The sequence below is a fragment of the Coffea eugenioides genome, chromosome 2, assembly GCF_003713205.1.
Source record: "Coffea eugenioides isolate CCC68of chromosome 2, Ceug_1.0, whole genome shotgun sequence".
NCBI classification, from domain to species: domain Eukaryota; kingdom Viridiplantae; phylum Streptophyta; class Magnoliopsida; order Gentianales; family Rubiaceae; genus Coffea; species Coffea eugenioides.
In genome coordinates this window covers 38,633,381-38,705,469 of record NC_040036.1, presented here as the reverse complement: position 1 = coordinate 38,705,469, position 72,089 = coordinate 38,633,381, and the positions used below count along the sequence as shown (strand labels likewise).

Below are 72,089 nucleotides of genomic sequence, written 5' to 3'. Positions count from 1 at the left end.
ATTGGTTGTCAACTTTGATAGGACAAATTGAGAATTATAAATTAAGTAAACACTTTACTCTTTCTAAATATGTTAGTATATTAATTCATTGGGTTGAATAAACTAGTTTAGATAAACATTAAAAAAGAAAAATATTTGTGATTCATGATTAAACAAGAAGATAGATATTTTTGAACTCGTGATTAAGTAAGATTTACAAGTATGATTTAAGGAGTTTAATATATTAGGGATATTTGGAGTAGGTAATGATATGTCACCAACATTTAGGTTTCGCTATTTTTTTATAGGTACAACCATATGATTTCGAAACAATGAAACCTAAGGAATTTAATCAAGAAATCTACTAACTAATAATTGGCAATATATGAATGAGTTAGTGGACATAATAAGTTTGGTTTTGAATAGTAGTTCATGCATTAAATTATTACATCTCCATCTTATAATTATATAAAGTATCATAATTAATTTAATTATAAATTGCATTTATACTTTTTTAGCCATTATCTTTTTACTTTATTTGACCAACAACTTCTTACTTGTTTTCTATATAAGATTTCTTATTTTTATTTTTTGCTTAAATATAATTATGTGTGAAAAAGATGGCATAAACTCTTCCATTCAAACTATGCATTCAAATAACAAAGTAGATCATTTTTAGGATGATAACACAATATAAATATAGATTGATTATTCAAATTATTCAAGTTAAAGTTTATTATAAGAACCAATTTATGAAAATATCATATTTCATATTAATTGATCATCCAAGATTGAAATAAAGGTCAGGTATTTGAGAAATTAATTATTTCACTTTGCCTTTGACTCCACAACTACTTTGTCTTTAACAAACTCTTGGCTTATAGTTTTCCTTTTAGTTACAGTATTGTCATACGTTCTACACAATTTCTTATTTACACTTGAAATTGTAGCTTTGTATTAGATATTTGGCTATTTGTTTCAAAACTAAAATAAGGAATTGGAGAAAAAAAATGAAGAACACATCTATGGAAAAGAAATAACTGAAAATATGTTTATGGTTTAACTTTCACTTACCAATGTAAAAACCAACTCTAACATAGTCATATATGGTTTGACTATGAATTTAACCCTTTTTTCGCTCAAATTCATTGTTATTAAAATGAAAACTAATAACCTTGCACTCTCGAAAGAAATTGGTTCATAGGGTTAAAGAAAAATGAAAAAATTCTTAGCTAGTATGGGTTAGTATCAACTTTTCACGTAATGCCTGGGAAAAGGGAACAAATTAAAAGGCACAAGAAATTTTTGGTCAATTGTCACATCAAAATGGAGCATACCCATAGATAAATGCCTCCAAGAAGAAAGCCAAACTCTGGTCCGCATTGAAGCAAGCGACAAGTAGCTATACGAAGGCAAAACGTGCTTGGGATCAACAACTAAATCGACTCTAGAAGTTCTAAAAGTGACTCTAGAGAAAGAGAGATGGTCTACTAGCAGGTGATATGGATTCGAACAAGCAAAGCATCCAATGCATTCATGCAACTTTGGATAACTATCAAGTCACCATAGCTGGACACCGGAACCAGTTGAGGTATCTCCTGCAAAGGTACATGACAGGTGCCGAACCTGTGCAATAATAATAAATAAATCCTAACTACCACCTGAAACAGTCAGTAATCAATTCGAGTACTGGAGCAGGGACTCTAGGTGTGCAATGGGTTACTTGATTCACCCTGTTCCCGAAGAGTTTGCTTAATCCGATATACCTGAATTAATTATTTAACTGAATTCCCTAACTAGTAGACAGTGGTAAGCAGGGTCGTCTCCTCAGGGACTAGCAAGATATTTTGTTTCTTTTCAAATCAAGATTAATGGGGGGTTTTGGTATCAAATGCCAACTGAACAAATTAAATGCAGAAAATAATTAATTAAAAGAAATAACTAAGAGAAACTCTAGCCAAGGGTATACTTCAGAAATGGTTCATGCACTGATCATTGATGCAGAGATAATTCCAACATTTATTAATAGATTGGTTATAGTTGTCTCGCACGCGCTAAACAACCAACCCTTCCTTAATTTATCGATAGCTAAGGTACGACCGTTAGCTATTTCTCTAACCCAAAAACAACCCTAGGTACGACCGTAGGATTTAATTTCTAGATTGCATTATTAATTAGAAAGGCCCAATCCTAGCTAACAAACACGCTACGAGGGTTTATTTAAGCTAGATCGCATATTCCCCTGACATAAACCCAATTACGCCAGTTGCTACAAAGACAGAGATAACGAACAATTACGGATTCAATTACCCCTATATAGCAAAATAGCCTATATGAATAATTAATTATTGCGCACTAACCAATCATACACAAGGCTATAGCGATTAAAAGCAAGGAACATGTAAATATCAATAAATGAAGAAAACAATTAACAACGGTTTAGATCTCACAGTATTAGTTGAACCAATTCATCAGTTACTCCCTTGACTAGAGTTAGAAGGTTTAGTTCCCCATAATTAGAGTACAGGCCATGCGGCAGAGCTGGGGGAAGCCGTCAATTCTTCAATCAAAGCAAACGGAAGATTTGACCCTTCGTTCACTTCGGTCAGCCGAAGAAAGAAAGAAACAACAATAGATTACGATTGCTTTCAATTGATTTCCAAGGCTTCAATTTCCTTCGGTCAAAGCCAGAATCAAAAGCATTTTCAAAGGTCCACAATTGCGGCTCCTTTTAGCTTTCTTTCTTTTCTCACACAAGAATCATACGAGAGATAGGAAGATTGTTTGATTCCTCAATTTGGTCCAAACAAAAGAAAAACTCACAGGCTTCCCAAAGTCAACAAAAGTGGCTATTGCCTTTCTCCCTACAAAGCTGCGGCTCTCTAGTCTCCTTCCAGAGCCAAGGAAAAACCAAAACAAAGAGAAAAAGAACTCCCCCTCTAACCTAAGCCGCGCGAGAGATAAATAGTATCCCCAATAGCCGGGAATTGTTACTTGTCCAAAATTGCAGCCAGACTCCCTAGAAAAATATTAAAATAAAATCTATTACAATTAGGTTTCTTCAGCTTCTCAAGCGGACCCCACAGCGACAAATCTTCTAAGTTTTGATTTTAAGTACTTTTCAGCGTCCATTCCTGCAATTAGCATCAAAACAAAATATCAGTAGAATCCACCCAATTAATGAAAGTATTTAGTCAATTAGTTGTGCAATAATGCCCAAAATACCCACTAAAATGCACCCTATCAGTACAACCAAAGCTTTTGTCACTCTAAAGACAATCCTAGATGTGGCGATTGCCTATTATATAGTAATGCTTGACTGCACTAAGACATTGTTTGCTAGAGTTCCTGGTGGTGTCCCAAATAGCACTATTGGAATCTTAAAACCTTAATTTCATCATTTTTTCAAATGCCGACAAAATCCTCAGGTTCTCTATCGAATCTATTCCTTGCAAAATTGGTGAATTGTAGTAGCTCTAGCTCTACAAGAGAAATATGAAACCCAAAATTTTGGAAATTAGGATAGTAGAGGTAGCAACAGTTACTAACAACCACTTGGAGCTGGCAACCAACCTCTAATTGCCTGGAGAAGGCAATCAACCTCCTCTAGATTCGGAGTTGGACACGAGTGACTTTGACAATGACAAAGATGCAATTAGGGGTCAAGAATCAATAGTCTCGCTCTGATATCAACATGGAAGGGGAAGAACAAGTTGTCGGCCAAGATAGGATTGATATGCTATTATATGCTATGAAACAAGAAGTAGATTTGTCAAATGATCAGAATTAGGCAAGTTTGAGACATATTTGTTAGGAAATGTAGTAGCTAACTGTAGTAGTGTCAACAGTATGCCACTATAAGAATTGGTTATTACTCTGAATTGGCTCAATGGGCTGCATTCTTCTATTCGTATTTTGTGTTGCTTCTTTGATGGATATTGGTAATTGCTACAAATTTAATGTATAGTAGAAGTGTTTTTTTTTTTTTTTGTAATGCTTTTTGGTTAGCAAGTCAATTCTTGTATAGAGTGGACTTGGGACCAAAAAAATTGAAGGGCACAATAAATATGTCTTTGGAGTCATCAAGGTTTTTCTTCCCTCTTTAACAATATAATTTTTAATTTTAGCTATCAAAATTTGAACTCCATTTAGTCATTATCAATATATGAGATATCTCTCAAATTGAATCACTTCAAGTTTGAATTTTGTGTATGCTATATTCCTTTCTCTAATCAATTGAAATAATTTTTAATAGGAGTTACTATAATAAGCATCCAAAGTACAATTCTCTAAGGTGAATCTAGAGAACTTAATTCTCTTCAAATCCAATTGTATTACCAAAAATTTTATAGATATGATAGAACGTCATTCATTCGGCTAAGGGGTACTTAAAGCGATAATACAATATGTAGAATGTCTTCTTTTTTTTGGTAAGAAAAAGTAAATATATTAATTAATTAGTTAATGAGTTAATGTCATTAACAACCATTCGAGGAAACCTAACTCTTCTAATATTATCAGTATATAATTTCCTAGCAAAAGATGGGGAATTCAATTACATAATAAACTCCTCTTGTTGCTGTCCTCCCTGTTTTGCTACCACGTCCACACAATGATTTGTTTCACGGAAAATATGTTTAAATTTGACTTCTGTGAGCTTCACAGAGAATATGGTCTATCTAATCTCTCTTGAACTATAGTCCTATCTCTATTTCTAGCTTTCCCCCACCAAGTATATTTAGGGCCAAAGGGACCCAAATCAATCAGATTATAGTTATCAATAAAGTTTCTAAAAGACCTAATACGCTGACTGTTCATAGGTTTTTCATCGCACTTCTTCCCATTATCTAAGACTTCATTGAAGTCTCCAACAAATAGCCATGGTAAGGAACACTCAGAAGCAACAAATTTAAGTGGCTCCTAAAGTAACAATCTAGTATTAAAATCAGGAGAGGCATACATAGCAGATGGCATCTAAGGGGGATTTTATGGGTTTACCCGAACCATGGTTTGAATGGATTGGTTTGTCTTCTGAATTTCCTTTAATTTGCCTACTTGAGACTTCCACAAAATCCAAATTACACCCCAAAATCCTTGCACATCTACCATGTCAGATTCTCCAAAGTTTAAGCTATTACACATAGATTTAGCATTAGCTCTAGCAATTTTTGTTTCATTAATAATGAGGATCCCTAATTTATGAATATTGATATATTCTAGGAGACATTGTCAAAAATTTGGGCTAGTGACCTCTCTAACATTCCAAGTTAGGATTTTCATTAAAGATGGGCTAGGTTTGGATATGAATGTCACTAACAGAATGTTGAAGAACCTCGGTGTCATCATCAAAGCACTAAGAGGTTCTCAGACTTTCCTCTCTCTTGGATAACAGATTAGACCATATTGGTTGTAGCTCTCGGTCTTGTCTAGCTCATACTTGATATGGATTTTAGCCATTATGATTTCTTCCTTTGGATGAATGATTATGAGCCTATTTAGTGATCCTGGAATCTTTTTTGTTAAGAGCGAGACTGACAGAAACCTTTCCAAGGTGTCTCTCCTTGGGAGGATTGTTATGTTTGGTCTTTGCTCTAGCTGAACGTTTCATGGTAGTTGTAGATTCCTTAGGATGATCAGGTCTAAAATCTAAGGGCAAACAAATCAGACTGCATTTGGTGGAATAGAGCCTTGCTGTGGAATTCCATTGCTCTATGAATGTGACCATGTTGTCCATTTCCCTGCTTTCCTCCATCTGATTGTTTTGGGAATTGATTGTCAATGAGGGAGGAATTTGGTGAAGGGGGATAGTGGTGATTAGAATCCATGGAGAAGTTTTCTCTATCATCTATTGGTTGCTTGCATTATGGTTCATACTTATACGTCTCTAAGATTATTGCAAGTTGTTCTGCTGGGTGGTTGTTCTCCTGGACTGAATGGGTGAAGTAATTGGTGGTTGGCTTACTAGAGGATAGATAAGAGGAATTTGTGCCATTTCTCAACTTCTTCTTAGTCGAATGAAGTAAAAATTCATTTTCTTTGCAACAAGAGGCTACAATATTCACTATTGGATTGATATATGTTTTACCCATGGTGCTCAGCTGCTCATGTGATCCTACTATTCTAGATAACTAGAGTTTTTTCTTGAGCTAAAAGATTAGCATCAATCATCATTTCAACTTAGTTTTTTGGATTCTCCATATGATTTGTTGTTGTGCATTCTTTTCCACCTTTTGGATTTGCATTTAGTTTATCTTTCTATTCACAAGAAGAAATTCCTCTTCTCTAGTTTGACAAGATAATAGAGAAACCACTTTTTGGTGTAAACCTCTGATAAGATTTCTTTGTCTCATCTCTTTGGACTCTGATCACCACTTGGAATTTGATCTCAGATGATGACACCCTTGCGCTTATTTGTTAAAATATTGACTTCGTTATTCGGTTTCTACTGCCATATTGCTAATTTTTTTTCAAAATTGTCAGTTAGTGAGTTATTAAGGGCATCAAGGTCAATATACGGAGTGGTATCCTTACTACTTTATCTACTGAAACCTGATTTTTCTATCTAGTTTTTCGGTATGTAGAGGCTACCATCCAAGGTCCAAAGTTCTCGATAATGTTATCTAGGGATGTAATCGAGTCAAGTCAAGTGCGAATATCACTACACTCGAGCTCGACTAGACAGTAGAGAGGTATTGCTTGAACTCGAGCGAGCAACAGAAACGGAGTTCGAATTTGAACTCGAAGAATGGTTCGAAAACTCGAGATCGACTCGATTATACTTGATTTCTTGCGAGTATGATCAAACTCGAGTACTTGACTCGACTAAAAGAGTAATTCTGGTAATTTATACAACTCCCAAACTTAAAAGAATAAAATTGTAATATCTAAATATATAATTTTTAAGTAATTAATTTGTGTTCAATAAGGCTCGATGAGCCACCAAATTTGAAAAAAAAATACTTGAACTCAGCTTGAATAATTATTGAACTACTCATACTTGTACTCTATTTCCCCATCTATAATCTGTAACTTTTGGGTAGGAATCTCCCTCCTAGTAACATCGAACTTAGAAGAAGTAGAGTCATCTTCAACCTCAACTTGTGTTGGTGGGACAATTCTGGTCCCTATGACCAACCAAGCCACAATTGAAGTAGAAAGTAACATCTTCATATTCCTTAATGTTTCAAGAAAACACAGAAAAAGAAATCATTGAAAATTGATTAAAGAATTGAGAGAAAACTGAGATCAAATAGGGCTGGTTCAGTAGCATTCACAACTCTTTTTCTGAAAAAAATTCTTTCCCCTTCTTTTTTCTTCACTTGTTCTCTCTCTTTCCACTTGCACCGCTGGTTCTACCGAAATCTTCTTGAAAAAACCTTAGAATCCCTTTAACTCATGTGTATTATGACCTTTAGGTCAAGAAAAGGAACCCTAAAAGCAAAGGCAGTGATTAAAGCTTTGAAAATGAGATGATGTTTTCATCTTTCATCTTTTGATGGAATTTAGTATTGGTTAAGGATAAAGGTGTTGAACTTTCCTTATACTATAAATGACAATTGGAGAAAAAAAAAAATATTTTTTGAATTCAAATGATCATTAGCAATCCAATACTATTGTATCAGTGAAGAATAAGAAAATTGGAGGAAAAGAAAAAAAATTTTGGAACCAAAACGATCATTAGTAATCGAGTACAACTATTGTACCAGTGAAGAAGAAGAAAACCGCATGCGTGCTGCGTGAGGATGACATTCTTTTTTTTTTTTTAATGTGGGCCGTCACATGGTCTTCTTTTCTTTCCTTTGAATTTTGCTTGAGCTTTTGCTTTTTCCTAGTTTGGGGCATTATCTTGGGTTTTGTTTTGGGTTCAATTTCCTTTTTTTTTTTGGTTTTTGAAGTTGGGTTTTTGAGGCTTGAAGAAAATAGTTTTTTTTTTCTTTCTTTCTCTAATTTTTTTACTTTTGCTTTTCCTTACATGAAAACCTACAAAATTAAGAAAACATGTATAAAAAGAAAAGTAATTACTTAGTGAACTTAAAATTAAGAAATAAAATAAAGTAAACTTGAAATGAGCAAAAATTTAGTGTCTACATCAAAGATCACATAAATAACATTAGCTCGAACATAGCACAATTGTTACACTTTTAGTTGTTAATAAGCTAACAAGAACAAAACAAAAGAAAAGTTTAGATTAAATCTAGATTTTGGACGAATTTCTAAGAATATTGCTAAAATAAAAAAACTATCATAAAATTGGGGGTATTTGAGAGTGTGTTCTGATTTTAGGGTTGCCGCATTTTAGGTATAAGGCTACCAATAAAATTAGAATTAATTTGCATTTATTTTTGGTTGCTTTAGTTTTGTATAATTTCTCCGGGTTTTTTTTCCCCAAGCTTTCGCCGCTCATTTGATAAGCGGCGAACAGCTTTGCCGACACCGACAAGGACTTAACAAGACGGTAGGAGCTACAACTAATATCGACAAATTTCTTCGGTCTTCACTTGGCGGCATTTAGTTTTTTTTTAAAATTTTTTTAGCTTGCGTCATTTGTGGTGTCAACTTTTTGACTTTTTCTCGACGCCGCTTTATTTTTTCCACCGTTGATCACGGACGCAGATTGTTGGCCAAAATATTTTCTTTTAAAGTGAAAAGGCAATTATTGATTGCGGCCAAAATTAAATTTTTAACTGAAAAAATAATTTTTTTAAAGTAAAATCGCAAATCCCGATTGTGGCGATAGTTTTGCCACCGTCCATCCCATCTAACCTAGGTAACCAACGGTTGTCATTGACCCTCTTATTATTTCTTTATAAAAAAAGGCTAATGGCCATGCACTAATTTTCTTTTAAACTAACGCCACAATTTGAATTTTCGACGTTAGCTTTTCCACCATCCATCATTCTAGATCTACAAATCAAAGTTCAGCATTTAGTCAAAAAATAATTTATAGTCAAAGTAGCAGTACTACAATTATTTGTTATATTGCCGACAATAACTATTCATGCCTCATCTTCTCGGACAATCTCAACTTTTCTCTCTTCTCTATATATTCACTTGAGAAAACCCAACTCCCTCACGACCTTTCTATTTCTGGTGTGGTCCTCATCTTCTTCGTCATCTTCTCTACATATTTCTCCTAGATTTTCGAGGGTAGCTGGTCGATTAAAACGACTTTAATCGAGGAAAGCAATATTACAATTTGAGCGGTGGATCGGAAAGAAATTATTTAAAGAAACAATATTATCGTTGATAAGGTTAGTTTATTTAGAAATTTTATTAATAATAATTTTATAATATTTGCAGTTATGTTAAGTTCTAGATATTATGTTGCTTTACATTTATTTAATTTTGGAATGAGATGTTTATTTATGGTTTGCAATAGTCTTTTATTTATGGTTTACAGTAGTCTTTTATTTATGATTTATTTATGGTTTGCAGTAGTCTTTTAGGCTAATTAATAATGACTACTAATAGTAAGATATACTATTAAATGATTATTTGTTGACATTAATGGTCAGATAAATAAAATGTGATAGTTTTTAAGATTTAATAGTCGTTGATAGGCGAATTAATATTTACATTTATTAAGATTATTTAATAGTCATTGATAGTTTTTGTATGCAGAATCTTTCATTACGTGTTTTAGGCATTTGGGCCGGTGATCGAGTCATTTCGACATCTTAAACCAGTTATTTGTATTGACGGCACATTTATGAAGGGCACATATAAAGCAAAATTATTGGTTGCTGTTGGTTTTGATGTCTCTAATCAGTAGTGGCCGATTGCATTCGCACTTGTAGACGAGGAGACAAATTAGAGTTGGACATGGTTCATGTCGCATTTGTGACGTCATGTGTGCCGTGAGGTGAAAAATATGTGTTATTTCGAATAGGCGCAAGGGCATAACACATGCTATGAATACTTTGTCGGAGTGGAAAGAGCCGATGGTTGTGCACCGATACTATTTAGTACACGTGCAGAGCATCTTTGCGCAAAAATTTCAAAATCAAAGGTATGCATATTTTTTAATAGTAGATTGAAAATACATAGTATGAATACCCACTAAATATAAGTTTAATCATCGGTCAATTATCTTTATTCAGATTAAAGGATCTTATGTGGGCGGCCGGAGCAGCAAATCAAGCCAAAAAATACGAGACATTTATAGAACAAATATGATTGTTAAACGAAGAGGCGTATAAATGGTTGAATACCGGTTCTGTCAAACCGGAATAGTGGCCATTATGCAAGGATGAGGGATATCGGTGGGGCCACACATCGACGAATGTAGCAAGTGTTTCAACAATGTATTGCACAATGCTCGATTATTACCAATAACAGCATGCATACAGTTCACTTTTAATCAAACTGTTGAACTCTTTAAGTCGAAGCAGAAATTGGCCTTCAACACAACGTATGCTTTTCCAAAATAAATATGGAAACCATTTTTGGAAAATGAACTAAAGGCAAGGACACACTCAGTCCAAGTATATGAACATAGAGGCGAAATATATTGCGTTACCACTGGTCAACACGATAATAAAAAGAGTGGTAATGAGCAGATTGTCAAGTTTGGGAATGACACATGTACGTGTGGCAAGTGGGTTAAACTTAGATTCCCATGCACGCATGTATTTATAGCTTGTTATAGGTCGGGTACAAATCCGTACCATCCGGTAGGTCATGTGCACACAATTTCAGCCTGGTAATCTTCGCTTGAAGGACAGTTTCAACCTCTGCCGGATTCGGCTTATTAGGTCCCTTCGGAGTTGCGACTTAACTATGATGTAGGAAGAATTAAACAAAAGAGACCCAACCCTAAGACTATAGGTAGAATACATAACCAAATGGATCGTCGATATCCCGATGTGCCTCGTCGTTGTAGTTACTGTTCACAGACATGCCACAACGCCTCCAATTGCCCTTATTCTAGTCATTTTCATGTGTAAAAGCATGAATGGGATGAAAAATTAGTTAAAAGTTGTGTAGTCGTTGATTATGTGTTATGTTAGTTGTTTGCTCGATTTTCTGATTGCATGTCTATTGCTGACGTACCATTTAATAAAATTGGGACTGTATATCGGCTATTAATAAATATTTGATTGTGCAAATTATCCTAAGCATGTCACATTAGTCTAGACAAACTCCTGATCCTATACAGGGTCCACACGAAGATGGCGTATTAAATTTGCAGGATACACATCGATCGAAGGCCGTGTTTTTAGAGCAAGAGAGTCAGTTTGATATAAAACGAGCCGACGATTTTTTTTAGGATTTGGTACAAAATCAGCTGAATCTTCGGATAGCAAACTACCTTCGTGTACTACGTTTTTGGGAGATCGTACAGGCAGGTTATTTTGAAATTGATCATGAGTTGATTACAGCGCTTATTGAGCGTTGGAGGTAGGAGACCCACACATTTCATCTTCCCGTGGGTGAGGTCACAGTCACTTTACAGGACGTGGATGTATTATGGGGTCTACGTGTCGACGGATTACCAGTGACATTTTTTGATCGTAATAGGAATATTGCACGTAAGAAGCAATTAATCGAGGAGTTTCTAGGTTTTAGACCTGAGACACGACACTTCAAAGATGGAAGGTTGAAACTTGTTTCAATATTTGACTTTGTGTACGAGTCTCTTCCAGATGATACACCAGAGAAATTAGTTCGACAGCATGTTCGATACTATATTTTGATCTTATTTGTTGGACAATTATTTGCTGACACCTGTGAAAATGTTGCAAGTTGCCACTGATTGGATTATTTACGAGACTTAAAGGCTTTGAGTAATTTCAGTTGGGGTAGCGCCACACTTGCTTGTTTATATTCCCGTTTGTGTAAAGCGTCTTACGCAACCATAAGCTGCACAGCTGGCCCGTACATGCTTTTGTAGGTACTGGATGCATAATTTTGGAATGATTGCAAGTCCATATTTCATTTAAATGCAATAATGATTGAACGTGAACAATTTGTATTTTTTACAGTTATGGGCCTGGGAGAGGATGCCCAAGATTCATCTGACTGTGTTGTTTCCTGCTGTACATGGTGATAATTTTCTCAAAGGTAGTCGCTGGGTATGAGAACGTACGACTAGATACGTGTCATCGCATGTCATCTTATTATTTCGTAATGCACTCACCAAGATGGGAGCCGGCGAGGTACTCAAACTAATATACAATTTTGATAGCAAACTCTCAATATGTATTTACAATAGCACTTAGTTGAACAAATTTATTGTCATAGTTTATCTGAGAGTCGTATTCTACCGACCTTATTGCACTGCTCCCTGCCTATTGCTCAGCCGGATAGCACATATGGCGGTCAGTAGTTTCGTTGATATATTGGGAGGTTGTGAAATTTCACATCCCACAACGGGTACTACGACAAAACGTTTTCCCTTTTTATGTGATCAAATGCCATTAAATGTTTATTTATTAACATATAATATGACTACAATACACAAATTTCTCTTTTTTTAGGTTGATTCGATGTCTCGGATCGGTTCGATTTGTGGGATGTATCTCGATCCCGCAAATCCAACGCAGTGTGCTCATTCGGGACTAACAGCCATTCGTGAGGAGGCATTTGGGGCATTACAGTACCTGAATTTAGAATATAAAATGGTAGCTGGTCCATTAGACCGTCAAGATGTTGGTCAATCTGCCTTTTCTGTTGCCCCTTTTCAGGTGCCTGTCGAGCATCTACTTAGGGAAGTCCGTGGTAAGAAATAAGCAGTTAGACGTCGCAGAGGGAGCACCTCCACGTATGCTGTTGATGTGCCAGACGGAGATATAACGCAGATTTCATCACTATCCGGTTACGATCCCCCTATTGGCACACACTTTTCTCATAATGAATCTTTTTTCACACCTACTGTGCTAGTTTTCGGAGGTCATTTCGGTGACACACCTACTCCCATACCCGTATTTGGCTATACGTCTGCTGCTGCACCGTCGTCTACAATGCTTGCTACAACGATGTGTCCAGAAACTAAGTTTCAGGATAATCTTGACCAAAAGTACCACTTCCTAGAGATCTTGGCTGGTTTCTCACCTGTTTTGCATATGGACGACGACAGTGTTCCCATTAGTGCTCCTTTCCAAGCGCCTATACATGGTTCTTGTCCTAGATGCGGTCAAACTCCGGTATTCGATCCCTCCATTGATGATGACGATGATCAAACACTTAAACAAGTTCATGCATCACCTTGGAGGTCTGAACGATTACAATTAGGGCGAGATCTACTACACGGGAGAATTCATTGAAAATGTGGCTGTTCTACCACTCTGCGAGATAAGGGTAAGAGGCGCGTTGATAGGTGATATGTAGATTTTTCGAATTTTTCTTATCGAAACTCTCATTTATTATCAATTAAGTTTATATGCTAATTATTACATTCTATAAATATTGTTTAATGTTGCATTGTTTATCATTATTCAAATTAGCATTAACATTAAAAATTTTAAAAATATGGCTTAGGTAAATTTTAGAGTGTTTTTAATAGCATACTAATTATTTAAACCCTAAACTCTAATGAAGCCTAATTTATTATTATTTAAGTTTATATACTAATTATTACATTCTATAAATATTGTTCAATATTGCATTATTTATCATTATTTAAATTAACATTAATATTAAAAAATTTAAAAAATATGACTTAGGCAAATTTTATTAGTAATTTAATAGCATACTTGATTATCATCTTAATTTATAAATTTAACATTATTCTAATATCATATATTAAATTTTTGATAATTTTGGTTTATAATAGAATTTTAGTAATACGATTTAAGAATTTTGATTTTAAAATTAGGCCCTAAACCCTAATTACGCCTAATTAAGGTTACGTTTTACGAGAAAAAAACTTGGTTGCGCTGCCTTTTATTAAATATTAAATATTAAATAATAAAATTTAGGTAAAAAGGAAAAAGGTAGAATGTTAAAAGACAAAACTCCTTTCAAGAGCGGCGATCAAAATTCCTTCATGAGCGGCGAAGCCTTTTAAGAAAAAAAAAATTAAAGCGAACCAAAATAAATAAAAATTAAAAGTATTTTTATTAGAAGCCTTATGTCTCAATTGCAGCGGCCTCTTATTCCGAAACCCATCCCGATAGAACAACAATTTTCTGACCATTTTCAATTTTGACAATATTCCTAGAAATTCGCTTTAGATTTTGTGCTAGAGTTCCAAATTTGAGTTCACTTCTTGAAATAATATGTATTAAAAAAAAATCTTTCTCAGAATAACATTATATATTTTTTAAATTTATTTGATGTATATTTGATAAAAAGTTTATTGATAAGATTAAAAGATATATTAAAAATCATGTTTATAATATATTCAAGTATAGAAAATCTTGCAAATAATGACCATCCGAACAAACTTTTTGTAACGTAGCAGTCAAAATAAGGAAAATCTTGCAAAATTATGATAATCGAAGCTAACTTTTAACAACGTGGCTGCATTCCTACAATCCAAGCCTGACACAGCCGGGACACCAATTTCCCCTATTTAAACCGCTTCGTCTCTTCGCCATTGCACCGCGTTGCCTACTGGACAGTCTTTCTTCTGTGTTACTGTTCTGTTTTACTGAACATAGTAACTGTGGGATTTCACTCTTCAAAGCCTCAATCTATTTCTTGGATTGATTTAATCTTGTAGGGATATTCAAATGGGGAAATGGAATAACAGGAGATGGATACCGAGACGAAGGTATAACAATAACAAGAGATATCAAGATTATGATTATGAAGAGCCCCCGCCTTCTCCTCCTTCACCCCATCATTCTCAATCCAATCCTCCTGGTATACTTTTTTCTTTCTTGGATTTGATCGGTGGGTTCTTTTTCTTTTTGAGAAAGATGGGTTCTTCTTGTTTTTGAGAAAGAATTTTTTGGGTTCTTTTATATTTCTTGCTATAATCTTTCCTTCATTGTGTTTCTTATCTGGGGTGGCATTCCTTTTTCGTTTGTTTGTTTCTTTGTTTGTTTGTTGTTGTTGTTAGTTTATTGATTCTTGATATAATCTTTCCTTGATTGTGCTTCTTATCTGGGGTGGCATTCCTTTGTTTGTTTGTTGTTGTTGGTTTATTGATTCTTGAAAATCTTGGAGTTTGTTAAAAATTTTGGTTTGGATTTGTTTTTTGAAGTTATGAGTTCACGGTGGAAAAGAGTTACGAATTTATTGAAATGGGATTGAAAGCTAACGTGTTTAATCATCTTTATGTGAGTTGAATTTCTGATCTTTTATGGAAGAATTGCAAGTGGTGGGGCGGTGGGGTTTGTAGAATATGAAATTAAATCGATCAGGGGAATAAACTTCTGGTGTTGGTTTTTAACACACTCTCACACACACATACACTATCTCTTTGCCTCTGTTCTTATGATCTGCGAGAATAAAGAAGCATGCTATATTAAAATTTTCAATTTCTGATTTTATTTGGTTGAAGTAAGTCAGCGTGCAAGTATAGAAATTGGAGGAAAAGGAGGGAATTTTGTAAGATTTGTGGGCTTAACATGATCGGTAACCCATGATTCAAGGTGATCATTCTGCTTTATGTGTATAGTGATTGGATTTGGTTCTGTACGTTTAGTGCATCCTTTTGTTTTAAATACATCTACACTGAAAAAGGGAGTTCTATATGTAGTTTTTGGCCAATATTCTAGAAGAGTACTCTAGATTTTAGGCTTGTATAACCACTAAAAACAAGAAATTCTCTTTGTTTCTCATGATTGGTCATTATGATGCCAATGCATTTTTCCTTGTACCCTCGAGGATAAGAGCTGCATGTTTTTGTGTCAAATAGGCAAATATTACATGAAAATCGACTATTACTTAGGTCTTCAGTTTTGTGATTCTCATAATGCACAAAATTTCCCAAGTTACTGTGTTGTTATTTACTTCTTCAAACTTCTTCCATTCTGATCGAATAGTTTTTGAAATTTGTCTTGTTTGACACTTCGATGTGAGTTTCCCTTTAGCTGATGTTTTTAACTTGGCTTCCCTTGGGTGTTGTCAAGTGGTGTGTTTACCCAAAAAAAAGTAGATTAGTTACTGTTTAAGAGAAGTTTGGAAATTGAGATTATAGTGAAAACAGTTAAGACCTTAATAGGGTAAGCGATGGATTGGAGGCAAGGTTTAATACAAAAGGAAAATGGTCCATGGCTTATTTATTTTTTAGCACAAAACTAGTTTCATATGCTTTAGTTCCTTTCATTATTGTTGGTGTTTTCGGATTCTTCATTGATGTGTCCCTCATGAAGTTGTGGTACTTGTGTCAAGATGCTGAACTAATTGTTCTAAGAAGTAAATGGAAGTATGCCAGAGCTATCTCTAGTTGGGAAACTTTCTGTTTGTAATAAAACTCGTATGTGTTGCTTACTTAAAAAAAAAACTGTTTATGCTTTAAGATGTTTTAAAAGATTCCTAGGAATTAGAGTGGAAGTTAGCAAACCTAATATGTAATGTTGTGTTTCGTAACTGAACTTTGTATTAGAAATGAAGTTGCACGTCATTTGAGGAAGCGATGGATGGAAGATTATTTGAAAAAGCAGTGCATTTACCTACTGAGTTTTCCAGCTTTTGTCAAGAAGATGGCATACACATTTGGAAAATCTGGAAGTTTCATAATGATTGTATACTTCCATTTGATGGACTAATTGGACTTAGCAAAAAAGTAAGAAGCAGGTCGACTGGAAATCATCTTTCTTAGGCTTCCATAGGTGGCATATCAATAGTATCTTAGCATTTACATTAGAGGGGGGAAAACCAAAAAGATAGGGATGACTATAAAACTTTTAATGGATCTAGAGGGTTATGCAATTACACTCGTTTAACTTACTGGTTTAAAATGGATACATCTAATCCATCTAATCCACCTATACCATTTGATATTATTGTTTCTCTATTCAAGTGCAAAAATAGAAAACTTAAAAACAGAACCACGCTGTCATCTCAAGTTTCACAGTTGCCACTAGTATTTGTGGCATGTTGATAAGAAATTAGGACCCCCAAATCAGAGCTATATTACAAAACAATGGAGACCACTGCCACACCAAATAAACAAGAGTAGTAATTATTCATGCAAATTTGGTAAACCAAAGAATGATTTCACTTTTGCTTCCTAATTTTGAAGCTTTTAAATCATGATGTTTCTATGGTTTTGTGAGTAGTTTAGACTTGGATATTTTTCTTACTAGTCACAGGAATATTCTACTGCAACTCTAAAAAAGTCCTGAGGAAGCCTTGTGGTTCATAAAGATATTGTTTTCTTCTTCTTCTTCTTCTAGTTTTCTTGTGATTTTTCATTTGTTTTGAACTTATATGATCATTAAATCATCAGTTCCAGTGGCAGTTGTCATCGGGTGGATGCCAGTCATTTAGAGAATTTTTTAGCAGATAAGAAGCTTAGGGAAGAGAGAAGATGGAAAGCACATTTTAAGGAAAGAAATAAACAATTGTATTTTACGAACATGGCCCACTAAGTTATGGCGAGAGGTAAATGGCTTGTGAAGGATCATGTAATAACAACTATGCATTAAAGTCCAACTCTTCCATGTCCCCGAATAAATTGTTTTTAATGGATAAGATCAACTTAAGCCATCATGTATTTATGATCCCATGAACCACTTGTCCAGTTTAACTGTAGATTATTGTTTTTGATTGTAAGCTTTATTTGTTAGTTTGTGAAATTATCCCATGAGTCTGTGAATTAGGAAATCTGATTCTTTCTTTTATTTATTCTAAAGTAATGCAGGATACCAGTGGATCATCATGGGAAATAGATTTCTGCAAGTCTGTGAGAGTTCCATGGCAGAAGGTTGTCACTACCAAAAAGTACATGTATTGCCATGAAAATGTGGTCAAATGGGATGATTCTGCAGGTGAAGAAGCGTTCCATAATGCAAAAAGGAGGTATTGGGAAAAGATTAATGGCCTCCCTTGTGAGACTCCCCTTCCTGATCAGGATGTCTACATTGATGAAATAGACTGGAATCCAAATATTGATGCTAGACTAATTTCTGATTTAGATGGGGAGTACTTTAATCCTGATGAGACAGAATGTGCTGAGAAGTCGGAAAGTGTAACTAACAACGAAGGAATCCTAGACACTGAGGGTGATCCTGGTGACAATCCATGGGAAAGGGGTTCTTCACAGAGAGTTGATAATCAGAAAGGTGCATCATCTAGTTGGGGCCAACATTACGAGTCAATAAAGTTGAAGAATGTCAATGATCCTTGGAAACAAAGTGGCTCTAAGGCAGTTGAGCCCTTGAAGAATAATTCATGGAAAAGACGTTCAGATGAGTCATTGGATTGGAACCAGGAATCAAATTATAATAAGCAGTCTAGTAATGCTAATATTATTCCTCAAAATTCCTGGAGTCGTGGTTTTGATTTAGGATGTGGTGGAGAAAAGCGACAAAGACAAGATTATTGGACTAGGGGTTGGAAGCAGTGGACCAGTAGTGGTCGTGAACCACAGAGATCGGGCAATGCTGTCATTACTTCACTAAATAATTTTGCTTCTCAAACAGGAGCTCCTTGGAACAGAGGCTGGACAAATTGGGAAGAAAAACAGCTAACTCAAAATGATTCTGGAGGCCATTCGTTTTCCGGTTGCAGGAAGAGGGGAGGATCCTTCCAGCATGGACCAAGATACAAAGCTTCTAGATTTGAAACTAATGATCATGTGATGGCTTACCAGTGGCAGAGGGAAAAGTCACAGAAGACTGTTCATTTCTATGTTTGAGGAATAATCAGAAAGTGCTAAAAATGCCATTGTACTTGGGCCTAATGATCTTTTAGTCTAATTCCAGTGGTACAGAGTCATTGGAGTTCTGTCCATCTCCAGCTGTAAATTATTTTTGGTCTAGGTATCTTGTGTCCTATTGCCATACTGCGATTTTTTTGTGGAGTGCTTTTTGGGAGGGCATGAACTATTGTGGATTCTAGGAGCTTCAGACTGTTTTCGTCTGATTAATTTGATTAGCCTGATTGATAAATCAGTCTTTGGTTGCATAAGCTCTCAAGACCAGTGCTCATTTGTATACTGGCTTTTCTGTAAGGTACGATTTTATGCAAGCCATTTCACAAAAAGTTTGTAAAAGTATAAAGTATAATATTTCTTTTTTATTGTCATTTTTTTTTCTAATCATGATCTCTTGTGACAACCGATTTATTATGATGTTTTGTGTGAAGTAGATTTTTTTGCCTGAGTAATAGATACCACTATTTACAACAAGACTGGAGCATGAACTACCTTTTGGCACTTCAGAGTATACTCCTTTTCTACGGGAACGGTTCTAGTGTAACAGCTTGTGGGGGCTGTGATTCAATTTGGACTTGTTCATATTAAATAATTAAAGTGTCATGTTATTTGTTGTCCTGGCAGGTAGAGTGCAATTTAAATAACCAACCCTATATTTCCAGAGTTTTGATTATCTTTTGATGCTATTAGTAACTGGAAGCAGATCTGTAGCATCTTCTGGCGTTTTAGGTGGTATTGGTGATTTATATCCTGGTTATTGAATTTTGTGGATGTAAAGTTCTAGTTGCTTTAATGCTGAGATGGAGGTTTGCTAAAATTGGCAGTGTATAGCTGTCAATTTTAGGTTACTATCCATTCAGAAGGTGGTCTATTTTTTTGTGAAAATTTGATTAGTGGCATTTTTGAAGGCATACTTTTTATGATCCAAGTTCCTGATGAGTTCTTTCTGGCAGTGTAGTATTTCAAGACGGAATCTTTATGTGGGTTGTCATGTACTGATAGTGGAATAATGAAAACTCAGTAGCATATAAGGGAAGATAAGTTCTGTATGATTAATAATAATGCCATTTTATGTTCGCTTAATGATGTGTATTGCTTTCTATTGTGGGGCACACATTTTTAGGTTATTTTTCTTTCTGACACAAATCCTTTTCATTGGAATCCTCTTGTAATTTTTATTGGGCTCTACTCATTGAATTTAAAACTTTGCATGTTCTTTTACTGTTTTGTGATGGTTGATGAAGTTACTTTTCCATCACAGGCTTTCTTTGCCCCCTTTTCTTCTTGTCTTTGGTATAGCAAATGAGCTACTGTACTGAGCAATGCTTCAATATATTACTGTGTCTTTGTTAAATCTTTACGATTTGGCTCAGCATAGTTTATGTAATGAATTTTAACTTCCAAGGGAAGGGAAAAATAGAAGCAATGGCTCTTTAGTTATACCTTTGAGCAACAAACTCAAAACCATTGATTCTGCTGTTGGCTCAGCATAGTTTATGTAATGAATTCCAACTTCTAAGGGAAGGGAAAAATAGAAGCAATGGCTCTAACTTCTAGTTGTTCTTTCTTTGAGCAACAAACTCAAAACCATTGATTCTGCTGTTAGTAGAAGAAACACAGCAATTTCAAACATTTAAGATTTCTCATAGAAAGAAACAGTCCATAATGCTTGGTTGCACCGAAGCAGAAAGAAAAATGATAATGGGTCAGCACATTGTTACCTTTCACTCAGTTTATGAATGTAATTTTGAGTAATGTGTTGTTTGGTTACATCTGAAGTTGCAATGTAGCATTCTCTTCCTTTGAAGCTCCTGCATCATTTTCTGGCCAATCAATCTAGTCCAGCTCTTGAAGGCTGTGTTTCTAAAATGTTGATGTTCCTGCCTTAGGCCACCAGAACGAATTCTTGGTGTGTATTCAATCATCATTCCAAATGGTTGTCAGATGCCTCTGCAGTTGGTTAAGTACTTTGGTGAGCTAGGATGAGCAACAATTTTCCCTTCTGAATCCATGGAATTAACATGTTTTAATAATTAGTTCCTTTGTGTTAGTCAAGAGGATTCTCACCGATACTACTTGGATTATCAGGGATTTTCTAATGTGTCAGTGCTGTTTTAGTTAGGTTTTTGAGAAAGTACAATGACATTGACTTGACCTGAATCTTTAGGATAAATGTGTATGATGGCAAGTTTTAAAGTACATTGCATAGTGTTTTTCTGTAAAAAGCATTCTATATAAAGATGCAAATATCTGTAGGAATCCAGACATTCTTAAACAATGACTTTTAAACATTGATTAAAAATTTATTTTAAGAAAGAGTGGATAAGATCCTATATTGATGATTATAAGTGACCAGATTTGGCTTCGTTTCCATGTTAGGATTCTTAAGCAATCTGTTGTTTGATTGTGTAATGAAGGTATTTACTTCATGATAAACAATGTACTGCATATGAACATGGGCTAGCCCTTAGGTCATCTTGCCATTCCTCATTAAAGATAAGAATTCATTACGAGTTAATTGAAACTTCCTTGCATTACTAAAGAGACTCAAAACTAAATAAATGGCTTAGATTGACCCACCTAATCTTTGCTGAGTTTCATGATACAGATTCCATACTGGTAAGGTTGCTCATATATTATTTACCTTCTTCTAAGAGATTCAATCTAATTTGTGTAGTTATGAGTCAAGCCTTACTTCATGACATTAAAGGTGACCCATGGTATTTGCTCGATCCTAAACTATTTTTGCAAAATTTTTAATCCTACCTTTCATCCCAGTTTGTCATAGATGTTACATTTTAGGTTTTGTTTGAAATGGGAAGCTTGTGCTTTACTTATTCCTTGGGAAGTTTGTATGTGAATCAGCAACGAGAGATGTCCATCCAGGCTGAATCATATTTGGATTTGCTCTTGCGTTACTTGCTTATCTATGGATCTTTAAACCTTTCTGTGGGTGTTAATTCTTACTACCTGATTTGAATATGATGCGTGTTAATTACTGGATTAGAAGGGTGACTATATCTTTCCTTCCCTTTCTCTTCTAAATCATTTTTTCTTCTTGTTGATACACTTATTTTTTCAGATTATCTTGCTTTAAACCGGAGCTTTGCATTATCAGGTCAAATAATGTCAATTTACACGTGTCTGAATGTGAACCCACGAAAAGATTTCTCTATACTGGTTTAATATTCTAGATATGTTCATAAATTACATACCTTCTGCAGGGATATAGATTCTTGTTGGTAACCTTTAAGTTGTGCCTTTCTGTTTGACATTGAAAATGACCTATGTATTTTGTATTAGAAAGTATAAAAGTGGGGGATAAGCATCAGCTCTCTTTCCACTACTTGTCACCTTTTTTTTTTTTTTTTCTGATTTTGTGTCATATTTCTTAAGATTATGTTTGTTCAAACAAGATTCATGTGCTTTATTAATTTTGCGAAGTCTGCATGTTTTCACAAAAGAAAAAAAGACAAAAGTTCAATTGGTTATATTCCTTGATATGTGCATCAGCGTTAAAGGAGGGCTCAGCTTTAAGAAAATTATATTGCTTTCAGATTCAAATTTTTACAAGTTTATTTTTATGAAAATTGTAACTTAAATAAAAGGTTGTAATTTTATCACTGATATCGCATTCAGTTTGCATATGCTCCGTTGTAGGTGCCTTTTATTGTTGGCAGCTAAGAACAAGAAAAGGCTTATTGATTTGAGGTTTCAAATCAATAAGATAAAGCTCACAAGAAGCAAGAAGCTAAGAACAAGAAAAGGCACCTACAACGGAGCATATGCAAACTGAATGCGAGATCAGTGATAAAATTACAACCTTTTATTTAAGTTACAACATACGTATAAATAAACTTGTAAAAATTTGAATCTGATTCTATGATAAACACAAAGTGGGCCCAGGTTTGTTAATTTAAGAGGCGAATGTACGAGTCCCAATTGCTTTTCTTTTGGCTTGCTCCTTCTACAAGGAGAATGCATGATCTGCTCATGAATGGATTTCATACCAATCATTGAATTGTACTGGATGTCAACTTGTGATGCATCTAAGGTATGTATGGAATTCAAATTAGCAATACTATTAGTGTTCATTTTGGTAGGATTTATTGCGAAATGATTTTGGGTACAAATGATGACAGGGACTGCATGAAAGTACAATGCTGCATTATACGTTTATCAACTTTCCACAGTTTTGAAACTGATATACCTGTCCTAAATTAAGTCTTGTGTCTCCTTTCTGCTTTTTCTATATTCTTATATTATTTTCTGGAGACCATCTTGATGTTCAATACATTGTTTTGTGGTTGAGTTGTCATACAACTGGTGCTTATTTTTGTGTGACAACTCTCTGCTCATGGTGAAGCTGTTTCTGGAGCAGCAGGATGGATGATTTTTACATTCTCTTTAGCTTTTTATAGGCTATGAACATGAAATACTCATTCTAGTTGAGCTCTCTTAGGCCAACTGTTGTACCCTCTATCTCTCTCCTGTGGACTTTAGGCAAAAAAGATAGGAAATGATGGATACAACAAAAGGGCGTCCTATTGAGATTCCAATCTAATTTGCATGGGTTTGTGAACTTATATTGCTACAGAAAAAAGATGCATGGGGTTTGAAATACTTTAATATCAGGCTGATGAAGTAACTTGGTTATTGATACCATTGAAGATATTAATTTCCTTCTTCATCTTCTCCTCTGTTTTATTAATGTGCTCATAAGAAATTTTTGACTTCATAAGTCACTTTTTTGGATTAATAATTAATGCACCTAATGACACTGCAAATCTCACCATCTTGGGATGAGAGGGGCAAAAAAGAAATTTGCAAACTCAAGCTGAAGAGTGTTTTTCTCATATGCTGAAACTGGTATGCATACAGTCACTAAATTGAGAAAATTCACTTTGTCTACAAATGTCTTTAATTTTTGTTAATGTCTCAAATTTTTCTAGGTCTCTCTTAAGAGTTTATAGAATTTGAGGAATAAGCTTTTGTAGAGATTTGGTGTTTAAAATGTTTAGAAAAATGGTCTGTATAAAGAACAAGGAGAAGAGAAAACCAAATTCTTGTAATGAGCTGATGATGCATGTCCTTTTGCCATTCAGTTGATGTTTTTGAGGCAACATATCTTTGCTGGGTGTCTGGTCATTTTTGTTATGCTTGTATTTCACGTTAACTTTTGATTTGATACATGATCAAGGAATTTAGAAGGCAATTTTGTTTAGTTTAAACTAATGTAGAGATTAAGATGGTCTTCATGGAATAGTTACCAATCTTGGATGTTTAAAAATGCGATGTGAGTTTTCTGATGTTGCTATCAAGTTGTTATTTCTGGTAATTTCTTTTCGATGCCTACTGTGAACCTTTATAGGCATAGCATCTTCATTGGTTCAGTGCAGAGGCCTCAAATTTTGATGTGGTAATGACAGGTTGGAGGTTGTTTTACTTAGGAGCAGGTACGGAAACCTTTGTCCTTCAACTTTTATTAATGACTTTGGCCATATCTGCTGGTTTGGTTCTGGGATTGGAGCAACACATGATTATTTTGTTTTTGATATTGGACCAGGTTGATATTGTTCTGGGAGCACGTGGTAGCAGATCTCTAAATAGGAATAAAGGGTAGGTTCTCGTAAGTTGGAATCAGCTGCAGGTTGGTTCTCTTTATTGGAATTGTATGTGAATTAGCCTGTCGTACATGTTTCTCAAGACTTCATGTGGGAACATTGGTGTCATTTATTGGATAACAGTTGGAATCCTCCCCAAAAATTACTAGATGAAAATTTGAAAATTTTGAGACAAAATAAGAGGTTAAGTTAACTAACATGCAGGTAAAAATTCTAAAAGTCTCCAAGTGGACCAAAAATGCCCTATAAACGTGTTATTGGGACAGTGAAATCCTGTAATGGCTCCAGTTGAATAATATATTTTGGCTAGATGGTAAACAGACTAACTTAGGAGGTTTTTATGCTTGGTCTCCTATCATGCATCGATCTTCCTTTTACTTTTGTTAGAGAACTAAGTTAGCAGCTAAGTTTTCTGTAAAGATGAGATTCTGTTTCAATAATTTGAGCACTAGATTCTTCTAATCGTAAACATACAAGAATTTTGATTCCTACCTTGAATTTGAAGTTTCAGACAAATCCTGTTCCAGTATAATGCATTATTTTGATTGGATGCTTTTCTTTTTCTTCTTGTTGTTTGGGCTGTGTGGGCTGTGGTGTATCAGGGTTGTTTAAATTGTGTCTTCTTAAGATCAACCTCATTTTGCTATAAGTAATTTGCTATTTCGAGCCTATGGTAACAGCTGAGCAGCGAGCAGATGTTATGTATTCTGTTATTTGACTGGTTCTAAGCTTTTCTAATGCTGGGGGTGCTGGCGTGCTTCTGCACCATCACTTACTTTCTTGCTTTTTGTGTTGAAGTCAAACAAGGACAGTTGATTTCTGTGAAACAAGGACAGTTGATTTCTGCCCCTTCCTTAAGAACCCCCCCTCTCTCGGGAAAGAGAGAGAAAAACAGACTTTAGATCTGATCTGTCATAGAAAATAAGGGCACATTGGTGAATCCAACAAGGATGGTGGTGGACCTTCACACCACCTAATTGGTTGGGCAAGGAAAGGGGCATGGATATAATAGCGAGCATATGTTTTTATAAGAATAGTGAGCAGCCACATTGAAACCCAGTTGACAAAAACACAACTAAATTTTAACTTTGGTGGTTGTGAAGAGGACTCTCATCAAGTCTTGCATACATTTTGCTCAGAAAAATCTGAAGAAGCAGTTCTCTAACGCCACCACTTTTGAGACTAAATTTATCTATTGCAAACCACAAAAACTTCTGTCATCAAAAATAGCATTTAACTGCCTCAACTAACTTAAATTTCATCTATCTACTTGAAGTATATAGTAGATTTGCATAGAAAGTACTAGCTTAAAGTCTAGTATAATGCATGTTGTATGAACTCACTTCAAAGCAAAGCATTATGATTATGAGTATATACGAATTCACTAAAATTATGCAATTAAAGAACATGAAAGTTAAAAACATACTTTGCAATGCAAGCTTCAATGAAAGCTAAAAACTCACCTGATCGTAGAAGGTCGTGGCTCTCTTGCTTTCTCCAACTCTCAGCCTATTCTCTCTTTATTGCAACAGAAAAAAATGATAGAATGATAGGGAACGGGAATAGAACAAGTGGCAAAGCCCACCATATACTTGTAAGAAACTGCAACTCCTCCACGCAGTCCATTGATTTTTCAAGTTGAAAGGTACTTCGGAGGGTGTATGAGCCATGAGCATCCAACTTAATGTGTTGGATTGTGCCTAATAGCCTGTCATTGTCCGCATTAATCTCCAAAATACCCACCCATCTAACTAAGGCTAATAATTCAAGCAAGCATATTGGGCAGAAGGCCTCGTTGATGTTCTTCATCACACATTACCATTTTATTCAACATTATAGTTAGCACTTTTAAACTATTCTCCTCCGAGTGTAGAAGTACCTCAAATGTAACTCTGAGTTGTCCAACAAGCAACCTTTCCACATTTTCACAAGTTAAAAGAGCTTTATCAAACAACTCCTCATTCTTAGATACAGTTGGGCAAACTAACACAGCCTTTTTTTTTTCTTTTTTTTTTTTTTGTTTCAAGAAGACACCTTACATGAGGAGAGCGGAAAGGGGAGGGCTTGAAAGCGAAACCAGGAACCTCATGGTTACCTGGCTAATATCCCTAACAGCTAAGATGGGTTTGTTGGACAAATAAAAAGAACTTACAAATAAAATAGCTCCAAGGTCATACCTGATTTAAATGCTACATTTTGTATTGACACATCTCATTTGTCTTTCTTCCTTCCTTCATGGCCAAAATTGCTTCGCGTTGTCTCGCTAGATCCTATCTTCCACTATAATACCACAAAAAATTCCCCTACTTAACGAGAAATTTTAGAAAATCTTTCAGATTCAGTATGGCAGAAGACCAACAAAACAAAACCAAACAAAACTGAAGGTTAGTGTCACATATATCTACTGTGAAGTATATGAGCATTAGATTCTTCTAATTATAAACATACGAGTATTTGTATTCCTAAATTGAATTAGAAACGTTCAGACAAATCCTGTTTTAGTGTAATGTATTATTTTGATTAGTTTTCTTCCGGTTGTTTGAGTGGTGTGGTGTTACATGGTTGTTTAAATTGTGCCTTTTTGATATCAACCTCATTTTTCTATTAGTGATTTTATATTTAGAGCTCATGGTAACAGCTGAGCACATGCTATGTATTTTGTCTTTTGACTGGTTCTAAGGTTTTTTAATGCCTGGGTTGCTTGAGTGCTTCTGCACCATCCCTTACTCTCTTGCTTTTTTTTTTTTTTAAAGGTCGAACACTGACTGTTGATTTCTGACTCCCCCTTAAGACCCACCTCTCGCTTTATCCCTTTGAGAAAGAGAGAAAAGAACACCCTAAGATTTGATCTATCATGGAAATGAAGGCCACCTCAGTGAATCCAGCAAGGGTGGTGGGCCCTTCACATCACCTAATTGCTTGGGCAAGGAAAGGGGCATGTATACAACAATTAGGAAATTGGGATCAGAAATGGATGATTGGATTCTAAGAGCACATATTAGGTTAGGGTACATGCTTTTCTTATCCATGTGTGCATTGATTTGAGAATGTAAATGATTCTCGGGTTTTATTAGTTTGTGACTTCTTAGTAGCCTGAATATGTAGAGGGCTTCTTGTTTCCAGTGTTATGGTGTGTAATTATTCCCAGTACACCTTGTTGCTGTATACTTCTAAAGTCACCAGAATTTTCTACTATTGGCTGATGTGGGTGATGTGACCATTCAAGAGAATCCACTAACATGTAGGTTGTAAGTATATGATGAATAGTGTGGTGGCAGATTTGTATTGAGTGATGCAGGCGATAAGGGAAATCGGAGAAAGTGAGGATTAGAAATCTCTATTGAGAGTAGAATTTGATTGTCAAATGCATAGATTTGGTCATAAATAAACTTAGATTTTATGGGATTTCCACTTTTGGGTACTAATTATAATGGGATTCTAAGCACTACATATTTCAATATAGATATATGTCAAACTAATCCTCTTTTTTATTTCATTTTGTTTGGTTGTGTTTAGTTGGTCTTCTGACACAAAAAATCAGTAAGATTTGTAAAATTGCTAGTTAAGTAGGTGAACATTTTTATGATGATGTAGTTGATGATGGGAGCTAACCACAAAAGGAGAAGTAATTTTTGGCTATGAAGGATGGATGAAATACAAATGAAACATGTGTAATTAGGCGTGACCTTGGAGCAATTTTGTTTAGAATTTTTTTTGGGTCCAAAAAACCTAGCTTAGCTAGTAGGGATATTAACCAGGCAACCATGAGGTTCCTGGTTCAATTTTGAAGCCGCCGTTTTCCCTTTTCTGTAAGGCTTCTTCTTGAAATGAAAAATGAAAAAAGAAAAAAGAAGGTTCAGCAAGTTTGACCAACTTTATCTAAGAATAAGGAGTTCTTTAAAATAGCTCTTTTAACTTGTGAAATTTGGAAAGGTTGCTTTCGAACAACTTAAAGTGACTTTTGAGATATTTCTATGCTCAGGGGAGCATAATAGACTTAAAATGCTAACGAAATGTTGAATTATATTGTAATGGGAATGCTAACGTAATGTTGAATTATATTGTAATGGGGGATGAAGAATGTAAGTAACACCCTCTGTCCAATATGCTTGCTTGAATTATCAGCCTTGGTTAGATGGGTTAGTATTGTGTAGAATAATGTGGACAAATTTAGAATATTAGGCATAACTTAACAAATTAATTTAGATACTCATGGCTCATGCCCCTCAATCCGATGCGCCATTCAACTTAAAAAGAAAGACAAGAGAAAATAGACAAACCAGAAACTAGTTTTTCTCAAATCAGTGGGCTGCGTGGAGGGCTTGGCGGTTTATGACAAGTGTATGATGGGCTTTACCACCTGTTCTTTTATGTCCATCATATTTTTCTGTTGCAATAGAAAGAGAAGAGGTTGAGAGGTGGAGGAAGCAATAGAGTCAAGGCCTCTTCTAGGATCAAGCAAGTTTTCAACTTTTCTCTGAATTGTGTGTCGACTTAAAGTAAATCTAGTGAAATGTGGGCCTTTTTTTGTGTGAATACAAATTTATACAAGTAATTCCATAAGTGGCTTGTAATTACATAATTTTAGTGATAATTTGTTCATTTACACTTATAATTATAATGCATGATTTTGAAGTGTGTTGGTACAACATGCACTGTACCAGGCTTTAAGCTAGCACTTTTGGTGAAATCTATTATATATTTCAGGTAGTTAGATGAAATTTAAGTTAGTTAAAGGAGTTAATATATTATTTTTGGTGACTGAAGTTTTGTCTTTGGCAACAGATAAATTTACCCTAAAAAAATGGCAGTGTTACAGGGCTTCTTCTTCTGATATCTGTGGGCTTAACATGTGCAAGACTTGATGAGAATCTTGTTTTCAACCACCAAGTTAAAATTTTATTGTGTTTTTGTCAACTAGGTTTCAGTTCGTCTGCTCACTATTCTTGTGAGAATTAGGTAAAAACTTACCCGTTTGAGATTTTCAACAAGTTATATTGAGATGGATTTAAACTTGGTGTTGAAGAAGAGGAACTTTCTTGATGAGCTGAATTTCCACTTTTGCAGTGTGGGAAACAAGGAAAATTGCTTATTTTGTGGGTGTTCTAGGTGTATTCTAAGTGCAATTTGTTTGGCTAGTTGGAAGAAACAACTTACTATCAAGCTGAGGTTTATTGGGGTGTGTTTAGGATCTTGTTGCTGTTTATAATTGGGTGCCAAAGTTAAAATGTTCTTGAACCATTTGTTTTGCAAATTTGAAATTGTAACAGCTGATAGATGGGGTCTTAGAAAATTAATGTGAAGTGGGAATGCTCTGAGTATGTAGGCGGAAAACGTTATGAATACTTGGAGGGTGCTGTATTTCTTGTACAATGTCCTGCTTGAGTTTTTTAAAAAAATTTAGACACAGATAGGGGCCATAGAACTGAAATCAGAAGCCCCAATTGCAATTTCGTTGTTTGGGTTGTAAATTTGGTTCTGGATTTAGAGTTGAATTAAATTCATACATGATCAAATTGTACATTTTGAATTTTTTACTTGGACCAAAATTTTTCAATTCCAATTCCTTGAAACCACAACTGGGTTGAGGTGCAGTTCCATAACAATTATAACTGAGAAAACAGATATATCACATTTAATGTTTATATAGCTAGTTTTTTGCCAATCAAGTATAGTTCTTTTGTTGCTTTGGCCCTTATTGATCTGTTATTTCTACTGTTAATTAAATAAGTTCTGTCTATCATTGGTTGCTTCTTCTGGTGTTATGAGGATAAAGAACAAGTTAATCTTTTCTTTTTGAGGTGTTAATGATCAAACATGTAGGGTCACTTGCTCCCTACTAAATCAACAGTCACTCCAGGAAAAGGTTATTGACCAGTCATACCTCCATATTGGCGATCATTAAATAATTTGAGGCCCCTGGAGCAGCTCATTTCAAAGCAGGCAAACTTCTTGCATTTCCTTCTTGTGCATTAATTAAGCTAAAGGATCAGTATGTTGTGAAAATCATACTAACAAAGTCATTCTTGATTGTGCCCTTGTTTTGGCAGCTTTTTAATCTTTATCCTCTGCTTTATCAGTTATATTCATGCACGTTTATTTCAATGCTTTTAATTCTTCATATGGGGCTAGATCTTCATATTGGTCAGACTATGATTGTAATTTTTCGTAAGTCAAGCCAATGGACCACACACTTGAAGCATAGGTTAATTGTAAGTTTGAATATTAGTATATCTTGGAAGTCTTGCTTCTACTTTAGTAGGCATCGCAGGTGCTCAAATGCACACTTAGTATGCTCACAAAGTGTACAACTTTTAATGGTAAATTGGTTTTTGTGATTTAAGAAAATTAAAGATGAAATATTAGAATTTCAAGTTTGCTGGTCATTTTTATGATTCAATGTTTTCACTTGTAAAGGATAAATGTTGGTCACTGACTTTTACTTGGGCCATGGAGTAATGGTTATTAATTTTGAGGACGTGCCATCATCAGTTGCTACATGGAATGAGGTGTGGAAGTCAATGATCTTTAATAACACAGTTTTAGCTAGGTGTAGAATGGTTGGACATGCCATCATCAGCTGCTGAGTTTGTGATGTATTCATCCTGATATGAATCCTTAGTTTTTAAATTTTCTTAATTTGGTAATTCTACTGTTTATAGAGATTATTATTAGAAGAGTGATATTGGTTGCCAAGTTTTCATTATAGATGCTGTTCATATATGCTTTTCATGTGTGCTGCATGAGATTATCTTACGTTGGTCACTTTGACTAGAAACATTTTATTCAGGTGCTTTATTCCATAGACAATATTTGGAATATTTTATTGGATCATTCTTGGTTTTATAGTATTCTTTTGGTACTACCAGAGTGAATTCTTACCATTGTGGGTTCCAAAATAGTATGTTTGTCGTTGTTGTTGCCTTCATTATATTGATAATCATGTTCTCCACTTTTACTATGTAGGGGATATTAACTTGATAAAACCTAGCTACTTTTGTAAGTTAAATATGATCAGCTTTATTTGGATGGTGACTTTTAGGCCTGTTACAATAAGACAAAGTTTTGTTACAAGTCTATCTACATTAATTTGTTAATACACCCTAAATTTTATGAGAACATCCAAAAAAAGTAAAAACCCAAAATGCCCAAAAACACGCCCCTTTCCCTATTTCACCACCACCACCCTCCCTCACCATTTTCATCGCTGCCCCCCAACTCCTCCCACCCCTGCCTTCCCCCTCCACCACCCCACCTCATCCCACCACTGAGGCCCCCCACCCTCCCTCATTTCCCACAGCCTCCGCTACCCCCACCCCTCCCTCCTCCTTTCCTCTTCTCCTCTCTCTCTCTCTCTCTTTTTCCTCCACTCCTCCTCTCCCCTCCACCCCTGCACCCCCGTTTCCCCCTCTCCTCTTTCTTCCCACTGGCCCCACCCCTCCCCCTCCCTTCTGATCTGGCCGACCAGAAGGTGGTGGGTTGTTTTGAAAAAATTTGTGGTGTTTTGGACAAACCCAAACATTTTTTTCAAGACAACTATGGTAACCCACTGTTAAGGTTTAGACGATCTTCCAAAATACACACCATCCAAGCAGACTTGTAAGTGGTTCTACTCTGACATAATATGTTGATTTTTTTGCTTCTGGCAAAAAAGGGAATAAAACTCCTACTTCTTTGAATGAATTAGATTTCAATATGCTAGATGCTAGAAACAAAGAAACCTGTATTTAGTTTGTATTACAGAAATTCTCTGGCAAATCATAGGTTCTTGTTAGGTACAAGTGTTTTATTGTTTTTTGGTGTTTATGTAAGCGATTTGGGAAATTTTTACAGATATGAGAGTTAGAACATCACGAAACCTGTAGCTGCAAGTTTTTCAGTTAGCAGTGTGCAATTTTAAGAATTTGGCTATAATTTGTGGTGCTAAAAATATTGAGACCAATTCTGGACAAATTGGAATGGGAATCTGAGGACAAGTTCTTCTTGAAGTTTTATTGTTCTGAATTAACTTTCCAACAGTATAAAGTTTGTATTTTTTTGACCTGTTTATCTCAAGATTTGTTGATGTCATGACACATAGCCAAATATGAAAATTTTCAAATGATTTAAATTGTTCAACTATGTTTGTTTTGCTTACTTTGTCTTTAAACTAACTGAGTATTATGCCATCTCCTTGGAAGTTTAATATGTATATGGGTATATACTTCTGTAATTGTGCATGTTAACTCGATGGGTTCTTGTACAAACAAAGTGCAATGACAAATATGTTGGGAGCCACCTCTCGAGCTTGTATAATTACTAATGCATAGTGATGCTTAGTTAGTTCTGGTCAAGGCTGGTTGGGAATATTTACCAATGAAGTTCCTGCAGCACTTTTCTCTAGTTCTATCTTTTGTATGCAGAAGTCTAATTTCATTGTCGTCGAATTATTGTTAATTTTTATATCTCTTGGATTTAGCTTAAGATGTCGAGCAAATGTCTTTCTAATGATGTTGCAATTCCATTATTTTTGGTCTTCAAATCTGGATTGTTGTATTTAATAAACTAAGGCATAACAGAGTTAGGCCAATGCTATGACCGAGCTTCCATCTAGCAGTGGGTTGGGGCATCACAAGAGGGCTCAAATCTAACATATATAAAAGTTGCGTGGTTCAAATAAATAGTGCCACTTTTGTCCTTTATGGACTGTGATATTTGATGTGTTGATGGGCTTTTTGGTCTTGGTCTTTGGTCTGCTGGTTGTTGGAGCTTTTGGTCATCTGATACTGAGGAGCTTTGGTTTCTATTCCGTTAGTTGCTTTTTTCCGTTCTTTGTTTCCACTAAGCCCATCAGTCCTCTCTTCCTGTCTTCATCCTCTTGTACTATCAGCGGATTGCCACTTGGGACCAATTTAGGTGAGTTTTAGCCTCGAGTTGGCTGCCCCATTCCTCCCCGTCAGACAGTTCATTGCATCAGTTTACATGTCATCTGATTTTGTCCCCATTCTTGAGTGGAGATAGGGTCGGAGAAAGAAACTTCTAAAGATTTCTGTTGGTAGTTGCTGCACAAAAGCTGTGCTATTCCATTCTGGGAGGTGAATTTAATACCTCTTTTTTCTTTACTGTTTTGTTTTCCCTTGTTCTTTTCTTTTGAAATAAGCTTCAGCTTCTACTATCCTTCCTTGTCCTTGCTGAGATTTGGTATTCTCTCTGTGGCTTTGCTTGTGCTCTTCTTTATGCCATTGCACCTCGCCTTTAGTCTGCATGTTCTTTTTTAAGCAGTATGGATGTTGTCAACATGTTTTCTGTTGAGATGAATTGCTCTTAATTTAGCTACTGCATCTTAGAGTTTTGGATTATTAAATTAGTTGTTCTTGGTTGCTTTGTGGTTCTATTAATATTCATGAGTCAATAATGTTTTATCAATTCAATAGAGTGATGCACCCAATTTGAGCCTTTTGAACTGTGCTGCATATTTCCTCTAAATGGATGTTAGTTGTTGATTGGATTTTATTGCCTTATAATTTACTTCCTGTAGTTGGATTTTTTTTTGGGTAATTGGATTAACTTGCCTAATATTCATTGGGTGGAAGGCTAACAATTGATTTAAGAAGCGGCCCATGTTTAATCTAAATGAATTATATCCAATGTGGCTCAGACTCCACTTGATTGTCAGAATTATATATTTTGATATTTTTCATCATTATCTGGTTGCATAAACCCTTAATGGATCACGTATAAGATAAGAGGGAATCTTCCCACCAGATTTCTGTCATTATCATTGTTTTGCAGCAAAGGACTATCCTGAATTTAGCCCCTATTGCAAGAGATGTTATCCCTCCTTTCAACACAGTCTGATAGGCAGACCTTTGACTGGTTGTCAGACCATCCAATAACTCTGTTAGAGTTGAATATTGCCATCCTGGAAGTATGCAAGCTTTGGAGAAAACTTCAAGTGTGTAAATTAGATGCTCTGTAACAACTAGCTGAAACAATATTATAGGCTATAAGAGTGATTCCAATATCATGACAGAACTTTGCACCTAATACCAATGCCTCAAAACCTCTAGGAAAGTCAGGTAATTGGACTATTTGGTGCTGTCAAGATTCATGATTTTCAAACCTTTGAAGGCACAAATGGTTGGATAGCAGGAAACTGCAGGACAACCTACTCAAAGTATCTTGTTAAACAAATTTCACAAATTTTCTTCTCTATCTCCCTGTGTGCTTCATAGACAAGAAAAGTGAAATACAAAGAAATTCACATTGCATCAGTAAAGGTTAGTTGTTCAATTAAAATAAACCTATTGAGAGTCTAGAATTGTTATTGATCTCAGCAAAATTATTCGACATACCAACGGGCTAAAGTTTGACCAGATTTGAGCATCTTGATGCGTACTTTGGTATGTGGAGTTTGCGTGATCTCTGGATCCCATATTTTGCTTTGCTATTTTTTAAAGCGACATGGGTTTGGTTTTATTGATCTGTGAAGCCTTCTAATTTTGATTAAGCTTATTTTCTAATTTTTTGCAGCTTTGATTTGTAAGATGGGTGAGATTGCATTTTGGGTTTTTTCTTTTGAGTTGATTTTTTATTTTATTGCAAATTCCAAAGCTGCAAACAGAATGTATTTATCTTTATGATATTATACAACGTTTTATATTCTCAGTCCAATGTAAATACCTATTATGTGTGTCTATTACTTGATACCAATTCAAATTGGTTTGTTCATGATCCTTCTATTATCATGTAGATTAATTTCACAGTTTCTCTTTGCTCTCTTTTATTTTCATCAGTTATTGTTTCACTGAAGGCATCTGATTTAGAGCTTATTTTATTTTAGATAGTTATACTTTTGTCAAATTTACTTTTGATGAGATTACCTAATATTGTGAAGCCTTTTAATGTAAAGAGCTTTAGTTTTCTGCCCATTAGATCAGAAACCTTGTAGCTTTTATTGCTGTATATATAACCTCAGTGCAGACGACTGCCCTTTTGATGTAAATACCTATATTTTTGGCATGATTGCCATTAGTTGCAGGTCTCTATCAGTAACAACTTATGTAACGAACTGTGGTATTAATTATACCCCAGGGCATTCTCATGCACTGCGTCAGGCACAGGACTTATTTACATTCTTTTAGGTCATTCATGTTAGTAGTGTACATAGATTATGAGGAAGGCCTAGCCTCAAATATTGCTTTCCATCCCTTCCTTGGCAGAAGAGAATATGTCAAAGGAACGATTTGTTTTCAGCAATGTAATTTTATTCGATAGGCTTTGTTGTCAATGATTTTTGTAGTTGTTGGGATCTATTTAAAAAGATAACGAAGTAATATTTGGTAGACTTTGGTATATTGTTGATTTTGGAAATTTGTATAGTGCATTGTTTTATTTGATTTAGTTTATTATCTTAGTTAAGTAGGATCAAGTTTCAAGAAACTTTTGAGTATGTTCCAGAAATTTTGGAGGATGTAGTATTTTAATTACACATTATGGTGCGTCCAGGTTAGTTGGAATTTTCCTGCATGGATGACTGCCAAATGACTGGAGTTTCTAAAGCTCCTGGAAGTAGTTTTGCCGCAGTTATTCGAGAGAACATCAAGCTAATCTATTTGAGGAAGGCTCTGGTAGTGGATCTTGCAAAGGCCCCTGAGACATTTGAAAATAAATTAATAGGGAGTTTTGTGATGATCGAGTGCATTCCAAGCAAGAGAAGTTCCTTCCAGCTTCAACCAGTAACAGGTAAGTTTCACTTAACCATATGCATATTCAACAGATATTGTTTTTGATTGCAGAGTATAATTGCAAATCTGTTCACGATTCATGTAATAGGTTTGCATTTGGGTCCAATTGTCTGCTTGTGTTCGGAAATCCCAACTATGAAGCAATAAGATCAATGCCTTTGTTTTTGAAGTCTTAACAGAGGATTTATGGGTATAACTTACTTCACAATTAGCTGTTAGCAGTAGGTAACATAGTGTAATACTATTAGCAATGGAAGTCATGTGCTTTGTTGAAATATTTGCGTCCTTAATGCTTTTCTCGCGAAGGAAACACTAAAATGTACATAAATGTCCCACATAGAGGAGGTCCCATGTCAATACTGCCCTTCCTCTCACTAGATCATCTAGATCACTGTCAACTAGAAGGCAGATGGAAATATTTGTAAATGTTCAGTAATCAAAATGCTGTCTGTTTTGAGCCTATATTTGGAGAGACCGAACATAAACTGCTAATGGTAAATATTTTACACATTTGAAATACACAAACAGGAAGGCAGTTGGAGTTTATTCATGTAAAAATTCAAAAGCAAAGCTATTTACAGTATGTAAAATATTCTTTACTAGGATTCCATCTACCGTCTAGAATGGAACTCTGTTGTCCTTAAAGAGGTAAAAGACTACGAGCAAAAAGAAAAGGAAAAAAAAAAAATAGATGGGGAATAAATTTAAGGGAAAGAATGATGCCCAACAACAGAACTTGCTAACTGTTTTCTTTCATTTACCCTGTTTTGTGTCCTTTTTTGTTTGGGCATTACAGTTATGCGTATGTTTGCTTCAGGAAGAATTAGCTTGAGCTATATATGTCTGGAGTGTCTCTATACTGATTCTAAAGAATAGCAGGATGAAACTGCATAATGGTAGCGCTTTCATTTCATTTCTTGTATAAAAAAACACACATCTGATATCTGATTTGATTAGGATTTGTCTCCAATGTATCTTATAAGCTCACTAGTCAGACCATTTTGAGTTGTACAAGATATTTGAGCTGGTCACTTCCCTATGAGTGCTGTGGAACAAGAAAGATCTTAGGCTTTTGATGATTGTTGGTCTTCCTATTGTACTCAGAGGTGGAATTCTAAGATTCATGGTTTTAGTGTCTTGTGATTTAAGCTTTGAACAAATCGTTTAATGATGGAGTACTGATGAGGCTGTATTTTCTGAGTACTATAACATCCCATAGCATGATTGCTCAAGTAACTTGTTAAAGGTTTTCATTTAAGATCTCTAGAGTGATTCTCTACTTTTTTCTATGCTATCTTTCACTAGTGAGTGCTAAAAGGCCTTCTCATTTTTCATTGGAGGGGCATCAAGATACTGTGACTTGTGTACTTTGATCATTAGATAGATCCTGGTTATAATATATTCAATTTTTCTAGCCTCTCTTTGCTGTTCCCTTAACTGCGGTGATTAATACATCTATACTATATTAAGAGCATGAGTTTGAATTAGCGAGTTTGGTGCATTAGATTTCATGTACCGGTAATGCCCTCATTATGTAATTTAATAACTATACTATACCAACATGTTAGGTCACCAAAGCTTAATTCTTTCTTCAGTATTGTTGAGGCTAAAATTGTACTTAGAAATATAGTGTCTTAATTGAAAAAACTTTCTTAGTTTTCTTAAGGAATAAAGTTTCAATGGGCGAGATTTTGAGAATTTTATGGCAATGGTTTGGAAACTAAAAAAAAATAGAAAAGGAAATTTCGTATTAAACTTAAATGCTAAAGACAGATCTTTTGGTGTAGTTCTTGAAAACTATGAATGGTCGGGAATTTCCGGCGAACGATTTGGAAAAGAGGTTTCTTACTTCGTAAAGCTTTTGGAAAATAGAAAAAGGAGCTAAAGAATAACAGAAAAGGCAATTTCTTATTAGACATGAATGCCAAAGATCTTTTGGCGTAGTTCTTGAAAATCGTTCTGGTTAACATTTAGGCAAAGAATTTTCATATTTCGTAACGTTTTTGGAAATAAAAATTCATGGACCACAAAATAGTGACAAGTATAGCCAGAAGATAATGCATGCGCAATTCATTTTTCACTTTATTTCTTTGCTTTTGATTGGATATCTTGAGAATTTATCTTTGGATATCATAAGAAATCAAAAGTGGCATAAAACTTTCTTAATTTTTTTTTAGAACAAAACAAATATTATTAATGAGATTGCTGGAAATTTTCCAGTACAATTTGCTTGACAACGTCGGGGGAGAATTCATTATGGTATTAGTCATTGAAATTTATTGCAAAAATGGAATTTATTCATGGAATTTACCTATGCAGTTCATTTGGATTAGGAAATAAAATTTTCTAAAGTGACTTTGGAAGTTGAACAAGACAATGCAAGAAAGTTGAATTTCATGAAATAATCGTTTGAGAATTATTGTAAAGAACCCTGTCAAATAATCCTATGATAAATCAAAGAATCACGTGACTTAGATGCATTAGTTGTTGCATCCACTATTGACTTTGTAATGCGTAGTTACAAAAATTCATAGCATTAGCTTTGATCAAGGTATTACAAAGTTTTCAAAACTACCTTCGATCTGTAGTTAGGAATAAGCTAATGTTTTCATAGATATAGCTTCTCTGGATGCTGTTCATTTGTCTTTTGCCTCAACCTTAGTTTTTGTGTTTTATTATTACTACTACTACAATTATTATTATTATTATTATTATTATTATTATTATTATTATTTAAGCAGGGGAGGGTTGATTTTTGAGAAGCATGGAGGAAATGAGGTATTTGACCCCAGGACCTCTAATTTTGGGGTCTCAACCTTAAGTATTAAACCTAAACCTCCTCACAACTGTGTCAGCCGTAGTTAAGAAATAATTCACGGAAAAAAGAAAGTACTTTTAAGTAATTACGAAAGGTTTAACTAATTGTAGATACTCTTGAGAACACACTGGCTAATGCAAATTAGTTATGTGCAAGCCAATTTGAAGTACTTGTAGTATACCTCATAAAACATGATATTATGTCATCTACGTTTTTCAAACTATCAAGAAGTGCAGCTTTAAGCAAATTATGAGAGAACGTATTCAATTAACTGGGGTAGATGCGTTAACTCCAATGCGGTTCTATTTTGGAAAAAAAATGCGATCATTAGAGAGGTATTCAGCAAATGAATCTTTAAAAATACAATAACAAATAAACTTGGGTATTAAAGAACGTGGAGACTGCTTGGAGTTGGCTTAAGATATATTCTATTTTGTGAATTCCATTTGAAAGAAGTTACTTGGTAAGACGAAGCTCGGCCGTGCTGCATCAAGTTCTAAGGTTATGGTTGTTCATCATTTTTATTTACCAATTACTTTGGTGTTTTAGATTCATTTAACGCATCATCTTCAAGGCTTCAAAATGAATGGATTCTACAGTTTCCCCAGAGCAAATTTCGCTTTGTTTTTGTTCTTGATTGTGTTTTCTGTAGCAATTACACTGTTCAATGTTTGTTGGTGCTGCAGGGAAAGGGCAAACGTAAATGAAAGAAGAAGAGGGAGAGCGATCAGAGCTGCTTTGCATCGCCTTCTCTCCCTTTGACTTCTTTGTCAGCCCCATTTCCCTTCTCTTCCGAGTTTTACTAGCATGAATTAGTGTAATCTTACTGCTGAACATGAACCTTGCTGTTTTTTTTTTTTTTTTTTTTTTTTTTGTCGCAACGATAGAATTCCTATAATCTAATCTAGGCTAATCTAGGGGAGAGGAGGAGGGTGACTCGATATGAGTAGAGACCCCGTCGAAAATGGCCAATTAAAGTTGTTACATATTGTGATAATTTTTTGGTGGGAGACAAAGGTTGAACCCTTAACCTCCCGCACGGCGGTGACCACTGGGCCCAGTGGCGAACCTTGCTGTTTCAGTATGTAAGATTTTGGATGATGGGATGATTTCCTATAACTTGGCTCTCTTTTACCTTTCCGCCAAAAACCCTACAGCTCAAACACTCCTTTGCAGGAGTGAATTCACTGAATAAGATTGACTCTCTGGTGCTTTAGTTAGTCATCAGGCATGGTAGGTTGTATGTAATTTTCTACACCACAGATATCTTTTCCTTTCCCTCTTAATTGGATTTAGAGTTTGTGGGTTTACCTGATGAATTGAGGTAAGTTGGGGTACTATACTTTTCGGCCCTCGTTATGCATATTAATTATTATAACTTCCCCGGGACTTTTTGATACTTGAATGGCCTCATATCAAGCTTGATACCCTAGTTCAGGAACATAAACCATCTATTGTTGAGATCAGTATAAACTTTTTTGTCCTCTTTTGGCAAGGAAAAGCGTGTATATCTCATTTCAATCCTAAATGTTTTAGTGTCATCATTTAATAATTTAGGAAACTATAACAATCCAAATTCCAAGTATAAGGGATTAAAACTGGCAAGTAAAATTTTTTACTAATGAATAGTAAATTTTGACCAATAGTTGTCATTGAATTTTCATCAATTGTCCTGTTTTTCTACAAAAAAAAAATGTTGGAATCTAGATTTGTTTTAGTTGAAATATTGGGGACTAACTTTGTGAATAGGCATAACATTAGGGATCAAAATTGTAATTCTCTCTCTTTTCAAATGAACTATAAGTTAGCAATAACTTATTTATTTAAATTAACTAGGAAAGTGCACGTGGACTGCATGTATTTTTATCAAACTAGAACTTAAAAAAACTGATTTTAAAATTACCTTATCTATTGAGCCAAGTTGGCTTTATGAATGGTGACATTTGTAAAATGTAACCATACAGTGATAAGACAAGCGATATTTTTCAAACACATTGATATCTGTATTTATACGTTGCTTAGGAATTAGATTTAACAACAATTTCAGCTTTTAATTATTGTGCTTTGCTCTATTTATGATTAATTTGCAAAGTGTTTTCTCACCAAATATGATTTGGTTGATCATTGTCCCTGGTGGTTCTAATTTGTTTTGGAATGTGATTGAATGTGGTTACAGGAGCTTCAAATAGAGGTTAATTGGTTAGAAGATACTATTGGTGAATGCAATTTAAAGCATTTGTGGGACGAATATTCTTTAAATTAGATTAAAGCAACTGGGACTTTATTTTGATAGTGTTTAAGCGCTTCAATATTTCTCTCGCATTTCTTTGTTAAATATGAAGGCTTCTTACGTGAAATTTTGTGCTTTAATTGCAGTTTATTTGATACAGAAAGCAATCTTCTAAGTTTATATTGTTCAAAGTTAAAAGATGGGAAGCATTCATTTGCTTGATAGCTATCGATATTGAATGCCGTTTTTAACTGGTTTGGTCAGAACTCTCATTGATACTTTCTAAGGCTTGAACTATGGAATCTTGGTGTCCAAACATTGCAGTTGAATTGGACAGGACATTGGCCTAGACACTGAAGGTTCGCATAGTTGTGTAGAAAAAACTATATAGGATGGCCATTCCAAGCTTAAACTTCGTGAGTTAAGAAATAAGTTTGGAATACACTTTTTTTTTCTTTTATTTCGTGATTTGGTTTTAATTTTTTTTGGAGTTCTTTTGTTGTGTTCTAATAAAATTGATTATTTCAAGAGAAATATAAAAAACACGGACGAGGGGCTGGAGCGGTTGTCAGACAACCGCTCATTAACTTTTCATGGCCAAGATGTGGTGGGCCCATCATCAACAGCCAAAACGAAATCGAACAAAATGGAGATGAGTGTAGAGGATTGTTGCTTTAATACAAGCTTAACTTTTAACTCCGTTTGGTCTGGCCGTTAAGGGTATGAAAAATTCAAAATCAAAATTTGAAAATCAACTTTTGGTACGATCGGCGGGCTTAAAACTCTTTCAACTTAAAAGATGTGGGAAGAAAATGGCGGTAGTGGATTTTCTCTGAACACAATAATTGTCGCTGTAGCTCCTTTTGTTCTTCTCCTCTCAACAAGCTCCTTCTGTTCTTCTCCTCTCAACAAATTATTTCGCATAATATAGACATAATTTTTGTTTTCTTCTCTTCCAACTCTTAAATAAACCCTATCAAAACGGGCATCTTGTCTGAGGCGTGCACAAGATAATTGTGAAGATCCGCTGCAGCAACAATACACGCCGATTTAAGTAGTGGATGACTGAGATAGATATTCATCGAGTAACAAATGCATAGCCGAGACTTGTGAGCGGCCCATCTGAAATTTATTGCATGGTGAACTCTGTCCAAGGTAAACGCTAATATTATACGTAATTTGATTGTAATAAATGTGTTATTTAGTGAAGCATGATTTAAAAATTATAAGAAGTATGTCATTATCCTTTTAGAGAGAATGGTTAACTTGTACAATAAAGATCCCGTATAGAATTTCAAAATATAAATAAGGATGTGTACAAATAAAATAACATAAGCGTAAAAATAACTTAACAATGTGACCAACTTAAATAACTACACAAACGATATAGACAATGTATAGATTTTGAGAACTCTGTCAAACCTTACGCTATGTAAAAGTGTATGAGGCATACATGCATTTGTTATGTTACAAGTTGATATAAAGGGTGTACACATTGTTATAAAGTGTGTACATATGATTGTAAATATGTAAATACTGATATTATACACAAATTTGTTATAATATTTGTTTGAAATGTATATATTATATAGTGAAATATGCTATGCAAATTATTAGAGTTATGTGATTACCTATTATAGAGAAGATACACATCCATAAAAATTATTTTACAAAATGTTGTAAGGTGTGTACACGTCGTTATAAAGTATGTACATATGTGAATACAAATAATTAAGTGCTTATGATGTGAATAAAGAAATAAAAAATAAATATAATTGTTTGTCCTGAAAAACAATAGCAAAAAATGCTTTTGTCGAATACAGCACAATGGAGGAAGCATTGTGTCCTAAGATCGGCATGGAGTTTCAGTCAGAAGATGAGGCATACAACTTCTACAATAGGTACGAATTAGTTGTTGGATTCAGTGTTCGGAAAGACTACTTGAACAAGGATAAAGACGGTGTAGTTACATCGAGAAGGTACACATGTAACAAAGAAGGTTTCAAACGACGGTACGAAGGAGATGTAAAACCAAAAAGAACTCGGGCTGAAACAAAAACCGGATGTGAAGCTAAAATGGGGATAATTTTGAACAGAGAAACAATGAAATATCAGGTTCGAGATCTGGTAATCGAGCATAATCACACACTACACATTTCAAAATATGCTCATATGATGCATTTGCAAAGAAAAGTAAGTATTTCTCAAGGAGTCCAAGCTGAGATTGCAAATGATGCAGGAATATCCTCGAAACAATCCCATGAACTCATGGGAAAAGAGGCATGTGGATTCGGCAATATTGGCTACACTCGTGATGACTTAAAACCCTATCTACGAACAAAGAGAGAGAGGGTTTTATACTTTACATAATGTGCATTATAGTTCACTGTTAGTTATTTAGTTATTACAAATTAATGTTTTACTTGTACACATTGGTTATTAAGGTGTACATATTAGTGATAGGATGTTCATCACATGTTATTTATTTTTGACATAGTAATATCACATTTTGTACATATTAGTTGGTACACATTACGGCGATCTCTTGATTTAATAGCATTTACACGTTGTTGTTTTATGTGTACAAATTGATATATATGTTGTACGCATTGATTGATACCATGTACCACTGGTTACTTTGTTTTGAAATATCGTTATTGCATTTGGACACATGATTACACCTTTGGATAAAATTTTTTACAGATTATTAATTTATTTGCTCCCATTTATTTTTTAAATCGTACAAGTTACAATTATTTATCACCCGTTGTTTAGTTTTGACATCGTGTTATTATTCCGGTACACTGTGTATTTTAGTTGGTACACATTACGACGATCTCTTGATTTAATAGCATTTACACGTTGTTGTTTTATATGTACAAACTGATATATATGTTGTACGCATTGATTGATACCATGTACCACTAGTTACTTTGTTTTGAAATATCGTTATTGCATTTGGACACATGATTACACCTTTGGATAAAATTTTTTACAGATTATTAATTTATTTGCTCCCATTTATTTTTTAAATCGTACAAGTTACAATTATTTATCACCCATTGTTTAGTTTTGACATCGTGTTATTATTCCGGTACACTGTGTATTTTAGTTGGTACACATTACGACGATCTCTTGATTTAATAGCATTTACACGTTGTTGTTTTATATGTACAAACTGATATATATGTTGTACACATTGATTGATACCATGTACCACTGGTTATTTTGTTTTGAAATAACTATATCATTTGGACATATAATTACATCTTTGGACAAAATTTTTTACAGATTATTAATTTATTTGCTCACATTTATTTTTTAAATCGTACAAGTTACAATTATTTATCATCCGTTGTTTAGTTTTGACATCATGTTATTATTCTGGTACACGGTGTATTTTAGTTGGTACACACTACAAAAAGACCTTTTCAAATTTGTTGCATAGTTACTTCAATTTAATGCATTGGTTATGTGTTATATTCATAGTAACCTATAAGTTTGTAGTATAACTTTACAATGTATTCATTTATGGTCATGTATGTACTGAATTTTGATTTTTGTTTAGATTACTTTCGGTTGATTTTTGTTTACATATTGTTAATTCAGTTGAACACGTTATTATACATTATGTACACATTTGCATCATAATTTTCGTACATCATAGCATCTTAAATTTTGAACACAATGTGTATTTAATTTTGACAAATTAGTTATTTTGCTGTTATACACAGTGTTAGCATGACTTTGCAACTAATGTAATGTGCTACTCGTGATAACAGTCATTCAGTGAATTAAATTTTGGATCATCCCCAGTTATTCACTCAGATATGCAGTCTTGTAGGATGGTAAGTGAGATATTGCACTTGTATGGATAATCAAGATTTTGGACAAATTTACAGTATCTTATTCAGTACAATACTGAAATCTATCCCGATGAACCTAAAATCACTCCTCAAATACTGGTTGCTCATAATATCCGTATTCAAGATCGTAACAATCTCCCACTTTTGATTCCTAACAATCCTGTGAGCAAGACAAAGTATAGTTCATTCACCGAATTCTTAATGGTCAGTAATTCTCTAAAAAAATTTATTTAAATTTATTATTTAGAATTATTCATACCTTGCTACAAGACTATTGTAGGGCATGCTTTTATGAACACTGAATATTTGATTTAAATAATTTATTACTTGTTTCAATGATTGCCAGACCCCCATTGTGACTTCTGTGGAAAGGTCAAAGAGCAGTACTCCTATACATATAAGCGACGAAGAAGTGCAACTACTTACGATATAAATGGGTAGAAGCTAATTGCATTCCATGAATATGTATGCTAAGATGTCAAATCTTGTGACCCTTTTGGAACTGGATTGGATCAATGTAATACTAAAATGATTGTTTTCTTTTTATATTAGATAGTAGTTTGACAATTGCAATCAATGCAGAATAGTTTTAGACCATTTACATCTCTTTAATTTAGTACAAGAAGTTATATATTAATCGTGGTGTGCCAACCCTGTCTACCGCAAACAAAAAATTCTACATGTACCAACAGTAATGAACTTTGCTCCCAACAAAAAATTCTACATGTCCCACTAGTAGTAAAAACTTCATAACTGATGAACTTTGCTCCTAACAGTAATCCCAAAAGGAGATAATTCTACACAACACAAGTACAAAATTCTACGCAACACAACTATAAATTACTAGATATTTGTCAATCATTTATTACAACTGATTTTTTCGTCGGGGAGGGATATTTAACAACTCAAGGATGGATTTGGCCCATTCGTTATGCTCAGTTGCAACCATTATAGACACATATTGCACTCGATACTTCCACATGTTGTCCTATCCAAACATTGAAATAATCAGCATCATATGTTATACATAAGTCATTATCAAAATACTTGCTTCCAAAAAATTTCTATAAATCAAAATAATATATATACCTCCGTAATGCGTATGCCTAATCTTCCATTTCAGTGCTCCAGAAATTTCATTATGAACACACCACAATCATAACTGAAACACGAGGTATACATTGTCATAAGAACCAGATAATTGGACATACAAGTTTTACCTTACCATCCTAATAATATAACTTAGTATTTAGTTATATTCCAAAATAGAATATAAATAAACTCTTATTTACAGTACATATACCTATTGTGTGGAGACTGTTGAGGCACATCTGCGACTTGCAATATAAATTCCTTGAAATCCACCGACTTATCAAATTGTTTTGCCATTATTAATCTCAAGGTTCGCTTCTACAACATACAAATATAATTTTACTGATTACACTTTCACACTAGTTATATAATTTAAAGCCATGGAACAGATGCATTAAAAATGCAAGTTATAAATAGTATTTAGATTTCACCAGTCGTCGTAAGATGTTAGTCTCTCGAACCCGTGACAAATCAACTCGTGAGTCAAGGAGATGAACAATACCTTGTGCAATATCAAATGAGTATACAAACCCAATTGTGAATCAAATAAGTATATATAAATCGTGGTGTGCCAACCCAATTGCACCAGTTGTAACTTAACCTTAACTATCAATCAATTTTGTGATTTCAAATAAGAGACATTTATGGTCACCTATATTCCATTCATCCCCAATTAACTGAGTATTCCATCACAAAATTTTAACTTTCATGTGAACACAATATGATAATGAGAAAATTGTGTAGGATGAAATTTTCAGGCAAATAAGAATATCTCACAAATAAGAATTTCTCACAATCGATCATGCTTTTAAAAATCATCAGGTAACTATGTTTAGTGCTCAAACACATGGACAATTTTATGGACTATTCAGCATCTTCAGTGGCTGGCCATTCCAAAATTGAATCACTGCAGCATATAAATCACCCCTGTGAGTTACTTATGCAGCTAATTATCACGTGAAATTATTTCCAATTAGAGTAAAATCATAAATTAAGATTGTTGCAATTAGTAAAGGAAAGTATATTTTAATCATTTCAATCAAAGAAAAGCTTAAACAGTTTAAACAATTAGACATCAACAAATCGTAGCTTACCATTGATTGGGTTAGAAAGGACATCAAACAAATAGGCATGCAGGTTTCAACATCATTTTGGGCTACTATGAGAATTCAGGAATGTGGGCAATAGGGTTTTGGGCATCTACTGCATCTGTTTTGGCAGCATTGGTACTCTTCCTCGTAGACATCACAAGATACAGGCATTTCAGCCCCTATGGAAATCCTATTTCCAAGTTTACCCAAGTAATAGTAGCAGCAATAAGGAACTAGAGAGTGGAGGGGCCACAAAGTAATGATGAATTATTTGAAGTTGAAGGAAAGGAAAGTTCTGTAACTAGTTCGAGAAAGATGCTCCACACCCATGGTTTCAAGTAAGTTCTAAAAGCTTTTGATGCCCAATAGAAGCCAATCTAACTACAAGTCTGCTCCTAGCTTTATAGAATTTGTTTGATCAAATCATAAATCAGGATTGCCTTGTGTACCACAGGTTCTTGGATACAGCTGCATTCATTGCTTCAAGAGATTTCAATGAGAAATAGGGATATCATAACTGGTAGCGTCTATGCCCTGTTTCTCAAGTTGAAGAAGTTAAGTGCATACTGAGACTACTGCCAATTTGGCTATGCATTATAATTTATTCAGTGGTATTTACTCAGATGGCATCCATATTTGTTGAGTAAGGTGCAGCCATGAAGACAAAGATATGGAACTTCGAGATCCCTCCTGCGAGCATGTCTAGTTTTGACATTTTGAGCGTGGCAATTGTCATATTTTTCTACAGGAGAGTCCTCGATCCAATAGTAATCAGAATTAAGAAGAGTGATGCTAAAGACCTCACTGAGACTAAAGATTCCAAAGGGCGCACAGAGCTTCAAAGGATGGGGATTGGATTCGCAATAGTAGTAATGGCAATGCTTTCGGCAGGAACTGTGGAGAATTATAGGCAAAAATATGCTAGAATAGATTGCACAAACTGTGAAGGCTCAAGCTCATTGAGCATCATCTGGCAGGTCCCTCAATATGCTTTAATAGGTGCTTCAGAAGTTTTCATGTACGTAGGCCAACTGGAGTTCTTTAACGATCAAGCTCCTGATGGACTTAAAAGCTTTGGCAGTGCACTTTGCATGACCTCGATTTTCCTGAGAAACCATGTTAGCAGTCTTTTCTATTGAGCATGGTCATGAGAATATCTGCCAGAGATGACATGCCTGGTTGGATCCCAATAAACCTTAACAACGGTCATTTAGACAGGTTTTACTTCCTCTTGGCTGGTCTAACCATAATAGATTTGGCAGTCTACATAGCCTGTGCTAAGTGGTACAAGAGTGTCAAGATTCAAGGGAAGTATGTGGAAGACACCGAAAAAGAGGACTGTGGAGTTTGATACCAGTGACAAATATAATGCCTTACAGGCATTCAATGGTAAAATTATCTAAATAAGACTGGGAAATTGTGGTTGCAACAGAAGTTTTGTACAGATTTAAAATAAAACTGTCTGAATTTTATTCCTCCACTAGATTATGAGTTAAGAACTTTTAACAATCACACACTTTTCATGACTCATGTACTGGCCTTAAGTTATGCAAGACCGCATGGTGCGATTGATTTTTTTATGATGCAAATTGCGAATAAAAACAAACTCTACATAGGCGAGGAGAGATGAGAAGTAGATGAACTGCAACTAACTCCAATTTGATTGCAAATACTATTCAGTCAAGACAAATGAAGATGAGATACAAACTTTGCTCTTGCAAAGATTGCAGAAGCACTTCACCAGAGTAAAAATTCAACCTTAACAAAAAAATCACAAGCATAAGAGACCTACCTGTAAAACAGTCAGCGAGAAGCCAATGCTATAACCACCAGTATCATGTGATGCCTCAGGATCAGGGTTTCAATTGGAATCTCCAACTATGGATTTGGGTGTATTCAAGTCAACCTGCTAGGCAGCTTTTGTCTCAAGAAGCTCTCCAACAATAACATGGTTCTCTACAATCATAATGATTTGTTCAGAAAGTAGTGAAGTAATTACAGGCATTAAATTAAAGAAAAGAGAGGTACTCATATCTAACCAAAAATCCTAACAACAGTTTCCACAATGGAATCAATAAGTTCTTTTGCAGAAGCCTGTGCTGTTCCACTAGGAGACATTACAGAGAAATTATTAGTTCTTTTCTCTTGAAACAACGAACCTCCTCAAAAGGGTTATTTGCTTACATTTATTTTTTAAATCGTACAAGTTACAATTATTTATCACCCGTTGTTTAGTTTTGACATCATGTTATTATTCTGGTACACGGTGTATTTTAGTTGGTACACATTATGACAATCTCTTGATTTAATAGCATTTACATGTTGTTGTTTTATGTGTACAAACTGATATATATGTTGTACGCAAACTAACTAAGCTTGCAACCTAAAAAAAAAAAATAAAAAAGATAACTTTTTTACAAACATAATTTCAACACTTTTAACTGCTCAGCTGAGCTACCCAGCTCGAAATAAACAAAGTGTCGCGCCCCATTTTTTATAAGAAAAATAAATAAATAAATGGTTTAAAAAGTGAATTTTTGATTTGAAAAATGATTTTTGATTTACAAAGAAAGTTGGTCTAAATGGGACTCGAAAATGCAACGATTTGACCCAAAATATAGTTCAAAAAGGGTTTTTTGAATGGAAAGTGGAGTCGCCACTTGGTATAGAATTAGGGTGTACCAAGTCACCCCAAAAAAAGTGATTTTTTGGAAAGAAAAGCAAACAAACCCTTTTTAAAGAATTTTTAGGTCTACGTAACCAAAGAAAGGGAGCGGGGGTCACATTTGATAAGGGAGAAGGCAAAGGCAAAGTCTAAGGCACTCCCTTACCCTAGCCAAAGCTAGTTGCGTGACTTAGCCTTTCTTTTCCTAATTCTTCTACCCAAAGTATGTGTTGCATGTTGGATATGACTAATGGATGCGAAAAAAATGCAATCCTAAATCTAAAATGTCTCTTATGAGGATTTTTGGTCCCAATCACAAGAGTTGTGATGGGCAATAAGGAAAATTCTCATAGAGGTCACGGGTAATGCAAATGAAGACCCAAATATGAGTGCAAGTGTGAAAATGTAAGAAGAATGCAAAATAAAATAAAAACAAATGTAAGTGCAAGTGTGTAAATGTAAGAAAAGTGCATGTGCGCAGATGTAAGAAAAGTGCATGTGTGCCAATTGAGAAAATAAAGGTATAATGGTAGTAAATGCATATAAGTGCAACTGGGTGCAATTTGTGAGGTAGAAAATAAATAAGTGATAGGGAAAGAAGAAAAATGTGCGAACATGGCATGTGGATTGAGAAAAATATAAGTAGTGAGAGAATGTGGATAAAGAAAGTGAGGAAGTGATGATAAAAAAATGAGAGTGTATGAACCTAGAGGAATGCATCAAGTCGGGTACGGGAATGACTTCTAACTTCACGATTTTAATTTTCCCTTTGATTAGAAGGAAGAACTAGCGTGCTAAGGCTATTTTGTAGCCACACTCACTCGTTTCCCTTACCGAAAGGGGACTCTCAAGCAAATGTACCCTATAACTAGCATGAGGATGCAAAAACCTAAAATGAAGGGAAAAGGATTGGAGGAGCATATCAAATGCTAGAAAACTATGAAAAATGTATGAAATGTAATGAGACATGCAAGTATGTACTAACGAGAGGGGACGGCCTATTGGGCCTAGCAGTGGACTAGCCCTTTTCTAAAATTCTCTCACAAGCATTGGACTTGCGAGAGCACGAGGGGAAAGACCATGACCAGCGTTGAACTAGCCACGGTGACGCATTCATCCATCACATTCATCTATGACTATAGAAAGCAAGTAGACATGCCAATCACCTATAAACACGTAGCACATAACACTTAGCATGCTCGACTAAATGCAAGAACCTAATAAAGCAAATTAACACGTAGCAACAAAAGCAAGCAATCAAGCTAATGAACCTATTACATTTGCTAACTAAAACAAATGGGGAAGAGGAAAAGTGAATGAAAATGCTCTCCAAGCCCTATCTATTACAAGCCAAAAGGTGTACACATACCCCATAAATAAATAAAAGAATGATTTAATAAAAGCAAAAGTAAATGAAATAAATGAAAGGAATTAAGGAAAAGCAAGGAAAACAAAGTAGACATGCAATTCTCACTTAGCACGTTGGATCACATAGGGGAGAGACAAAAAAGATAAAAGAAGTTATACTTCCCCGTTTGTGATGCTAGTAAAGTGAACAAGACTTAACTTGGGCTAAAGTCATCAGAGAAAGAGATAACTTGGGCTAAAACCATCAAAGCAAGGGATTAATGCACCACTTTAAAGATAAGTAGAATAAAAGGAAAAAAGGAAACTCAGAACACCTTAGAAACTTCAAAAAGGGGTACTAACACACTACCAAATTCTTCCCTAATTGCGACTTAAATGTAGTCAAATGATGCTTAATTTCAAAGGAGGTAGATTATTGACCAACTTCTAAGATAGAAGAACTTCTAAGGACCCAATTGCAAACATTAATCAATCATGCGAGTCCAATTGAAACATTTAAGCACTTCAAAGGTTCCAAAAATAATAAGAGGCCAAATAACGGTTCAAATTGCAATCAATTTAGGACTTAATTGCAAGAGATTGGAATGCAATTGGGCCTTTGTAGCATTACTAGAGACTAAAGGGAGCAAAGTATAATTTTTTGGAATATTTTTCATGCAAGTCATGCAAATCACGAAGGAAAACATGCTTCTGCAACAACAAAAGGACTTCGGCAGCTAAGCTAATTCATCCGCAAGCTTTATCCATGAATCTTTGGCAAACAAAACTTTAAACTAACTCTAATTAAAATATGTCTAAACATCACTTGACAAAGCAGTTCCTAAAAGAATTTCATGCAAGCTTTATGTAACAAAGAGCTCCTGCAAAAGAGAAGCCTGCTGCATTTTCGTTTACAAACAGATTCCAAGCCTGCTGCATTTTCGTTTATAAACCAACTCATCTATCCAAACTCTGAACTTAAGCATCAAAACAAATAATCTCCTCATCCAATAAAACAAAACATTGAATGAAATTATGCAAATTCGTATGGAATTTTCATGCACATTCACGAATGAAACTGCTGCAACATTTATGCAGTTTTTTTTCTTTCTTATCCCAGCTGAGAGGTGTTCATGCGAAGTAGCTTAAGACTGGTTATGTTCGACCCAAACACTCCCAACAGATCCAACAAAGCTAGCCACGAAATGCAGCAAATTAGGTGACCAAGACCCACTTCACGGGTTTATGGCAGGGAGAAAGGAAAAAGACAACGAAACATGAGAAAAAGCGCAACTTTCTTCCATTTCCTGGGTTTCTGCAAAATTTTCTTATTCATGCTTTCATAGCAAATGAGCAAAATCATACTTCCATATATCATAGAAATACACCAAAACAGAAAGCCATCGCCTTCTGCACAAAACAAACTCAGGAAAATCCCAGAAAATCGTCAGAGCATCAGTCATAAATCCACAGGACTTCATCAAAGCATGCGATCTTTTAAGAAACTTTATGTAATTTTCTGCTGCAAGTTTTTGCAGCTCCAACTCACGAAAAAATGCACAAAAATTGATTATCTAACAACTCAAACACACGGACATCACCAACCATCAATCTTAACATTGATCAAACATGATTTGTCTAGCTTTAGCAAATTCAACAGAAAGAATCCAGGTAAGGAAAACAAAATGATAAACTAAAAAAATGGCTTGCGACATCTGGAAAACTCTGCGACTCTTCCATGTTTATTTCATCAGATTCACATATTGTACAAACCATTTCCAAGCTAAAAAGGATCATACAACCATACAACCAAACAATAAACAAAGCATAGCCAGTAGCAACAGGGGGCAAAAATGCGCAGTTTTGCCATGTCTTCAACCTCGACAAACATCAAACGAATCAAGCAAGCATAACAAACCCACTGTGAATCATGAACTTAATCCCAACTTAAATCAAATCTACGAAAAACAAAGATGAAAGGGCTACAAGGGATAGTTAAGCCCTCAGGCAGCAACAAAGTGCAAAACAACAATTAAAGAAAACAGCTTTTAATTATAACAGGTGCGGATATTACCTTAATCGCAAAAATCAGTCAGGGGAAATGACTAAAACAGTTCAGATGGTGCTACTAGGGCTTCAAAGGAACGCAAATGGACAACGATGATGATGGCTTAGCCGTCCTCTTGCAACCCCGAACCAGGTTCTTTCCTTCTTTCGTTGTTTCCTCTCTTCTAACCTTCTTAATCAGCCCAAAACCCGCTTTCGATTTTCCTTCTTTTTTCCTTTCGGTGGTTTTTCTCTCGCACTTATCAGCCGCCACCCAGAAAAAAATCTCTCTTCCTAGCTAAACCCCAGTTTTTCTTACGCCGCTCCTTCCTCTCCTCTTTTTTTTACCCACAGCTTTTTCTTTCCTCTTCTTGATCCGCCCCCTTTGCTCCTTGCGGCCAGCCTTGTTTTTTCAAAACCCTTCATCCGACGCCCCTCTACATCTCACGTTCTTCCCCTTTCATTTCCACCCTCCACCTATCCTCTTCTAGAATTCTCTAGGGCCTGAGGTGTCCTAGACACCTGGCCATTCATCACTTAAATTGCCCTCAAGGGTCCTGCTGCAACTCTTCTTTGCAAGCTGCGGACGAACGCAGCTTGCATGTAAAATTTTTTTTTTTTAAATTTTAATTTTAATTTTTACATTTAAGGCCAACTAAATGAATAACAAATGAATATAAGGGCAAGAGGATAATAGTAATAATAAAAATGCTATAAAAATACTAGGAAATACCCAAAACAAAAATTATGAAATTAATAGATAATAATTATCACTAAAATAAAATAAAATAAAAATAAAATAAAAGTAAAAAAGATAATTATAAATAAAACGGTTCAAAATTTGGTGTCTACAGTTTGCCACTCTTTGTTTGGATTTTGGAAAAACCTGAGACAAAAAAGTAGACACCAAATACTTACCTGTGTTGTATGACCACAAAATGATTCCAACGAACAGGAATTTAAAACGGGACTGACCCGAACAAGAAATTTAAAACGGGACTGACCCGAACAGGAATTTAAAACGGGACTGACCCGAACTTCGGAATTTAAAACGAGACTGACCCGAACAAGAAATTTAAAACGGGACTGACCCGAACAGGAATTTAAAACAGGACTGACCCGAACAAGAAATTTAAAAGGGGACTGACCCGAACAGGAATTTAAAACGGGACTGACCCGAACAAGAAATTTAAAATGAGACTGACCCGAACATGAATTTAAAACGAGACTGACCCGAACAGGAATTTAAAACGGGAATGACCCGAACAGAAATTTAAAACGGGACTTCACTGGGGAGGTTTAAACAATGGATTGAGTTTTTACCTGGGAGTAGTTCAAACTTTTGTACCAAGAGGGAGATTTGATCTCTGTGGCTGAAGCGATAGCTGATGTTGTTTCTTATGATCAAATTTTGCCAATAACATTATTACTTCGTCTTTGCTTATTGGGGAGTTGTTTTTGACATCGATTTAGGTGCGAAAAGGAAAATGGTTGTTTTCGTTTGTAAATGCAATGTTCCTGTAAGAAAAGAAGAAATAATGGACTGGCCACCATCATTTGATCCGATTTGCCTTGAGAATCGTGTAAACATGAGTTTTGTGATGCTTTTGTCTCTGTTCTGCGGCGTCTGCCTTAGTCGAACTTGTAATTTTGAAACCTTTCAATTTCTGAGACTGATAAAGTACGTATTTACCACGTCACCAAATTTATGTAGTAGCTTTGCTGCATTCTACCCACTTTAATAGATGATTGAATCCCCTATCCTTGCATAAACCCTAGGGTTTATCATCCATTCGAATCCAATGGTGAAAGAATGATGCATGAAAATTTGTCATAAAAAAATCAATGATATATGCAAGATGATTTCCTATGTCAGGCAAAGATGAACATGCAAAAGAATGCAGAGAACCACAAGTAGTCGAACGCAAATAATGGAGAGAAACCAAGAGGTTTATAAAGATACATTTTGCAAAAGAATATTTGTAAAGAAAAATACAAATTTGGCCAATGAATATCATATTCAAGACTTTGGATATATTTGCTTTGGAATTCGATACTGGCAGAAGTATCACAAATATGAGGAAAAGTCTAAATGAACCAGGTCACCAGCTGTTCCTTCTCATGCTTGTCTGTTGAGAAAACCTGCCTTGGCGCCCTTTCGGGTTTTCACCAAGGTTGCCCCCACCCTTTTTGTTTTTGTTTTGTCTTTTTCTTTTTTTTCCTTTTTTTTTCTTTTCTTTTCCTTTTCTTTTCCTTTTTTCGAGGCGCCCTTTCGGGTTTTCACCTAAAGAACAATGAAATATCTCGATCATGATCGACTCAGAAATATGAGTTAAAGATTTCTGACATCAGTAAAATGCACTTCCCTTGTGAGATTAGGCGAAGGCATTATGGACATCACTTGCCAATTGATTAACAAATTTCCTAATAGAAATACAACAAGTGACGAAAGCCAAGACTTTGGGCTTTTGAAATGAGGTCAGGTGGGGTGTTTTCAAGAAAGTTGAGGCTTGAAAGCAAATTTTGATGAGAGGGGTGTGAAATAATCTGAAATTGCATCATTTTGAAATTATTTCCAATCTTGAACGAAACCGAGGAAAATTTGCCCCAGTTTGATTGGATTTCTCTCTTTGGATTTTCTTCATTGCATTTTCCTCACTTTTGCATTTTTCTTTAAAAGCTAAATTTGCCCCAATGTGGGGTTCTCTTTTCTTTTTGATCATCTCTCTTTCAAAATAAACTTGCCCCAGTGTGGGGTTTGCAATTCTCAGGGGTTATCAAGCGAAAATTTGTCAATTCTGATGGCTCAAAGGGGACAAGTAGAGATAAAATGTTTTAAGTGTAAAAGAAGATGGCCTGACTTGCATTTTGCCGTTTGTATGAATTTCTAAAGAAAATTTGCATGATCAAATGAAAAACTTCTTGCACATGTCTGAGTTGATGGGTTGAGGGAATGTTCGTCCATCCATTTCTGCCAAAATAAGTGCTCCGCCAGGTAATACCTTTTGGACAATGAATGGCCCTTACCAATTTGGAGCGAATTTGCCTTTGACCTCATCCTGCATTGGCAAAATCCACTTCAGTACTTTGTCACCTTCTTCGAATGCACGCCTATGGACTTTTTTGTTGTAAACCCGGGCCACACGTTTCTGATAGCACTGACCATAACAGATAGCATTGAGTCGCTTTTCATGTATCAAAATCAATTGCTCATGGCGCTGCTACATCCAATCAGCCTCCTCCAATTTAGCTTCCATGAGGATTCGTAGCGAAGGAATTTCAACTTCAGCTGGTAATACAGCTTCCATTCCATACATGAGTGAATATGGCGTTGCCCCAGTCGATGTCCGGATAGAAGTCCGATATGCCATTAATGCATAAGGCAACTTTTCATGCCAATCGCGATGTCTTTCAGTCATTTTACGGATAATCTTCTTCAAATTCTTGTTTGCGGCTTCTACAGCTCCATTCATCTGAGGCCTATAAATGGCAGAGTTGCGGTGTCTGATCTTGAACTGCTCGCATAGTCCATCTACCATGTCATTGTTCAGATTCTTGGCATTGTCTGTAATAAGCGTTTCGGGTACTCCAAAGCGACAGATGATGTGATCTCTCAAGAAATTGACAACTACCTTCTTCGTTACATGTTTGAATGACTCCGCTTCAACCCATTTAGTAAAGTACTCAATTGCCACCAATATAAGTCGATGTCCATTTGAAGCGGGAGGATCAATTGTACCAATTACGTCCATACCCCACATTGAACAGGGCCATGGGGCGATCATACTATGCAATTCAGTGGGTGGAGCGCGTATAACGTCACCGTGCATTTGACATTTTATACATCTCCGGAAAAAATCTATACAATCACGCTTCATAGTAAGCCAGAAGTATCCGGTTCTCATGATTTTCTTTGCTAGCAAATGGCCATTCATGTGAGGTCCACAAACGCCACTATGCACTTTTTTTCATCATATTTTGAGCTTCGTCTTCATCAATGCACTTTAAAAGGTTCAAATCTGAGGTTCGTTTGTACAAAACTTCTCCACTCAAGAAAAATTTTGAAGCCATTCTACGCAGAAAACTCTTGTCCTTTGTACTAGCATGCAGAGGGTAAGACCCAGTTTTGAGAAACTCTTTAATATCATTATACCAAGGAATATTGTCAGAGGACTTGTCTACAACCCAACAGTGGGCAGGCTTGTCTTGAAGTTGAATCTGGATTGGTTCGATCCTTAATTTATCTGGATACTGAATCATAGAAGCTAAGGTGGCCAAAGCATCAGCAAATGCGTTTCGGGCTCGCGGGAGATGTCTGAACTCCAAATTTTGAAATTGCTTGGCCAGAGTGAGCAGACTACAATGGTAGGGCAAAATTTTTGAATCTTTGGTTATCCACTGCTTCAAGGTTTGGTGCACGAGCAAATCTGAATCACTGAAAGCTATCAACTCTTTGATTTCCATTTCTAAAGCCATTTTGAGACAAAAAATGCAGGCTTCATATTCAGCCATGTTGTTTGTGCAAGCAAATTGCAATTTGGCAGCGGCAGGGTAGTGCTTCCCTTCGGGTGAAACGAAAACAGCTCCAATTCCAGTTCCGAGAGAATTCGAAGCTCCATCGAAGAAAAGCCTCCATTCAGAGCTTTGCTCACTTATATCGTCTGTGGCGCCTACAAATAAGACTTTCTCATCAGGGAAATAAGTATGAAGTGGTTGATAATCATCATCCCTTGGATTTTCTGCCAAATGATCAGCTATAGCTTGCCCCTTGACAGCCTTTTGTGAAGTGAAAACAATATCGAACTCTGAGAGAATTATCTGCCATTTAGCCAGACGTCCAGTTAGCATCGGCTTCTCCAAGAGATACTTCAAAGGATCAGATCGAGAAATAAGATAAGTGGTATGGCTCAACAGGTAGTGTCTCAGCTTTTGAGTTGCCCAGGCCAATGCACAACAGCTTTTCTCAATGAATGAATAATTGGCCTCATACTGCGTGAACTTCTTGCTTAGATAGTAAATGGTTTGCTCCTTCCTTCCGGAGTCATCATGCTGCCCGAGGACACAACCAACTGCTTCTTCAAGCACAGATAGGTACATGATTAATGGTCGACCCGGCTTGGGTGGCACTAAGACTGGCGGATGTAACAAATAATCCTTGATCTTATCAAAAGTTTGTTGGCATTCTTCACTCCAATACAATGGCACATTCTTTCTCAACAATTTGAACAACGGCTCGCATGTGGCAGTTAGCTGGGCAATGAATCTCCCAATAAAATTGATCTTTCCTAAAAAACTTTTCACGTCCTTCTGAGTTTTCGGCACTGGCATATCTCGAATTGCTTTGATTTTTACTGGATCTATCTCTATGCCTCTTTTACTAACAATGAAGCCCAACAATTTACCAGTTGGTGCCCCAAAGGCGCACTTTGCAGGATTTAGTTTCAAATTGTACTTTCGCAACCTTTCGAACAGCTTTTTCAAATCAACCAAATGGTTCTCTGCTCTTTTAGACTTGATTATGATGTCATCCACGTTGACCTCCATCTCCCGGTGAATCATATCATGAAACAGGGTGGTCATGGTCCTTTGATAAGTAGCTCCGGAATTCTTTAAACCAAATGGCATCACTCGGTAGCAAAATGTGCCCCAAGGGGTGATAAAAGCAGTCTTCTCCCTATCCTCTTCTGCCATCAAAATCTGGTGGTATCCAGCGAAACAATCACAAAAAGATTCAATCTCATGTCCAGTGGTATTGTGCAGGAGAATGTGAATATTTGGCAGAGGAAAATCATCTTTAGGACTGGCCTTATTGAGGTCTCTATAATCTACACAAACTCGCACCTCTCCATTCTTTTTTGGAACAGGGACTGGATTCGAAAGCCAAATAGGGTAATGGGAAACAATGATAATGTTGGTTTTGAGCTGTTTTTCAATTTGCTCTTTTATTTTGAGGCTCATATCTGGTTTGAATTTTCGGGGTTTTTGCTTTACGGGTGAAAAAGTAGGGTCTGTGAGCAACTTATGCACTACCACATCAGTTGAAATACCAGTCATATCATCATAGGACCATGCAAATACATCCTGGAACACAGTCAAAAATTCAAGCATCTCCTTTTTCTGCCTCTCATTCAAATGAATACTAATTTGCACCTCCTTAACTTCATTTTTAGTGCCAATATTAACCTTTTCTGTTTTTCCAGGTTCGATTTCGGTTTCTCCTCATATTGTTCAAAGTCCTTTGCAAAAGAATCGAATACCTCCTCATTATCACTCTCGCTTTGGAGCTCGGATTCCCAGACCTCCAAGTCGTGAGTGATATAGAGATTGTCATTATTGAATTCCAGAATAGTGATATCCAAAGGGTCGAATAGTTTTATTTTTGGCCATCTGAAAGAATTAACGAATGTGGGATAATAAGCAAACAAACATACAACAAACAAATGAACAAGCAATATAACAGAAATATAAACCAACGAACAAACAAAACAACATGACAAGAACAACTTGTGTATTTTCATAAAACCTTTGATTGAAAGCGAAAACAAAAAGAAAGCAAGTGGAAATGAAATGAAAATTTAACAATATTTACATGTGCAATATTTTAGTCAAAGGTAAAGATGCTTTCATTAGCTATTTACAGATGCAGAAGTATTTTCATGAATTCGCATGAATGACAAACCCCTTTAGGTTTACCGAAACTCCTTCTGAATGGGCAGGAACTCGGCTGTCCAATTGGAAATTGATCCTTCAGGGATGTTGGAAAACTCGGCCTCTGGGAAACTGTCTTCAAATGTTGCCCCAACGAACAATTGGGTCAAACTAGTTTCGATTTCGTCAACTGGGTTAATCTCTGACGTGATCACCTCGATTGGTCGTGGAAAAGTATAATGTAATGGTGGAATATCAAAGGCCTTTTGCCTGCCTTCTTTCTCTACTCCCTTGCATTCCTTCATTTTTTTGATGTTTTTAGCGGTTGGTCGGAAACCCAAACCGAATGAATCCTTTTTCTCCACAATTTTTACTGGTTTCAGAATTCCTTGTAGATCACGTCCCAGCCCTTTGTCAAACTCATATCCTCCGCGGATCATTTCCTTAGCCATCATGACACTGGCCTTTGACAGAGCTCGTTCCTCTTTTGTTATCCAACTTACGGAGACGATATCAGCTGTGCTATGAGGGGTCACTGTGGCGTTTCGGCTACCATCTTCTTTGGACCCAGAATTAGCAATCACGAGGCAATCTTCCTCGGCAAATATAGTTATCAATTTGTCATTTACTATGAATTTCAACAATTGATGCAATGAAGAAGGCACAGCTCCGGACTTATGAATCCACGGCCTTCCAAGCAAAACATTGTAAACACTAGGAAAGTGCATAACTTGGCAGGCTATTTGAAACTGTGCGGGCCCCATCTCGACTACTAAATCCACTTCTCCTATAGGTTCTCTTTGTGCTCCATCAAAACCTCTAACTATGGTCCCTGAAGGCCTCAGGTTAATATCTTGCAACCCTAGCTTTTTCAAGGTACTCCAAGGACAGATATTAAGCGCAGATTCATTGTCAATCAACATCTTTGGCAACATTTTTCCGTTGCACCTCACAGCTATGTACAGAGCCTTGTTATGTCCAATGCCTTCTGCCGGTAATTCATCATCAGAGAAAGTGATTTGTTTTGTAAATAACACACTCCCAACTATATGTGAGAAATTAGCAACTGAAATGTCCTTAGGGATTTGAGCTTTAGTCAACACTTCGAGCAACGCATCCCTATGCATATCCGAAGAAAAGAGCAGATCCAACATGGATATTTGGGCGGGCGACTTGCTTAGCTTCTCGACTACATTATATTCGCTTCTTTGGAGCCTTTTAAGAAAATTCAAGACTTCCTTCTCAGTAATTGTTGGTTTAGCGGGCAGCTCAGGTTTATTTGTTTGAATCGGAACGGTAGCTCCAAACGGACTTGCAATCCTCCCTGATCTAGTGACCACTGACACCTCTTCTTTGGCAACTGACTTTTCTCCAATTTGTATGATAGGTTTATCGTAGTTCCATGGCACTCGCTGCAAACTTAGAACAGGCTCCTGCTCTGGGAATTCGATGACCACTGGCTCCAAAGTCTCGCTCTCAGCTAGAGTAAGATCCAAAATAAAAGACCTTTTATCCTCCTCAAATGACACATCTATTACAAATGGTTGGTCTGTGACCCCAAACACCTCAACTTCTCTTGCCAATTTTTGGACTTGCTCCTCATACTCTGCGTCGTCCAGAATGACCCCAATGATATTAGTATGTTCCGGCAAGGGGTTCCTATTTATATTCGGCCCTTGTGCCTCCCTTTTCCTGATTACAATCTCTCCGGCTTCAATCATATCTTGAATTCTATGCTTAAGAGCCTTGCAATCAACAGTTGAATGTCCGGGTGCCCCTGAATGATAAGCATAGACGGCTTGTGGGTTATACCTAGCGAATATGCCATATGGATAGGTCGGAGGGGGTGCCATACCAATTTTTTCGGCGGCCTTCAACTGGTCATACAATTGGTCTAGAGGCCTGCCTAAATCGATAAATGTACGGCTACGGGCTTGGTTGTAAGGTTCAGGAGGTTGAGGATGGCTATAAACAGGTCTATTTGGGGGAGAAAATCTTGGGTTATATGGAGGGCGAGGTCGGTTTTGGGGTGGATTTGGTTGAGAAATTTGAAAAGGGGCTAAAGGTGGGTTAGGATAGCTTGGGCGAGATCGAGGGTGATGGATATTGGTAGTATATACATGGTGCGGGTTTGAATAATAAGGGTAATGTGGTTGGTAGGTTGGATTGTGTTGGTATCGGGGTTTGGGTGAAGGGTTCTGGTTCCAGATAAAAGTTGCATCCTCCTCTTTCTTTTTAAACTGCGGCTTCTTTCCACTGCTCCCTTACCCTTGCAAAGTTTCTACTTGTGATTTTAGGGCAGAGACGTTAACAATTTTCCCGACTCTCACAAAATCATCATACTCTTCGAGTTTATTCACAATCGCAGCAAATGAACACTCGGTCATACATAAGATTTCTTCGAAGTATGGAGGATCATGCGCCTTTATGAAAGTGCGAATAATTTCATCTTCGGTCATCGGAGGCTCAACCTTGGCAGCTATCTTCCTCTATCTTTTGGCGTATGTCTTATGATCCTCAGATGGTCGCCTCTTGGTGCCTTCCAAAGTAGTTCTGGTCGGTGCTAGCTCGCAGTTATATTCGTATTGTCTGATGAAGGCGTTGGACAGATCAAGCCAAGTCTTCATCTCCTCTGGCTTTAAGTTTGAATACCAATTGAGGGCGTCTCCTTCTAGACTCTCTGGAAATAACCTTAATGGCAAGTTTTCGTCATCCACCGGTCTGCCCAACTTGTTGGCAAACAAACGCAAGTGTGTCTTAGGGTTGCCTGTACCATCATATTTATTGAATTTCGGGGTCTTGAACCCCGCGGGCAGCTGTACATTTGGAAATAGGTACAGATCATTGTAGTCTAACACCCCTTGTTTGCTTAAACCTTGGCTTTTCCTGATGAACTCATCGAAACGATCCAACCGCTTAAGTAACTTCATATCAACTGGGGCAGACGACTCTCCCATTTCTGGCTTGGTTTGAACAGTGTGCTCTGGCACAACAGGCTCTGCGGTAGTCTGATAAAAAGCTTGTGGATCCAGAGGCATGTTTGTACCACCTTGAGGCTGAAATCCTTGCTCATAGGGAGGATAGAACGGAGGATTTTGAGTATAAGTATACTGCGGGTTGAAAACTCCTTCAAAAGTGGTTTGAATTGGAGGAATGACAAATGGTTCGGATTCCGGTTGTTTGACGGGCGCAGACTCGGGCTGCACTCCGCTACTAATGAGCTCGTCGATCAACTTCTTTTGGGCGGCCATCTCAGATGCCATTTCCCCAAATTTGGTGAGTAATTCAGCCAACTGAACCCCGGGACTTGTGGCTTCCGGCTGGGTAGTTGCAACAGTTCTATCAGACGATTCTGGCTGAGTACTCATGTCTACACGATTCCTTTGGGCTTTACTTCGGGATCGCATAATAATGGAGCTTTTTCGAGAAGCTATTTTGAAACTTTACCTGAGGATGCAAAAGACATCTTTAGATAAACCAATCGTTACTAGATTTCTGCAACTGATTCAAAGGAGAAAAAGAAAAAGACATGAGTTAGTGATTATTCAAACAATTCAGATGCATGTCCTATGGGGGGGACCCTTTTTGTGCCAAGGGTAGGCCTAGCATGATGCAAGCCTTCGGGGTAAAATCTCATTTCCAAACCTGTAAGTGAATTTAGAACTTTGAAATGGAAAGCTTCTCATAAAATGTGGAAGAGTTCAATCTTTCTTTACAACCTCGTCAATGGTCTTAGTAACCATGTTTACAAAATCCCTATGTCTCAAGAGACTTGTACTTTGTGATTCTCTAGATCTCCCTAAACTGAGCTTACGAGCTCCTTCCCTAATTCTATCAAGGGCGTCTATGACTTTCTCTAGTTTCTCATTCTTCTTCTTCTCCCTCCTCAACTGCACTTGGGTATCTTCTAAAACTTTGTTGGCCATTATAAGTTGGGTTTGAGATTCCTCTAATTCTTTCCTTAGCTTCTCCATTTGTTTTTCGGGATTGGCTGATGCTGATTGTTGCCTTGCCCTATCATGTTCCACCCTTTATTTGATCCATTCATTGTACCCAAGCATAACTGCAGGTGCTACCTTGTTTACCAATTCCAAGTGCAAATTCTCAAGACCTTGCAAATTTTCCCAAGTCTCTAATACCATGCTTCGACTCTCGGTCACCGTACTCAATCTGAGATCTTCAACCCCTTGTACCATAGGAATGCTTTGCGGGTATCCAAACTGTCTCATAACCCTTTGTGGAATATAGGCGACTAAACCATTAACTCCAACTAGAGGGATGAAGTCATGTTGAGTGGTCCTAAAAGTTGGGTGCCTAACCTTGGTCCAATCTAGAACCCACTGCACCTTTTCTGGTGTCAAATTGTTGAACTCCTCAATAAACTGGCTTGACGACATCACGCGGTAGTAGTGGCTGACTCTTTCGATGTGAACCAATCCAATTCTCAACTGAGAGACAAGAACCCAAAGGGTTAAGTGATCTCTTCGCCAAATGTTCCATGATCCACATTTGAAGTATCAAATTTGAAGCATAGAAGAAACCCCCTTTCCTTTGACAATTGGTAAGGGCTGAGAAGATGTCCGCTATGACAACGAGTATCAAAGTTGGTGTTGTTCCACGAATTCCTAAAAAAAGACTTTGAATCATGTTGATTGTTGCAAATGTCACCTTTCCATGCCTTTGAGGGAATATCAATAAGTTGATCAAAACCAAACCAAAAGCTTGCACACGCTTCTCTTCCCATTGCCCCCTTGTTATAAAGAAATCGATCTGATGGCGCTCAAAGGACTCCTTTTCCCCAAACCGGTCATATAAAAATCTCGGTGGACAAGATCTAGCGTCGGGGTGTTGGTCTAAGCTATTGTTCCTCAATCCCAAAAATCTGCAAAACTGCTATCTCGTTCCCCCGCTCGGGTATATCATAGGACTGACTTTTCCCGATAGTTGCAACAATCCCTCTAACTCTTTTAGGGTTAGGGTGAGTTCGCACATTCCAAACCGAAAAACTAAGGCATCCGGATCCCAATAATTGATCAATGCTTGGATAGTAGACACGTTGGGTATTATGTCGACAAGGCTTGGTAGATGCCCCACATATTGGAATAGCCCCCCAATCTCATAAGATAGGTTATTCTTCCATTGAATCAGCTCTCGGGGGACTTGGTTGAGCATTCGACACTGCGTCATTTGGATGGGGAATTCACTTAGATACTGTTACCTTGGGATTTTACCCTTTAGGTTATTTTGCAAAAAGGGTAAACGTGCAGATCCCAAAAATAGGGTTAAATACCCATGGGATTATAGGGTTGGCTTATCCCTAACATGAAATTGCCTAAATGGCGTTCCTTCTAAGGTTTAATGCATGATGCCATTTATTAAAGCGATATAAATATGTGACAAATATGGCCTAAAGGACATAAATAATGCATCGGGGGGAAAAGGTCTAAAATGAAATGTACTTATTGAAAATTAAGTGTAATGACTGAAATTTAAACATGTGAGTTATCTAGTGGGTAAGTCACTAAAAGAGTGCCAAAGAGGCCTCTTATTGCTAAAGCACATGAATGCAGGCCAAGAAAACAAAGAAATGGTTAGTGCAATTGATAGTACACATAACATATTGGAAACAATTAAGAAAAGAAATACAATAAAAGCAAGTAAAAGGGGTGGAACCCCTTCCCTCGTGCCTAATGTGCTTAAAAGGGTGAGGCTGACTCTAACCTAGGAAAACTCTAACATGGATGCATGAGGCTGGGGTTTACTAATGCAACTAAACTCGATAAGGTTTAAAAAGGTCCCTAAACCTTCAGACCTAAGGGAATGGGTCATCAATCCCAAGACCCTCGGTCGGTGGCTCGAGCGATCCCCTAGGTACTGCTATGGGCGCAGAACACACCATCCACATACCTAGAGAAACCATTCCTAGTCCTACAAGGCGGTGTGGGAAAGAGCCCACGAAAATAAAATAAAATCGGATAACAGTAAATAAACATGCACGTATGAAGTGTTCCCTATTTTGAGGGAAGGGGTTGAGAACCAATGCGAGGTTCAAAAGGTGACACCCCCCCCAAATGCAATGCAAAGTGCGAGATAAAACAAGTACAACATACATCCAAACAACCAATCATACATACGTGAGTGAGGGAGTAGTTTGATACGCGCTCGAGGCAAAAGTCCTAAAATGGAAAATGCAACCCTAATATCCAAATGCTATGCATAAAAAGGGTAGAAAAAAGGAAAATAATAGCTAAATCAAATGCTTGGACCCACTTAGGAAATCTCCAGTAGAGTCACCAACTGTCGCGCCCCATTTTTTATAAGAAAAATAAATAAATAAATGGTTTAAAAAGTGAATTTTTGATTTGAAAAATGATTTTTGATTTACAAAGAAAGTGGGTCTAAATGGGACTCGAAAATGCGACGATTTGACCCAAAATATAGTTCAAAAAAGATTTTTTGAATGAAAAGTGGAGTCGCCACTTGGTATAGAGTTAGGGTGTACCAAGTCACCCCAAAAAAAGTGATTTTTGGAAAGAAAAGCAAACAAACCCTTTTTAAAGAATTTTTAGATCTACGTAACCAAAGAAAGGGAGCGGGGGTCACATTTGAGAAGGGAGAAGGCAAAGGCAAAGCCTAAGGCACTCCCTTACCCTAGCCAAAGCTAGTTGCGTGACTTAGCCCTTCTTTTCCTAATTCTTCTACCCAAAGTATGTGTTGCATGTCGGATATGACTAATGGATGCGAAAAAAAATGCAATCCTAAATCTAAAATGTCTCTTATGAGGATTTTTTGTCCCAATCACATGAGTTGTGATAGCCAATAAGGAAAATTCTCATAGAGGTCACGGGTAATGCAAATGAAGACCCAAATATGAGTGCAAGTGTGAAAATGTAAGAAGAATGCAAAATAAAATAAAAACAAATGTAAGTGCAAGTGTGCAAATGTAAGAAAAGTGCATGTGCGCAGATGTAAGAAAAGTGCATGTGTGCCAATTGAGAAAATAAAGGTATAATGGTAGTAAATGCATATAAGTGCAACTGGGTGCAATTTGTGAGGTAGAAAATAAATAAGTGATAGGGAAAGAAGAAAAATGTGCGAACATGGCATGTGGATTGAGAAAAATATAAGTAGTGAGAGAATGTGGATAAAGAAAGTGAGGAAGTGATGATAAAAAAATGAGAGTGTATGAACCTAGAGGAATGCATCAAGTCGGGTACGGGAATGACTTCTAACTTCACGATTTTAATTTTCCCTTTGATTAGAAGGAAGAACTAGCGTGCTAAGGCTATTTTGTAGCCACACTCACTCGTTTCCCTTACCGAAAGGGGACTCTCAAGCAAATGTACCCTATAACTAGCATGAGGATGCAAAAACCTAAAATGAAGGGAAAAGGATTGGAGGAGCATATCAAATGCTAGAAAACTATGAAAAATGTATGAAATGTAATGAGACATGCAAGTATGTACTAACGAGAGGGGACGGCCTATTGGGCCTAGCAGTGGACTAGCCCTTTTCTAAAATTCTCTCACAAGCATTGGACTTGCGAGAGCACGAGGGGAAAGACCATGACCAGCGTTGAACTAGCCACGGTGACGCATTCATCCATCACATTCATCTATGACTATAGAAAGCAAGTAGACATGCCAATCACCTATAAACACGTAGCACATAACACTTAGCATGCTCGACTAAATGCAAGAACCTAATAAAGCAAATTAACACGTAGCAACAAAAGCAAGCAATCAAGCTAATGAACCTATTACATTTGCTAACTAAAACAAATGGGGAAGAGGAAAAGTGAATGAAAATGCTCTCCAAGCCCTATCTATTACAAGCCAAAAGGTGTACACATACCCCATAAATAAATAAAAGAATGATTTAATAAAAGCAAAAGTAAATGAAATAAATGAAAGGAATTAAGGAAAAGCAAGGAAAACAAAGTAGACATGCAATTCTCACTTAGCACGTTGGATCACATAGGGGAGAGACAAAAAAGATAAAAGAAGTTATACTTCCCCGTTTGTGATGCTAGTAAAGTGAACAAGACTTAACTTGGGCTAAAGTCATCAGAGAAAGAGATAACTTGGGCTAAAACCATCAAAGCAAGGGATTAATGCACCACTTTAAAGATAAGTAGAATAAAAGGAAAAAAGGAAACTCAGAACACCTTAGAAACTTCAAAAAGGGGTACTAACACACTACCAAATTCTTCCCTAATTGCGACTTAAATGTAGTCAAATGATGCTTAATTTCAAAGGAGGTAGATTATTGACCAACTTCTAAGATAGAAGAACTTCTAAGGACCCAATTGCAAACATTAATCAATCATGCGAGTCCAATTGAAACATTTAAGCACTTCAAAGGTTCCAAAAATAATAAGAGGCCAAATAACGGTTCAAATTGCAATCAATTTAGGACTTAATTGCAAGAGATTGGAATGCAATTGGGCCTTTGTAGCATTACTAGAGACTAAAGGGAGCAAAGTATAATTTTTTGGAATATTTTTCATGCAAGTCATGCAAATCACGAAGGAAAACATGCTTCTGCAACAACAAAAGGACTTCGGCAGCTAAGCTAATTCATCCGCAAGCTTTATCCATGAATCTTTGGCAAACAAAACTTTAAACTAACTCTAATTAAAATATGTCTAAACATCACTTGACAAAGCAGTTCCTAAAAGAATTTCATGCAAGCTTTATGTAACAAAGAGCTCCTGCAAAAGAGAAGCCTGCTGCATTTTCGTTTACAAACAGATTCCAAGCCTGCTGCATTTTCGTTTATAAACCAACTCATCTATCCAAACTCTGAACTTAAGCATCAAAACAAATAATCTCCTCATCCAATAAAACAAAACATTGAATGAAATTATGCAAATTCGTATGGAATTTTCATGCACATTCACGAATGAAACTGCTGCAACATTTATGCAGTTTTTTTTCTTTCTTATCCCAGCTGAGAGGTGTTCATGCGAAGTAGCTTAAGACTGGTTATGTTCGACCCAAACACTCCCAACAGATCCAACAAAGCTAGCCACGAAATGCAGCAAATTAGGTGACCAAGACCCACTTCACGGGTTTATGGCAGGGAGAAAGGAAAAAGACAACGAAACATGAGAAAAAACGCAACTTTCTTCCATTTTCTGGGTTTCTGCAAAATTTTCTTATTCATGCTTTCATAGCAAATGAGCAAAATCATACTTCCATATATCATAGAAATACACCAAAACAGAAAGCCATCGCCTTCTGCACAAAACAAACTCAGGAAAATCCCAGAAAATCGTCAAAGCATCAGTCATAAATCCACAGGACTCCATCAAAGCATGCGATCTTTTAAGAAACTTTATGTAATTTTCTGCTGCAAGTTTTTGCAGCTCCAACTCACGAAAAAATGCACAAAAATTGATTATCTAACAACTCAAACGCACGGACATCACCAACCATCAATCTTAACATTGATCAAACATGATTTGTCTAGCTTTAGCAAATTCAACAGAAAGAATCCAGGTAAGGAAAACAAAATGATAAACTAAAAAAATGGCTTGCGACATCTGGAAAACTCTGCGACTCTTCCATGTTTACTTCATCAGATTCACATATTGTACAAACCATTTCCAAGCTAAAAAGGATCATGCAACCATACAACCAAACAATAAACAAAGCATAGCCAGTAGCAACAGGGGGCAAAAATGCGCTGCTTTGCCATGTCTTCAACCTCGGCAAACATCAAACGAATCAAGCAAGCATAACAAACCCACTGTGAATCATGAACTTAATCCCAACTTAAACCAAATCTACGAAAAACAAAGATGAAAGGACTACAAGGGATAGTTAAGCCCTCAGGCAGCAACAAAGTGCAAAACAACAATTAAAGAAAACAGCTTTTAACTATAACAGGTGCGGATATTACCTTAATCGCAAAAATCAGTCAGGGGAAATGACCAAAACAGTTCAGATGGTGCTACTAGGGCTTCAAAGGAACGCAAATGGACAACGATGATGATGGCTTAGCCGTCCTCTTGCAACCCCGAACCAGGTTCTTTCCTTCTTTCGCTGTTTCCTCTCTTCTAACCTTCTCAATCAGCCCAAAACCCGCTTTCGATTTTCCTTCTTTTTTCCTTTCGGCGGTTTTTCTCTCGCACTTATCAGCCACCACCCAGAAAAAAATCTCTCTTCCTAGCTAAACCCCAGTTTTTCTTACGCCGCTCCTTCCTCTCCTCTTTTTTTTTACCCGCAGCTTTTTCTTTCCTCTTCTTGATCCGCCCCCTTTGCTCCTTGCGGCCAGCCTTGTTTTTTCAAAACCCTTCATCCGACGCCCCTCTACATCTCACGTCCTTCCCCTTTCATTTCCACCCTCCACCTATCCTCTTCTAGAATTCTCTAGGGCCTGAGGTGTCCTAGACACCTGGCCATTCATCACTTAAATTGCCCTCAAGGGCCCTGCTACAACTCTTCTTTGCAAGCTGCGGACGAACGCAGCTTGCATGTAAAATTTTTTTTTTAATTTTAATTTTAATTTTAATTTTTACATTTAAGGCCAACTAAATGAATAACAAATGAATATAAGGGCAAGAGGTTAATAGTAATAATAAAAATGCTATAAAAATACTAGGAAATACCCAAAACAAAAATTATGAAATTAATAGATAATAATTATCACTAAAATAAAATAAAATAAAAATAAAATAAAAGTAAAAAAGATAATTATAAATAAAACGGTTCAAAATTTGGTGTCTACACAAAGCTCCAAAATTTCTTCAATGCATCCCACGAAAACTAATGTGAAACTTCAAGACTCACTAAAATAAGAAATTAACTTGAAAATTCCAGAAAATTTTGACCCCAATGAATTAAAAAAAATATAAAGAAATGAAGAGTATCAATGTTGCGGATAAATATTTTAAGGGCAACAGAGGAGACAAGGGCATAGGCAGCGCAGAGAGTGTAAAAGATCCCATCTTGCCATTCAACGGATTCGTTGATCTTGTGCCACCAGTTGGCCTCGATTAAATCTGAAATCTCCAACTATTGCAACACCCCAGGGCCTTGGATTATGCAGTTTCTCCTCCTCCAAAAAACACCATGGGTCTTCTTTAGGAGGAATTCAGGCAGTTGTTTTGGAAATTAGCAGACAACGGGGAGTGAAATGGGAGTGATTTTGTGGAGTGAAATGGCAGTTCTTTTGTGGAGTGATTTTTTGCATTAGCAGACAACGGGGAAAGGGTTTGGGAAATGGGGAAAGTGAAATGGGGATTTCTGATAAAAATGAACTTTTCATTAATAATTTGGGCGGGATAAATTTGTTGCATGCAAATGCCGTTTGACGATGATGCTCCATCCGTTTCCAAAATTTTTATTTTTTAAATTGCCACTCAATAAAACGACACCGTCTTCTTCAGCTGATATAAATTTGCGACGTGGCTTCGTTTTGGCCGTTGATGATGGGCCATCACATCTTGGCCATGAAAAGTTTCTGGACAGTTGTCTGACAACCGTCCAGGCCCCTGGTCCAAAAAACACTGATACTTTTCCTTTCAACGTGTTCCTCAAAAAAAAATTCACTAATGCTAATTTTTCAATAAATCCAAAATATACCAACTATCAAACTCCCTATGCTTTCATTTTTGAATTGTTTTTAATAGCCATATTACTCTTTAAAGTTTAAATATTGTGACCCAATAATGTACAAAAATTAGAAGTCGATAACAAATGTTATACTCTTGATCCCACATGAGCAAATTTATGGACAAGAGGAAGGAGATCAAGTAAACCAAATAAATGTCTATCTATAATGTCGCACACCATTTTTGAAAATAAAAGAGAAATGAGTTTAAAAAAATGATTTTTTGATTTTAGAAAATAAATAAAAAAAGGACCTAAAATGAAACTTAAAATATGTGACGATTTGGACCCAAAATAATAGTGTAAAAAGGGTTTTAAAAAAAAATAGGAGTCGCCACTTGGTATTGAATTTAGGTGTATCAAGTCACCCAAAGTATATTTTTAATTGAAAAAATAAATAAAACCATTTTTAGACGATTCCAGATTTTTGAAAACAAGAGAAGAGAGTTTGAGAGTCACGATTGAATAAAGGGAATGCAAAGATTTGATATGTTCAAATCTAAGATACCCTTTCAACCTATCCAAAGTTAGTTGCGAGATTTAGTCAAAAATTTTCCTAATCTAACT

General features: G+C 36.1%; 2 protein-coding genes and 1 pseudogene across 2 annotated transcripts; 2 read left to right on the top strand and 1 right to left on the bottom strand.

Moving 5' to 3' along the window:
* The first annotated feature begins 14,505 nt into the window (after nt 1–14,505).
* Nucleotides 14,506–19,122, top strand: LOC113762515. The gene is made up of 2 exons (XM_027305997.1): nt 14,506–14,787; nt 17,730–19,122. Exons 1-2 carry the CDS (start codon nt 14,655–14,657, stop codon nt 18,731–18,733), a joined length of 1,137 nt encoding a protein of 378 aa, XP_027161798.1. The 5' UTR covers nt 14,506–14,654; the 3' UTR covers nt 18,734–19,122.
* A 25,897-nt stretch (nt 19,123–45,019) lies between these two features.
* Nucleotides 45,020–48,549, top strand: LOC113759680 (annotated as a pseudogene).
* An 8,661-nt stretch (nt 48,550–57,210) lies between these two features.
* Nucleotides 57,211–61,757, bottom strand: LOC113759679. The gene is made up of 2 exons (XM_027302254.1): nt 60,408–61,757; nt 57,211–57,507 (listed from the first exon to the last, which is right to left on the bottom strand). Exons 1-2 carry the CDS (start codon nt 61,755–61,757, stop codon nt 57,211–57,213), a joined length of 1,647 nt encoding a protein of 548 aa, XP_027158055.1.
* Between the last annotated feature and the right edge of the window lie 10,332 nt (nt 61,758–72,089).

Bases quoted from the DNA above. Each gene is read 5' to 3' on its own strand.
- LOC113762515 (XM_027305997.1), top strand. From the start codon at position 14,655: ATGGGGAAATGGAATAACAGGAGATGGATACCGAGACGAAGGTATAAC. The intron at 14,788-17,729 runs GTATACTTTTTT...TTTATTCTAAAG, and splicing joins TTCTCAATCCAATCCTCCTG to TAATGCAGGATACCAGTGGA.
- LOC113759679 (XM_027302254.1), bottom strand. From the start codon at position 61,757: ATGGCACCCCCTCCGACCTATCCATATGGCATATTCGCTAGGTATAAC. The intron at 57,508-60,407 runs GTAAGTTGGATA...TCTATGATTCAG, and splicing joins GCACAGCTGATATCGTCTCC to TATCCAGATAAATTAAGGAT.